Source organism: Gordionus sp. m RMFG-2023, chromosome 4 (assembly GCF_954871325.1).
Source record: "Gordionus sp. m RMFG-2023 chromosome 4, tfGorSpeb1-WG-v2, whole genome shotgun sequence".
NCBI classification, from domain to species: domain Eukaryota; kingdom Metazoa; phylum Nematomorpha; class Gordioida; order Chordodea; family Parachordodidae; genus Gordionus; species Gordionus sp. m RMFG-2023.
The window spans coordinates 14917617-14989705 of NC_088778.1; the positions used below are offsets into that span (position 1 = coordinate 14917617).

Sequence of the window (72089 nt, forward strand, 5' to 3'; positions counted from 1 at the left end):
GTAGCGTAGCTACCAACTGCTGCTCGAAAGTACTTTGAATAGTTACTTTAATAGCATTGCCAAAAAATATAATTTTATATCAATCAAATTATATATTTATTGATCAAATTTATATTTTTACTTATCCAAAAATATAGAGCAATTTCGTATTTAATTCTATTATTTTTCTTAAATATTTATTTTTTACTGATAAAATGAATAAAATATACTGATTAAAAAATTACTGAGAATTTCTTAAATATACTTGGAGGTTCCAATTATTGGCCTTTTAATTTTAAGAGATTCAGATATGGGGATTAAAAAATAGGTTAATTTATCAAAAAGAGTATTAGGGTCCCCCACCAACACCTTTTTTTAAAATGAAGTCAACAGTTCGATTATTAATATAATATAATGAATGATAGGCAAAATAGCATTATAAATTTTTGTTATTTATTCAAAATAATATTTATATTATTATTATTGTTTATATTAATTTTACATTTGAAAGTTATAAAATTACAAAACTATATTAAATATACTATTAAAATTATTATAATTTCTTTAAAAGAAAACTTTTTATGAATTATATAATATGCAAATTTTTTTATAATTTGAATAAACGTATGTAAATTAATTTGAAAATTTTTATTTTTTAAAAAATAACTAAATAAATATAATAAAAATAATTTTTTTAAAAAATATTATATTATATTCTAGTTCCAGATTTGTTTAATTAAATTATAATAATCTTTTTTGTTTCTTTTTTAGTATTAACTTGTATTTTATAGCTAAAAATCGGAAGCAATATTTTTTAAAGAATTATATTGGCCATCACTAAAAAACTTGGATTAAATTCTAAAATATGAGTAGTTTCAAAATTCAAGTAAATTAGAATTTTTAATTATATAATTATTATTGTCGAACGAAACTCATCATTTGTTTATTGAACCCAGAATATATATTTAACCTAAGAAATTCTTTTCTATTGAAAATATTTTCCTATAATAGATTTTCAATAATATAATTTAATTTTATACGAATAAGATAAAACCACAAAATATCGACAATTATATTTAATTATTTTAAAATTTCAAGACGTAGACGTCTAAAAATTATTTTTCTTTAGACGAAAAGCGGCTTATACCTTATACGCTATAAATTATTATAATCATAATTAATTTTTTAATATTTTATGCATTGATTTTTTAAATTAAAGAAATTTATATTACATACCCAGGACCCGGTACGTTACGTTCTAATTATAGCCAAAAAAATGATCCGTTTCACCCTGAACGTTTTTAAATATCTTATTAATATCAGCGACCTTTTAAAAATTCGGGCTTAAAAATATCAAAATAGAAAATTAGGGTTGGGCTGATTTAGAAAAAGGAGTTTAAATTATAGCAATTAGTTGGAAAATCAAATAATAGAACGTTATTCGCTTAATAATAACGCTTTCAATTTTCTTTTTAAACAATTTGCAAGATTCAGCCAAAATTATCAAAATAATAAAATTTTAAAAATTTAGGACGATCAAAAATAAAAATTCGGTCAGGCCGAAAAATTGCCAAAATAATTCTGGCTGAAAAACAAATTTTTTTTCCCAAATATGAGCCGGCCCTAAAATTTAGACATCTGCAGATCACTCATTAACATATCAATTTCAAACGCTCATAATATCGAATTATGCAGTGGTTATTATAAATTTATTTGTGGAAAGACATTTTTCAACCCTAATTTGATATCAGAATTGCCATTAAAATTTAAAGCTTTTATTTTATGATATTATTAATTTTAAGCAATTGACGTTTCTAAATTAGATTTTAAAAAGTTATATTTATCTGAAATATGCCGAATTGGAATATGTAATCCACAGGGATTCAGACACCCTCAATCTAATTTACTTTGGGCGATTTTTAAATCTGGATTATTAAAACTTATTTTATAAAAAATATATTCCAGCATGCATGGAGTACACAATAGACTTATACACTAAATTTCAGACCAAGCTGCCAATAACTTTTGAATATATATGAATTCTTGTATAAAATTTTTTATAAACCAAAGTTCTTGGGATAAATTGTCTGAAAATAGGATAGGTATTTTACACATGCTGGAATACATTTTAATATCAGATTTTTTTCTGACTTATAAAAATTAATGTAAACTAAATCCACGTTGTATTGTAACAGATTCTAAATTATTGCTAGTTGTTAATCTTATAGACTAAACGGATTAGTAGTTATAAGAAAAAAAACAATAGAGCCTATTATAATTACTTTTGAATATCATATTTATTGAAAAATATTTATACGTTGATTACAATTCAATATTAAACTTCAAATCATTTATAATAAAACATTATGAATACATATATTTTATTATTTTAATTTTTAAAGCTTCCCCTGCCAGAAATTCCAATATCACTTCTTATTAGTATATTATTCTGAATTACTTATAACAAACTCTTTAAATATGATTATTACTGCCATATATTAATGCATTAGTTCCCCACTAAAAACAACCGGGGTATTACTGTTGTAAACAAGTATCGAATTAGGGTGGCGCGTTCCTTTTTCTACATTGCTCATTACTTTTTATATTTTAATCACTTTATTTTATTAATCTTAGTTATTAAAGGAAATTACTGTATGCGTATCTCATTTAACATTCAGCGGTTATAATTTTATTAGTTTATTTTATCTAATATCAACTTGAAAGGATAGTGATATTTATTGTACATTTATTATTAACCTGTCTAAATAATGTTATCTGCTTCTAATAGATATAAAGGGAACCAAATCTTTTTAGTGCCAGACTCGCATTAATTCCCAATATATTTTTTGATAAAGAAGAATCTTATCACTGCTTAGACTATGAACTATTTATATTTTTAGATCATAAAGATAAATAATATCACACATAAAATCTTGTTTATTATATTACGCCATTACCATTCTCAGCACCTATTAAACCTGCATTCAGTACAGATTAAATGTTCCTGAAAGACAAACCATCCTGTTTATCAGTTAGCAATTTTGAGAAATAATTACTAATAAAAAAAATAGTAAATAATATTAATACAGTTAAAATATTAATAATAATATTTAAAGAAATATATTTTCAGTGCAACTTTTTAGGATGCATTACCCTGATATATTAGTAACATGACTTTCTTTTTTTAAAAAAAGAAACATAAACGTAACAGAAATACTATTTATACACAGAAATGTTACGTCGAGTAATGTTGACGGCTCTAATTATTAGTACCATTTGTACGCAGCAAAATGTAACTTTCGGAGTAATGTCTAAGGTTCTAATTATTATATACTCTGAATAGTTAAATTTTCCAATTCCTATAAAATAAAATAAGCGTTATCAAAAATAATTAATAACTTTGAAAATTATTTGTTTAGGTCATTCATACATTACATTATATATATTAATTTTATTGAAAATGCGATATCTCGTTTATATGATATTTTTGATTTGAATATTTACTTAAGATTTAAAATTACAAGAGCAATAATATTTTTGAGTGAATGTGATGTGAACCCACCAGAAACAACAATATATGTTTAAAATGTATTACAAATTTATGACTGTGCTTCGCTTCTTTATGAACCCTTTTAATAAAGTTTTATTGACTTTTTTTATCAAGTTCAATTTCAGTTTTATCAAAATTAATATTTTACATCCAGTCAAACCTGTCTACCATGAGCAATTTTTTTCTTCTCTCGGTTAAAATTGGCACTCGCTCAGATTATAAATTTTTATTCCCTTTTATTAATTAAAATTTTTAAATTACGATACATTTCAGAAAAATCAAAAGTAAAAAACTGTTAAATATTTTTGAAATTTCACAAAAAGCAGCTAATATATACTTACATTAGTCATAATGGAAAAAAAAACTAGATGATAAATATAGAAATATATGGTTTGAAATCCAAATGATAACACGCAATATAATTTATGTGATATCTCAATTTCATTAAGTTATAAAAACTATAAATTATTTTTCTATAAAAAAATATTTTCATTAAGGTTAATTTGGATTGAGAATAAATTAAGAGTCTCATTCAATCTGGTTCCCGATAATATTAAATAGAAGATTTTGATTTATCTTTCCAAAAATATGTATGATAGAATCATTAATATAATATATTATATTAATTCATATTATGCCCTCTCATATGAAATATCATTGGAATATAAAATATTTTATTTAAAAAATATAATAAATAATATTTTAAAAAAAAACTCTTCAATTTATGCAAATATTAGAGGAGACACAAGCAATTTCATTTTTATTAAATGTTATTTGGTGTCGTTGAAAAGGAGAGATTTATTTATGGCTATATAATGAAGTTTGAATTAGTGATTATGATTATATATTAGACACGATTATTTATTATACGATACATTTTATTGTATTTTTTGTTTATAAAAAAAGTCATTTTTGTTATCTCGATTCCTCGTTCATTTTTCTTAGTCGACATTATCGCGTGGATATGATATGAATATTAAAAATTTTTTTTTTTGAGTATAATTAATGTTTGAATGCGTAATTTATGGAATAATTTTTCTCTTCTTTTTGCTAACACTCCGTTTATTTTATTTAAAAAAAAATCATGATTGGTATGGTATAGGTATATTATATAGTCGATTTTTCTCTTTGATATAAATGAAAAATATTCATATCTTATTATACTATGAATAAGAATATTAATCCTCGCCTTACTCTTGTTGAACTGGTCAAATAATATGATTATTGTCCTTTCTTGATAAAGTGTTAAATATAGAGGATCGTATTTTGATTTGTCCAAGTGGATAACTATAGAAAAACTCAAAAATATTGTACGTTATTATTTCTATGTTTTATTCATGGACTTATATTATCGATCATCACAGCAAAAAAAAATTGACCATGAAGTCTTAAGAGTTTGCCCTATTTATTTATACCCATCGTAATTAGAGTTATTAAAAAGTCCGATTCGAGTTGATTTTTTAAAAACGACCCGATTAAGAGTTTAGCTATAATAGTATTATGTAAGCCTGAAGTTGCTTATAGATGGCGGAAAGGTTGTGACCTCTATTTGCCAAATCTTCAGCTTACATAAAATTATTTGGCTAAAAACTTAATCGGGTCGTTTTAAAAACTCGACTCAAATCGGGCTTTTAACAACCTAATTATAATATGATATTTTTGTTAACATTTTTGCTGCCCTCGGGAGTACAATAAGCATAAATAGGACAAACTATTTTTTCTTTTAATTTTTTTTGTCTATAGTGCCTTATCAGTTTATTATGATAAATGTATAGTTTTCACGTGTTATTCAGAATTGTATACAGTGCAAGCCCTCAAAAACCACTATAAAAGAAAAGCTCCAAACCTCGAATGAGAACATCTGGGAACCCTGTCTAAACCCTATACCACAATATTATCAATTATAGCATTGGTAGTTTTTAAAAATTATAGCAGTTTACTCTTAGAAAATGTAAATCTTCTACATTGGCAAATAAAAGTTTGAAGACCCTGACCGAACCTTTATACCGAAATGAAGATTTATAATTTTCTAAAACTTAACCATCGAACCTTATCAAATCATTAAAAGTTACGAACCGTATCTAAATATATAAAGCCGTTTTGTTTTATAATAATAATTGTAGCCAAATATATATAAGTGAAATTTCCACGGGAAGTTTTTTTTTCATATAACGATAATATTTTAATAACTTGTATACATTCACACTTTTCACTTCATTTATTCATTTTCTATTTAGAGTGAATTGATTTTTCATTTTGAAGATTACAGATAGATAGGTAAATCTTTAATTGATACTACTTTTACTAATTTTACTTTTTCGTTATGCAGATCAAATTAAATGCCTATTATTAAAAATAAAGTCCAAATGCTTCAATCTAATGACCCTCTTCAAAAATTTTTACATGCTCGTATACCAAATCAAATATAACCAAGTTGCATGTGTTCATATTTAAGAAATATTAGATATATTAGAGGAATTTTAAAACTTGAAAACTTAAACTATAACCCAACCGGTAAATCGTATCCAAATCTTTTTAATTTTAAGCATCTAAATCTTACCCGACTTGGAATTTTTTTAATATTTTGCCCATGAGCCGCAATCTAATCCTAATTAATGGATAACCGTTCAGATCTGGTCTCTGAAAATGGGTCAAATAATATATTCAAAAATATTTAAAGATTTTTGTTATTTATTGAAGAATTAACTGTTTTATATGATAAAATCATTTTGAAGTAAGAATGAGGTCTAGAAAACCATTTTAAATGATAAACATTTTTTGTAGCACGATTGAGATTTAGTTATTAACTAATTTTTAATAATTTATTCCATCTTAAGATTAAATTTTATTTTATCATTTTCTAAAATATGTTTTATTGCAGATGGATTTATAATGCTAATAAATTTTATTTTCACATATGTTTTTATTATATTTCTATTGATAAACTCGCTATAATGGGTAATATAAAAATATTAATAAAGATGAAAAATGTGTGCTTTCTTAGCTCTCCCTTCTAAACCCCTAGAATATTTCCTTTTGTTTTTGTGCATGATTAATCAAGACTTATCTTGATAAACATAATAATTTCAACTAATAATTAGAATGGTATGTACATATGTATAATCTATATGCAAAATTTTTAAAATGACAGACAACAAGACAAGACATTAAAATGTAATTCAAAAAAAAACTATATATGAACGTAACTTTAAATTAACTAAGTTTTTTAAAATGCGACTTTAAGATATTATGAAATCCATAAAATACTATTATAAAAATTAACGCGTGTCTTTATAATATGTACATTATACATACTTTTAACTTTTCTTATAATATAAAAGTTTAAAAAAATTAATATTAACTTTCATTAATGATAAGAAATATATTGTATAGTAATCTCGTTATATTTTTATATATTTTCCCTACTCACTTTCCCATATAGTAATTACTATTTAAGGCGGTATAATTAATCATTAATTATTAAAATAAAGAATGGATGTTCATTGTATAATTATACTTTTTTGATTTGCCAACTGGACACGTTATTTTGTATTGCCTACATCAATAAATTTAGTTCTTTTTAAAAATATAATAAAAAAGTATTATTTTCCCACGAAAGACATCCCCCGTCTCATAAGTAACAAAAAATGATATATTCGATTACTAATAAAATTATACCTTTAATTATTGTGTAATTTTTATGCAATTGGAATAAAAAAATGTATCAAAGTATAGTTGATTAATTTCAAGTTAAATCTATAACATAAATATTTCTTCACCAATAAACAGTCCACATTCTTAATTATATTTTTTAAATAAAATTGTTTTACTTAAGTTGTTTAAAATAACATTTTGGACCTAGTATTAAAAATCCAAAAAGGTTCGGATACAATTTATACCCATCTTCAATCATTAAAGTATAATGACCTTTCCATTTCGTCTCTTATATGCACGCTCTATCAACTTTTCTCTTGTTCAACATTGATGCCAATTCTCTCGTTTTACCTTTAAGTGTCTCAATATTCAAACTTGCTAACCTTGTCTTCTTTGCTTTGACCTTTATTTTACTTTTCGCAGGATGGAGGTCTTCACCCTGCGCGTCGCTTGGAGGGAACGCCCTAGCTTTCATATTTTCATTTATTTCCTTCATTTTGTTTATTGGACAAGTATCCTTAGCACCCGGCTGTCCAAGTCTGTCGGTGACCGGGGTGTCATCTCTAAGCTCCGAAATTCAACACGTCAGTCATCGAAAAAAAACTTGAAAGTTTTTATGCTCTTTACCAGGATTGAACCTGCGTCCTTCTGTTTCCAAGCATACATCTAACCCATTAGGCAACCCCGGCACTATTGATAACCCCGATATCTATATTAAAAATTCATTAAAATACATGTAACCTAATAAAATTTTAAAATATATAATATTATAAAGTGCTATTTTGTTTACCTCCAAGCCTGTAAACACAATACTATTAATTGGCTTTTTTTCACAAATTTTTTAAACTTATTTTAATTTAGAAAATTAAAATTTGAAGAATTTTAAAAAATGTAACAAATAACGCCAATGATAATAAAATAAAAATTATGAATTTGATATGGGATAATGATTACTTTCTTTTTTTAAAAAAAGATCACCAAAAATACAAAATATTTCTTAGAATCGAACGAAATTGTATAAAATATCAGTCTGGAAAAATAAAGAAGCACGAGGGGCAACTTTTTAAAATATATATTTATTATAAAAAATAGTAAGCTAACAATTTTTATGATAAATTATTAACGTATTTAATATATTTGCAAGAGGATATAACAATTTTCAGCACAAAATTGGCTTAAATAGTATCTAACTTTTAGAGGGTTGATTGGTAGGGATCAGTTTAGACATTAATCATCTTATAGTATATAAATGATGTAAATCTTCCAAATTAAAAAAAATAAAGGTTTGCTCTATTATTTATAACTTAATTTATCATTCAAACTTCATAAAACATTTTAACCTTACTTCATTATAATTAAACTGTTCTACTCTTAGATTAGATAGAAATAAAATTTAAAAAAAGGCTTCTATAATGAATTCTTGATCAATGTTAAGTTTATTTAATATTAAATTTTTTTTAGCAATATGCAAGATAATATAATATTATAGGATGAATATCCTTGAATAATCATCATTCATATGGAAAATTATTGATTTATAGGTCATTATTGTCAAAACATGGGAAAATTTATATATATATTTTATATTTATACATATAATAATTAAATTTGTATACCCGTACTTCAATTTATTTTAAAAGTGTGCAATCATTATAAAATTTTATTGTGTTTTACATTCATGCATAAAAAAATGATTGTCAAATTACTAAAGTAATAATTTCTTTTATGCTTATTTTTTACTATAATTATCAAAAGAGACTTAAATTCTTCTATAAATTTTTTACCTAACATTTATAAATAAATTTGTTGTGCCGATTGCAACAATTTATAATCTTAATTTTTGTATAGGTTCCTTATAAAAATATGGAAAGATGTCGAATTAAAACTTCTCCGAAATACACGAACACTCCCCTCTATAATAATGGAAGATATGAAAACCAAAAATCACAAATTAACAAGTAAAACAAATTGTATATTAAATATGAAATAATAATACCTTTGTTAAATTTTAGAATATTTAAAAGAGGAATCATTCATAATGCAAATCCGAGTAACATTGATTTAACTGAAAATATTAACAATGAACATGTAAAATAATAAATTTTGTATAAATAAATAAATTTTTAGGTAATTCAAATTAATGATAACGTAAGCCGTAAGGTTCCCACAAAAAATTTAAACCGGGAAAAATTGAATCATAATGTTAACAATCAATTCGAAGAATTCACACAACTCATAAAATTAAAAGAAGAAAATATTAACCTGAAAGAAGAATTATTAACATTAAAATCACAATTTACCAAAACAGAATGTGAATTAGAAAAATACAAACGAATTAGCAAATCTATTCATAGTCGTGGTCAAGCACTTAACAATGTTTTATAAATTATATTTTTATTTAAAATAATATATCTATATTTTTAGTTGGTTCCAGTTTTAAAGAAACCTATTCCAACTTATCTTAGTAAAAATGAGATTGATAAAGATATAACATCCACAGAATATGCCGAAAAAGTCAAAATAGAGAAATTTGCGCCTTATATTGGAAAATCATTCCACATGGAATTGTTCCCCCGAAAGGTATATATATTTAAATCTTTAAAAGATAACATTAAAAATTATCTCAAAATATCGATTGATAAATACATGTTAATTTTCCTAACTAAAAAAAGGTATGTCACCCCATGCTTAAGGAATATTTAATTCATCCTCTTTTGGCTAAAGCCGAGTGGAATCAAATGTACCGCACCGCATCATGCTATTTATCAACAATTAGCGGAAAATCATCCACTCATATAACGAATGTCGAAAATTTACCTAGTAACCCAAACGAAACTCCAAAACTTGACATAAACAAGCAGGCGTTAGTTAAATTAGCTACTGAAAAAAAGTTTATTGAAGCTGAATCACTTCGAGCCGCCGTAAACCGTTTGAAAAGCCAAATTGAAGTTATGAATATACAATTAGGCGAGGATAAGACGACGGCTGAGGAATTATGGATAAAATTAAATATAGAAGAACATCGTACGATAGGATTTAAAATGGCTCTACACCTAACCATGCAAATCAATTTGTTATACGAAGTGTTATTAAGCGTTAAAGAATTTGGTAATAATGATGGAACTAGATTGGGTGAGTTATATTTTTTATAATTAATAATATAAAACAAAACTTTTAAATAAATAGATGGTATTAAATCAGAATCCGCTTACAATTCATGTGAAAATTGTTATGAAGATGAATTATCATCGAAAAATGAACCCGAATATTCAACTCCTTATACATCAAACGAAACAAATTTGAGTAGAAATTTAGCAGCAGAAGCCAATATATTGGTTCTTTTATCCTACCTTGAAAGACAAATTAACCATTTGGTTAAAAATGAAGGGTTAAAACACCTTAAATTTATTTCTCAAATTCTCTCTTTATTTGAAAAATCTAAGATAGTACAATCTAAAAATAATTTGGAAGATAAATATTACGATCATCTCTCGCCATCAAATTCTTCATATACTTCAAATAGTCTAACATCCCATGATTCTAGTAGTGGGATCAGTGTTTGTGAATATAATTATAATAATATTAACTCTACTCAGAACTTCCATTTTAATAAATTTCACTATCAATTGCTTAAAACATTTATAAACATGCTACAATTACGGAGAAATGATATAACACAAAGTTTAAAATATAACTCTCATTGCTCCGATGAATCAATTAATAATATCATAGAGTCATGCTATAAGAATTGTATATCTAATAATAAAGATAATATCAAATTTTATGATAAAACGGCACACAATAGTGATACTGATTTAGAATATGAAAAGTTGAGAGATATCGAAAAAGCATCCTTAAACGGCTTTATAGACAATTTGATATTAGATATGGATTATAATAATTATACTCAAAACATAGCAAAGTTAAATGAATCTACCATTATGGAAGATATTAAAAATAACGAGATTAATTGTGATTTACTTTTAGAAAATGCAATAATTTTCCAAGAAATTGCATCTGTTAAAGTATTATTTATATAAAAACTTACTCTATAATTAGTGTCACATTTATTATAGGAACAATTAAGTTATGTAAAAGAGGAAAAATATTATGTCGAGAAAGAAAAAAATTTGCTAGATATACGATTGATTATTAAAAATGATATGGAGAAATCACTTAAAAGTCATATAAATTCCTTAGAGTCCGATATTCGAGGAATTCAAGATGTATTTATTTATATATTAAAATAATCATTATAATCAAAACATATAAAGGATATGATGAAGGCAGATAATGGTACAAAAGGTGACGTTTTAAAACATGCGCTTTCGAGAGAACATAGACTTAGAAATCAAATCCAAAATTTATTGGTATCTATGGAGAATATATCTAAGAATTCAGAAATTCGGTATAAAGATGCAATGGATATAGTTAAAGACTTGAAAAGACTTAATTGGTATTAATTACTTTTTAAAAATATTTTGTATTTTTTTTATAAAGTGTGTTAATGAATACCAATAATCAAGCAAAAAAACAATTACAATCAAATTCCAACAAAAATAAAGGTGCACTAAATAGCATTTCGGATGAAGAAAACGAGAATGCTTATCAAGTGAACACAGATAATTGCACAAATATAAAGAAATTAAATGAAGTTAAGTATCCTGCTCTCGTCCTATCTTTTTAGACTAAATAGATATAATATCTAAATAAAACTTGGAAACTATCATGTGACTTCTGAAATTCAGTTATTTTTACAATCATATTAAATTTAACTTTAAATCTAGGTATATCATGCTAATTTGGGCAATATTATTGAGCCCATTAGATTTATTTTTTAAATAATAAACACTCTTTTTTAAAAAAACAATAAATAAACACACTTTATTTTATAATTTCGACAAAGAATTTGGTTATAAGGGTGCTCAATTTATCACCATTACGAAGCAATAAGGAGCATAAATTTAACGAATAAATGAGTTAATGCAGGTCTTACCAAATTATTTTAGAAAAATAATTAGAATAGCAGCATATAAATAAACCAAAGAAAGTTAGAAATTTTTTAGCATCATCATAGTACATATTGCTATGATATTGTTCATATGAGAATCTCCAAGTTTTATAAATGATAAATTTAATATTTACAAGATATTCTATTTATTTTTAAATGTGGAAATATGTTTTAAATTTGTGTGGATTTTTTCCCCCTCGGAACCGCGACAAAAGTAAAAATCACCAGAACCCCTTTTTCAAAATTTTAGGATCCAGAACAACTTTTTTTTTAAAATATTCGGAACTGAAACAAACCCATTTTAGCTTAGGCTTCAAACTCTTGTTAAAAAAAATATATACATTTAAATTTGCAATATACTTAACTTTATATTATAGAGATGATACCCACCTCCCCTTGACTACATAAAGAAGAGAATAAGTTTCCTCTGTAGATGACAAAAAATTGATATTAATTTTTTTCATCAATTTTTTTGTTTATATTTATGAGATATTTAGGTAGCTTAGGTAATTTTTATTTTTTTATAGAAATATTTTATAGTTAAAAATAATCATTTTTTCTTAAAGCAAGCAAATTTATATAGGGGAGACCGGGGATAGCAATGTTTTTGCTCGAGGCAGATAAACGATTAAAAAACTGTTTTTAAATTAAATAAATTTAATATGAATATGCAAACCAAACATTAATTTATAAAATAAAGCTATATCTCTAATAGTTATTTAGGTAGATCCTTTTGAGTGAAAGCCATTTATGATATGAAACATGTTGACGATTAAATTAAAACCCATCCATATAAAATTATTTTCTTTGCAAAAATAATTAATATATAGACAAAGCATTATTGAAAATTCTTTTATTACCCCTTTTGTTATTTGAATTATTTTTTCAAAGAAAATAATTTTATAAAGATGAGTTTTAATTTAATCGTCAATATGTTTCATTAAATAATCACAACACTGTATATTTATAGACTTATTAAAACCTATGAACCCGAAACAATATTTGTTTTGGTTCATGTCCTGACTTAAAAGAATAATATTTATTATATTTGTATTATTACAACCAAAAAGATTCTTAAGATTTAGAAGCTCAAATATACAAACTAAGTAAACACAAAAATATAATGTAATTTACAAATAAAATGATGGACTTAAAAGAAAACTGGACATATAAAATGATAACCCTAGGGGCAAAATAATAAAAAATATATATTATTGTAAGTAAGATTAATCTATTACTCAACAAGCTATTTTTAAAAACATTTTTTTATATTTATAAATCTACCAGAAGGAACAACCACAAGACTCAGATGTCGAAAGCTGATTGTTGGAAATTAGGAAAACTAAACAAATTCCAACCATTGAGAAAATATTTGCAATATATTATAAAATATTCTATTTATTATTTATAATAGTATATAATATTAACTATTGTATTATATGTCAAAATATTTTTTATTATATGTGGAATAAGAATATATTTGGTTATGATATAAAAATTAAGATAATTTTGACTGTTGACTTGATATTAGAACCCTGCAAATAAATTTTTCCAGGCCTATATTTTTATCTTCGTATAAGCCGGTGCTTGGCCTCAATTTTTAGCCTTGCCCGTCCCGAAATTTTTAGAACAAAAAAATTAAACCCATTTATATTATTATTTTTTTAGAATGATTTGTTTACATTTTTTCGATCTTAAATAGATTCTTTCAAATAACATTTACTATTGCTATTTCGCAAATATAGGAATATAATTAATGTAAAAATTTTTGAAAAGAATCTCACTTTGGTTTTAAGATATGGTTTGACCAATATAAAATTCTTTTGACTTCTAATTTATTTTTATAATTGAATTTCGAATAGTTTAATCAAAAAATTGTTAATAGAGATTCTTTCATATCTGTTAATTGTTTAGTTAAAATATAACACTCCTCCCCCCACTTCAATACGATGTGATTGATTTGGACCATGTGTTAAATAACCAGAGCTAACTTTTCAAATAATTTGATTTACGTTTTTAAATAAGTAAAAAACTAAAGAATCATGGGATTGATTGTGTAAAATTTAATAGAGTTTGACTCTATACATTTCAGGGCCTTTTGTTTGGACTGACTTTGTCGCCCTAATATTGGAAATTAAATTGTTAACTGTATATCGCCAGGGTTGCCATGTCTCCCCCCATCAGCGGGAGACTCCCGCAATTTTTTAGTTTACACGCAGACATCTCTCTCCAGCAAAACTATCGCAATTGGAAATCTACCGCAATTTTTTAATTTCACCCGCTATATTTTTTTATAGTATTATAACGCTTTTAATATATAAATAATAATTTTGAGAGACATTAATTGATTATTTTTATATTTTTAAAATAGTAAATATTTATTAGAAAAACATGTCTAGTTTGTAAATTTCTTTCTATCCTTGTTTTATTTTTATCCAATAATAAATCTTTCATTCATATAAGTCAGTACAGGGGTGTATATCAACATCGATTGCAATACAAAATTATTCTCAAAAATAATAAATAATACAGATGTAACTACATTTGCGGAAATCGTATACACTATCATGGTTCAACATTCACAGAGCTATATCATCACAATGTGGGTCTAATCTTTTTCTCATGATATTAACGACTCCATATAAGTGCAAACCTTACTTGTGGCAGAACAAAAATGAGCAAGGCTATCACAAGTGTTTTAGTATCTGAATCCTAGAGGTCAATTCTAGACGATTTGAAATATTGGCATCTATATGCAATTCTAACAGATGCATCCAATAAGGGAAATATTAAAACATTTCCCTCGATCCTTCGCTATTTCAACAAGAATAAGAACATTTAAATAAAACTGTTATTTTTTACTCGGATAGTAAAAAATCCAACAATGTAGCTAGCCACATAATGGTAAATATAGCTGATTCAGGGTTATCAATGATTTACATGACAGCTTTCTGCGCTGATAATGCTTCTGTAAATTTTGGTAAAAACCAAAGTTACCGAATTGGGGCAGCACAATAATGAATTAATGCCAATTGGCTGTATATGCCATATACTACATAATTCTTGCAAGAAGGCAATGAATGTACTATCTGTGAATGTTGAAATAATTGTGATGAAATGTTTTAAAGAATTTAGTTCATCAACTAAAAGAGTTAATAAATTAAAAGAGTTGATTGACTTGAAATGGTGTGAGTTGTTGCGATATATACCTATCAGGTGGTTATCATTAATACCTGCCATCGATAGAATTTTAAAATTTTACAAACCCTTAAAAAAATACTTCTTAAATAGAGATTTTAAAAGCTGTCCTAAATTTTTGAAAAATTTTTTCGAGTATGAAATGGCAGAAGCATATTTGGGATTCGTTTCACATGTAGGAAATCTACTTCATGAAGTTAATATTCAGTTGCAATCAGAATATTCTTTATTAAAAAAGATTCACAAAATCATGCTATAGCTCTGTTCATCTCTACAGTTAAAAATTGATAATAAATTTTATAGCGCTATTGCTAAAAATATTATATTAAAATGTTCAAATAATACTCTAATTAATACATTTTTATATGAAGCAGATATTTTTATTAAGACAATTTTAGAATATTTACAATCAAAATTTGATTTTAATAACTCTATTTACAAATGTATAAATATTATGACTTTGGAACAGAAACCATCAATTGATTGTTTTTATAATTTAATAAATTATTAAAAATACCGAAAGACATTGATGTCTTGTTTGAGGAGTTTGTAATTCTCTCTATTTTTTATGATACGCCAGAATACTTAGTTAGATGGCCTAAAAGCAGAGGAGAAATGGGTAGAATTTTTTCGTAATAACGATAAATCCCCATGCTTTGAAAAATATGCGAGTATGTCTTCTCCTTACCTCATTCTAATGCCTCATCCGAGCGCATTTTTAGCCTGATGAGGACTGCCTGGAAAAAGGAGAGAAATCGGATTGCTTTAACAACATTAAAGGCCGAGCTAATGGTTAAACAAATATATAATATGTCATGCCAGGAATTTTATAAATATCTCTATGTAAACATTTAGTTCTATTATTTAAAAATCTCAAATAAAATATAATTAAGTTTTAGCAATGGCGCCATAAAATTTATTCTCAATTATTAACTGTAAAGATGAACACATCTGCAGCATAATTTTGTGAATCTTTCTTAAGATTCTTCTGATTGCAACTACACATTAACAGCATGTAGTAGATTTCCTACATGGGAAATCATTCCTAAATATACCTCTGCCATTCATTATTAAAAAAATTTTCAAAATTTTAGGACAGCTTTTATAATCTTTATTTAAGAAATATTTTTTTAACGGTTTATAAAATTTTAAAATTCTACGATGGCGGGTATTAGGAACATATCGCAACCAACATTATGCTGACTCAATTCTGTAAATACACTCTGTTTTTACCAAATTCACTGAGGCATTATCAAATCAGAAAGCTGACTTACAATTTATCTCGAATCTGCTATATTTAACATTATATGATTAGCCATGTCTTTGGGTTTTTCACTATTTGAGGGGAAAAAATATGATAGTTTTATTGAAACGACCTTAATTTTGTTGAAATAGCGGAGGATCAAGGGAAATATTTTAATCTTTCCCTTATTAGATGCATCTGTTAGAATTGCATATATATGCCCATCTTTCAAATCGTCAAGAATTGACCTCCTGGATTTAGGTCCTAAAACATTGATGATAGCCTTGCTCATTTTTGTTCTACAAGTATAGTTTTCATTTATATTAGAGTTGTTAAATATTATGGTAATAAGATTCTACCAACATTGTGATGATAATTATCTCGGTGAAGGTTGTACTACAAGATACAGTGTTGTGATAATTTAATGAAACATATTGACGATTAAATTAAAACCCATCCATATAAAATTATAATCTTTGCAAAAATAATTTAAAATAATTATTGAAATTTCTTTTATTTATTGTTATTTTAATTATTTTTGCAAAGATTATAATTTTATATGGATGGGTTTTAATTTAATCGTCAATATGTTTCATTAAATCATAACAACACTGTAAGTGATTACAATTGCCGCAACTGTAGTTGCATCTGTATTATTTCTTATTTTTGGAGTACCTTATTATGTATTTAAACGTGATAAGTGATAATTAAGCGCCTATCCCTATAATGTTACACACACACACACGGTAGATTTCCAATTGCGGTAGTTTTGCGGGACATTCGCAGATAATATATTTTTAAAATAAAATTAAAATCGTTTTTTTTATAAAATTTTATCTTGTTTACATTCTTTTATATTTAAAAAAGATCGTTGGTTTTTTTATAAATTAATATATTTTAATAAATCAAGATGTTATTTTATTTTGAAAATTAGTTACCGACTTTGTATTTATATAAATAAACTAATTATAAAAAATAATAGGCGGATAGGCCCGAAAAATATTTTTTTTAGCAATTTTTATATTTCTACCGCAATTTTCATATTTCTCCCACATAATACCAAATTTCTTCCGCAATTTGAAAATTTTGACCTGGCAACCCTGTATATCGCATTGTTTTTTAAAACATTTTAATCGCGTACATAGGAATTCACTATGGGGAGGGGGGGAGGGAGTAATTGTTTTTTAAAATTATTCAAGGACTTATTTAAAGATATCTTAAGTTTCAAAGAATTATTAGGACTAGTGAATATAAATTATTTATTTCTATTACATAAATTCAAATATAAATTAATGATAAAATATTATGTATAAAATCTTTATAAAAAAATATAAATTTTAAGCATTTATGCCATGTCCTAGATCAATAATTACTAAATCTGGCCTAGTATTATGTAATGAGCAGGGACCCGAACCTTTATTTATATCGGTTCAAGTATATAAAAATTCATAATGTTTATGGTTCTGTCACGGTCTTAAGAAAAAATTTATAAAGGTTAGGCTAATCTAATTGTAAAGGCTTATAAAGGTTCATTGTGGTTATTTACAAAAATTTGAAATTATTTTATTGAAGCATAACTTTGCAAATATTTGTATTTTAAGAAAACACAAAATCTATTTTTCATAATAAAGGTTATCTAATGCTTTAAAATATTCAAATGCCAAATTTCTCTAGACAATTTATAAAATTAAAACCTTATATATTTGGTTATCTTAAAATTTATATGGGATAAATGACCCTTCTATTCAAACTACTAATGTATTGGTAATGATTTTATAAAATAAAGTGAAACGAGTATCATTATTAAATATACAATAAAAGGGGTAAATTAAGTAGATTTTAATTTAATACATATTGAAATCAAATATGGACAAGCAATTAATTATGATTAAAGAAATTATGTTGTAAATATATAATATGTGAAAAATGAAATTTTTTTTTGATCTTTTTGAGAATGCTCGAGTAAGATTTTTGATTAAATTTCATCTAAAATTCTAAATATTTGTAAAAAGTCTTTTTAATAGAAATTTTTTTAGAATCTCTTATTTGTATCCAGTTATTTCGATAAAAATATGATAATTAATACTATAAACTTTTATATTAATTTCGATAAAATAATATATATATAAAAAAATTAAATTATCAAATCGTTCTATTAGTTCCTCAAACTCGATGATGGTATCTTTTTAGAAAGAGTTAACATTAAAATTATTAATACAAATCAATTATGAGGATTATCTAATTAATCAGTTGTCCGGGATAATCCAACTTAAATAGCTTCATGTGATTGTAAAAGTTAGTTAAATCATAAGGAATAAATTATGTAAGAGCTTAATAATATTCCCAACAATTTCTTCATCTAGGGTGAGGATTGATTTCTTAATATTTTTTTCAAGACTCCAAAAAAATTTTCGATGGGATTTAGCTGAGGTGAATATCATGGTAGTGGTAGATTATTCAATTCTACCTTTATAAGCATCGATAAGATGGCTTTTATGAATAGATGCATTATCCATTACTATGATTGCATCTGGTTGAAAGATACTAATAAGCTCTGTCATCGAATCATGGTATAATACCCCATTATAAACTCCTTAGATTATTTTTTAATGGATTACCCCCCCCCCCCAATTACAATTGTACAAAGTATACTTACATTTTTACCCTTGGAGAATGGGATTTTTATTATTGGACGGACATTGTATGACGCCCAGGCGTAGATTGGTATAACATGCAAGTTTATTCCAGTTTCAGGATATACTCAGCTCCTTTTTTAGACCAACCTATATTTTGATATATTTACTAATGGTTATTACCGTTTTTGGACTACCAGGGGACAAATTTTCTGTTATCTCCTGGATAGTGTTATATTCCATTAATAAACTAAGGATGTATTAAATATGGGAAAAATTTTTTCTTACTTCCTCTTTTTTGAATATTATACTATTTTAGAGGATCTTCATTTATTTCTGGGAATGTGTTGCGTCTAAATTTATGAACCGATGCTGTAGACATATTAACGTATTTTGCGATGTCTTTGATTATCATTTGTCGTTTTTCAGGCATTGATAACACTGTAACTATATCTATTTTTCCTTTATTCCAATATTTGTGTATTCTTGTTGGTCTTTGGATTCTAGACGAAGATTGGGAGTTTTCAGTGTCACAACGACAGGTTTGTCATTGTGCATCAAAACCTAAATATAAAAATAGAAAACAAATATATATATAAAAAGGAAATTAATAATAATTAGGAATCACGAAATCATAAAATCAACTTTAATTCTTTATTCAAAATTATAACATTATCAAATTAACAAAATTATAATAGTAAAAAAAAAAGAAAAGAAAATAAAATATAATTAAAAAAGTTAATAATTTAAAAAAAATCAAAGATTATTTGTATCGTAAAAATTTGCCTTTTTATACTCTTTTCAATCTTCTTATAACTAATCATAACTATTCAAATATAATCTTTTTATCACGCGTTATAACAATAAATCCACAAGAATTCTTTATGCAAATTACATATAAAGTACAACAAAATCCAAAAGAAATCTTTATGCAAATTAAATCTAACATTTACAACATTCAGTTTCATTTAAATTGTAAAAATTAGTATTATTATTGGATAGTGTTGTAAACAAACGCATTCATTTTGAATGCGTTGGTGAACGAAGTTCGTTTTTTTGAAAAAAATAGTGAACGGCGTTCCTTTTATTTTTGACTAACTTTGAACGTGAACGGATTCCTTTTTTTACGAAGAACGCTTTCGAATTTAACGTTCGTTCAATTTTAAAAACACTATTTATTTTTATTTATTTGAAAAATTTAATATTAATCCGAATTTTTTAAGAAAACAATCTTTTTGCTAATTATATTGTAAATTAAAATAAAACTATATTATTATTTAACATGGCTAATATATTGTGTTAAAAAATATGACATTTATTTATATTAGATTAAATTTAAAAAAAATTTTATCAAATAATTTTGAACGAACGTGAACGCGTTCGATTTTTGTCAATGAACACTGAACGCTAATGCGTTCGATTTTTTTAGAAATGTTTACAGCACTACTATAGGATAATAAAAATCCTATATTAAACTTTTTTTTAATTATTACTTTAGAAGAATTACAAAAATTTTATAAATATATTAATTTTTTTATTTTTAATTAAATTTCCAACATAATTTCTTTTTATATTCAAACATGGCGTTTAATCTTAATTGATTGTGAAATGTATTCGGAACAATAATATAAAGTGATTTATTTCATATAATAAAATATATATATATGTTTTTCTATTTTTATAAATTGTAATAAATTGTAGCTTTAAGCAATTATAAAAATCAATTTATTTAAATACATTACAGTTCTCCCCACTATAAATTGAATACATCATAATAACGTAATGGGGGTTTCGAAACTCTTTTTTCTAGAGTTGCATTTATTATGTTCTGCAATGTCCAAATCCTCAGTCATTGTTATGGGTGTTTCCTTAGCTTGTACATGAGCTTCCCTCAGTTGGTCGGCATGCTTGTTTTTTATAATACCCTCAGACTCAACATCATACAATATCGCACTTTTCCGTTGAACCACTGTCCCTTCATGCCACAGTCCTTTCGTTTTTTACCCAAACCTTTTGCTTCTCTTTGGCTCAACGTTCCTATCATTATAATTTTATTGTTTCCATAACACGTTTTCAGTCTTTTCTTTCGTAGTAATTTCCATTGATCTAACGTCGTCCTGAGCGGCCTTCCAAACATCATTTCGGCAGGGGATTTACCGGTAGTTGCGTTTTGAGTATTTCGGTGTGTAATTAAAACATTCTCTAAATTTAACTAGTCCGGAGTCCCACTTCTCCTGCCAGCATAGAAACGCGTGTCTTTATCGTACGTATATAACGCTCAACCAAACCATTCGATTTGGGACTATAAGGGGCCGATCTAAAATGTTTTATGTTATTTTTAAAAAGAAACGTTTGAATTCACATCCAGTAAACTGAGTACCATTATCTGAGACAATGTAACGAGGTAAACCAAATCTAGCGAAATAATTACGCAGATTATTTATTACACTCGTCGAATTAATATGTGTTAAAATTGCAACTTCAACCCATTTGGTGAAAGCGTCTACGAAAATTAACCAGTACTTTCCACACACCGGGCCTGTCAAACCAATGCGTATTCTTTCCCAAGGTCGGGTAGGAATATTCCATTTGTATAATGGTACTTCTCTGGCTCCCGGTTTTCCTTCCTGACAACTTTTGCAGTTTTTGACGAATTCTACAACATCCGATCAAGATTTGTCCAGAAGACATAGTATCTGCGTAAGGATTTCATCCCCACCATCCCCGGATGTCCTTGATGGATAAAATTCAAAACCTCTTTTTTTAGTTTATCAGGAATGATGATTCTATCATTATAAAATAATAGCTATTCTTCGAAAGAAATATTATCTTTAATTAAGATGAATTTTTTTAAACTTTCCGAATAATTATTCATATTATCAATATGCCATTGATTTTTTATTAATTTAATGATCTCTTTTAGATTTATATCATTGATCGTCTCACTTATAACTTTGCTTCGAGTGAACGATAAATCCTCTATTAAATTGATCTTTAATTCTCTAATTTCATTTTCAATTTTTTTTAAGCTTCATTAACTTTTTTCTCTCTCTACCCCCCAAACGGGACAGAGTCGGCGTATCTGTTTTGAATACCCGGCCTATGAATTATCTCATAGTCGTAAACTATAAGCTTCGTTGCCCACCGTAAAACGGTTATTTGTTATTTTATTTAGGTCTCTTTTATCACCTATGATATATTTTAAAGGTTTATGATCTGTAACCAAAATAAAATGTCTTCCATAAATATATTGATGAAACTTCTCGATAGCGAACATGTCGCTGAAGCCTCCCCATCAATAGTGGCGTAATTCTTTTCAGCCGCCGAAAGTATCCTCAATGCGTAAGCAATCGGTTTCTCCTGGCCAGTAAGAAATCGGTGTGCAATAACAGCTCTTAGACCATCTTCGGAAGCGTCACAAGAAATCACGACAGGAATATCGGCTGAATAAGGAATTATTGTATCATCTTTTGATAATATTTTTTTACTCTATTAAATATTTCATCTTCTTTAGCTGACCAAAACCAACTCACATTTTTACTCATTAGTCGGTGTAAAGGCGCACAAATAGAATATAAATTTTTAATAAACGATTCATGATAATTTACCATTCCCAAAAAACGAACGTAATTCTTTAACATTAGACGGTGTTTTACAATTTTTTATGGCATTAATCTTATCTTCGGTCAGGTGAATTCCGAATTCATCAATAACATGACCTAAATAAGTAATTGACTTTTCTCCAATTTTAATTTTATCGATCGTCGTTGTCAGTCCAGCCTTATAAAATCTTCTTAATACTTCTTCTAGATTAACTATATGATCAAAATTATTCTCGCCTGCAATAATTACATCGTCTAAAAATACACTAACTATAGGAATTCCCTTTAATAGGTTTTGCATAAAGCGTTGAAATATTATCAGAGCGCTAGTCAACCCAGAAGGAATTCTTTGGTATCGGTAATAACCGACATGAGTCGAAATTACTAAAAGATCTCTACATTTTGAACTAACTCTGAATTGTAAAAATGCATCTCTTAAATCTATCGTTGAAAATATTTTACCACCCGCGATCCTATTTGTCAGGTCGACGAAAGTTGGTAGTAAATGGTTATCTAGCGCTAAATATTTGTTGATTGTTAAACGAAAATCTATCTCCGCATATCCGCACGGCACCGGATTTCTTTAAAATATTAACCGTTGGCGTATCCCAAGTAATTGGAGTCTTAGTTGGATCCACATGCTTGTCCATATTTAATTTCGGTAAGCCAATGAAACGGTTCCACGTCATTACAGATAAACCATTACAGAGAATGTATTTTACAGAGAAACTTTTATAGAGAAAACAAAAATAGAGAATGCACTTATAGAGAAAACAATTATAGAGAATGTCGTTTATAGAGAAAATTTTATAGAGAAAGTTTTATATAGAGAATGACGTTTATAGAGAATGCACTTATAGAGAAAACAATTATAGAGAATGTTGTTTATAGAGAATAATTTTATAGAGAATAATTTTACAGAGAATGATTTTACAGAGATTTTATGGAGATTGATTTTACAGATAATTATTTTATAGAGAATGTATTTTATAGAGAATTATTTTATAATGAATGTATTTTATAGAATTATTTTATAAAGAATGTATTTTATAGGGAATTATTTTATAGAGAATTATTTTATAATGAATGTATTTTATAGAATTATTTTATAAAGAATATTATTTTATAGAGAATTATTTTATAAAGAATTTTATTTAAGAATATGATATTTTATAAAAAATATATATAGTCATAGGAAAAAAAATTACAGTATTTGACATAATATTATATATTAGAATTACCTTATATAAGAGAATAATTGAGTAGTTTTTGAATTATTACAATCGGTACAGAAAATTATTTGTTTATTTTTGCACAAGGTTTTTTGATTATTAGATGAATGAATGGTAGAACAAAATTTTGACATGATTTGTAAGGAAAATCATATGCTAAAAGAATATAAAAAATTTTTATAAATTTAAATTTATTATTTATTTATATTTAATTAAATTAAGTAACTAGTTACCTTTGGCAGTTACTTTCTAAAAAATGTAGCCAGCTAAAGTTACGATTTTGTAAATGTAACTTAAATATTTTTAGCTAGAGTGTAGCTAATTAATGGCAACCACTTAATTTGACAAAACGAATGTAGAAATTTTAATTTATAAGCTTTTTTTATCTTCAGCAAAATTTATTTAGTCTTACTTATATTATTATTCTTCCTAAAAATTTTCAATTATAGATGGGACACACCGATAATCCATTCTTAAATTAAAAGTTATTTGCCACTAAGAGATAAACAAATTTTGACATGATTTTTAAGGAATTTTACGAAATTTATTTTTAAAGATATGAATACAAAATAAAATATATAGTGTTGTTAAAAGTTACTTTGGCAATGTGACTTAAAGAATATGTTTAATACTATTTTATATGAAGTTTTTATAAGATAAACCTTGATAATATACTGTGCTTAGCAATATTCATTACGAAATATCAAATAAATTTTTATTCATAAAAAATCCAAATAAACATAGTATAAGTAATATACCAATATAAAAAATACAATTATATGATTAAATTAAACATTTAAATTTAAATTATGGGATAAAGCCCTTAAATAATTCAGCATGGTTCTCGAATAAAAATCTTCAACAATTAGAAAAATCCTTTTGGATCTTTCGCGATATTCTTTCTTTGAAAGTTGAGCCAATAGTCCTAAAGAATATTTTTCCAATTTGTAACAATCCAGGCTATCTTCGTCTTTGAGAGCTAAAAATTAAAATTCTAAAATTTATAATATAATATAATATAATTACTAACTCTTTATAAATTTCCAGATCGTTGGATGATGGGAACTTATATGAGACGAAAAACTTCTATGCCAGTCCTCTAATGAATTATTTGTATTCGGTTCACGAGATAGTGTCGATTCGTAGCAATTCCATAGAGAAATGCTAAATATTGGCGACTTCCTCTCTATCGTTATCATTTTTCCAATCCACGTCTCCTCAATGTATTCTATCAAGGGGGAGAGAATATCCCTATTTTCTTGATAAAATTCAGAGGCATATAATTCCTCAAATCCATGAATTACATCCTCAATTGGTACATATGCCAGTGACATTAACATTTTTATGTACATAGCAAAATTTGTTTTGATTATGTATGCATTTCAAATTAGCGGATTTTTTTGAACCGTGCGCCATATGCATTGAAACATATGAAATAGGCATCCGCGCAAAAGTAACTGGTTACTTAATTTATATATATTTCAATAAATATAATTAAATAATAAATTTAAATTTGTAAATTTTTTTAACATTCTTTTACTATATGATTTAAATCTTGCCAATGAATTTATATTTATATAAATATATTCGATTTAACTTAATTTAATTGATCCGGCAAGCCCTGAATCTACTATCCACTAAAAATAATTGTAACTAGTGGCTAGTTATATTTAAAAAAGAAAATTATTAACTGTAACTTGTTATATTTTCATAAAATTTAACTACTAACTTAATTGCATTACATTGCCAAAATAACTTTTAACAACACTATCTATTTTATTTTTTACTTATCTTTAAAAATAAATTTCGTAAAATTCCTTACAAATCCTGTCAAAATTTTATTCTACCATTAATTCATCTAATAATCGAAAAACCTCGCTTATATAAGGTAATTCTAACATTTAAAATTATGTAAAATACTATAACTTTTTTTCCCTATGACTATATATAACATTTTTTTATAAAATAATCATATCTTTAAGTAAAATTCTTTATAAAATAATTCTCTATAAAATACATTCTTTATAAAATAATTCTCTATAAAATACATTCTTTATAAAATAATTCTCTATAAAATACATTCTTTATAAAATAATTCTCTATAAAATACATTCTTTATAAAATAATTCTCTATAAAATACATTCTTTATAAAATAATTCTCTATAAAATCATTCTCTGTAAAATCATTTTCTATAAAATTATTCTCTATAAAATCATTCTCTATTAAATCATTCTCTCTAAAATCATTCTCTATAAAATTATTCTCTATAAAATCATTCTCTGTAAAATCATTCTCTATAATCGACATTCTCTATAATCGACATTCTCTATAATTGTTTTCTCTGTAAAAGTTTCTCTATAATTGTTTTCTCTGTAATGGTTTCTCTGTAATGACGCGATACCAATGAAACTAGGTAAAATTTTTAATATTATTTTTATAAATATTATTTTATTAAAAAATAATAAATATGATATCTTGTTGCTATTGGTGTATTTTTTTGTGGGCATTAGCCGAAGATTTTTTAATAAATAAATATTTTAAAGTATAATATAATTTTTTAAATATAAAAATATTTTTTCCCCTTCTTATGGATTAAATAAATTTTACCGCGATCATAATTTCATATACAAGAATCATGGCTTTTTTAAAAGACCAAGAGCTTCTTATTAATCACACGTGTTGTTATTAGAGCATTAAATTGGAAAAAATGCAGCATCTTATAGAGTAAAATGCTCAAAATGTTCAAGCTGCTATTCTATATGGAAGGAGAACAGGAAGAAAATCTTTTTATCATTTATATATTTTTATTTTCTTAATATTAAACATATGTCAAATATAAATTTATGTAGAACTATTTTGTTTATTATAATTGTTTATATATTATGTTTATTCAATGCTTAATTATCTAGTATTTGATTTAATAGTCCTAACTTAGTAGAATCCATAAAAAAATAAATAAAATGTATAAGCCATTTTTAATGTATTAAAGAATTGTGAAAATTTTCACAGAAGTTATGCAATTCTTAAAATTTTTGAGTAATGAAACTTTAAATTATTATTACAACTTCCACCAATAGCGACACGATTAAAAAAATAATATTAAAAATATCCCCTAGTTTCAATGACTTGCCTTAATTTCAATATTTATTATATTAAATTCTCTTTTATTGTATATTTAATAATAACACTTGTTTCACTGTAATTAAACAAATGCAACTAAATCAAAAATTTAATCGGTTATTTAGATATTTGTATACTAAAATAGGAATATGGCTATAATACTATAAGAAGCAGTTAAAAGATTGTGGATCAATTTAAGTCATAGTGAAAAAGTTAATACATATTTTTAACACATAATAATTATTTTGTTAATTAAAAATTATAAAATGAATTGATACCTTAAAACGATGCCGATATAGTAAAATATTTAAATCACAAGGTAAAGAATTTAAACGGAAAAAATGTAAAATTATTTATTTTATTTTGGTTGAAACCGGTTTAACTTGATTTATAAAAATTCTTTTTAATCCTTTAAAAAATAATTATATCGTTTCAGTTACGGTTCCGATATTTATTAATGTTTATAATTGTTTAGCTATGTATTCCGGTACGCTCCGGATTCCTGATAACAAGTCGACCTAGGTCATGGCCTTAAGATTTGATATAAAAATTTAAATTATATTTAAAAAAAATAATTGTTGGAAATATAGATATATAAAACTAATGATTACGAGGAAAATAAAATTGATATAAAATTTATAATAAAATAAATTAAATTATAATATAAATAATAATTTTTGAAATAAAATATAAGGAAGATTATGAAGATGAAGGTTGTATAATATTTAATTTTACTGCTAGGAAAGTATAATCTGAGACAACCACGGAGTTTGAATTACAGAGAGAAAGAGTTTATATTAATGAAATATGTGATATAATCAAAAACAAAAAGCTAAACAATTATAAACTGGAGATCAAATGATTTATTTCCATAATTTTGTTAATTATCTTTTTCTTCATAAAAAATTAAAAATTTATCTTATCCAATAGAATATTTTGAAATTTTTTTAATTAATTTTCACTTTGCAGTTATTTTTATTTATTGAAATACTAAAAGAAAACAGAGGGAATGCCAAAATCTTTAAATGACCTTGAGATCAGCGTCGAACGAAAAGGGGGGTAGGAGAATCTTGCATCCCATTTTTGGAGGGGGGTAAAGGGTAAGCGGTTTAATGGGGGTAGGAAATTTTTTTTTTGGGGGGGGGGGGTTATTTACTAAATTTTGAGATCAAATAGGACAATATTTATTGCTGTGAAAATATACAATTCATCAACCAAAATAATGCAAACAATCATAGACATTATTTTCCAAATAAAACTTTCTGCTATCCTTACAAATGTTATTTAAAAGGTTTAGACATTTTTAGCAAGCTCATATAATATGAATTCATTGTAAATGATAGGGTTTTAATTGAATTTATTATCTAAAAAATAACTCCTTTATATTCACAAAATGTCGATAGTTGGTGATAAAGTATCATTATAATTTAAAAAAAACGAAATTAAAAATAGGGAAACATTTTAGGGGGGTAGGCATAGGTTTTTGAAGGGGGTTTGCATACAATCCTATCATGTAGACGCTGCTAGAGATACTATATCGATGTGCATTGTGTAAAATTAATGCATTGTGTAAAATTAATAATAATTGGGAGGCATATAAAAAATATGGTATGACACTCCATAAAACATTTTCTCTATATATCATATTAGACGTTATATATAATTTACATTTCGACTTTTATCTTTGGGTTCCGATAAATGAACAACAATTTTCTAGAGAATAATTTTTTTTTAACGAAATTCTCTTTTATCATTATACAACATTTAGAAAAACCTTTAAAAAATTTTATCACACTTGCATACTGTTGTTAATTTGCTTGGTCGGATAATTTACGACCTCATTTGGTGCTCAGACTGCTCTGCGCACGAACCCAGAGCACAGACGCGAGATTTAAACCCGGGGTTCAGGCCCAGGATCCAGACCTGTTGTTTAGACCCGGGGTCCAGCTCGTGGTTTAGACCCGGGGTCCAGCCCTGGTTTCAGACCCGGAGTTTAAACCTAGGGTTCAGATTTTAGACTCGGGGTTCAGACCCGTGGTTTAGACCCGGAGTTCAGATGAATAATGTTATTCCAAATAGTTAAAATAAAAATTATTTACCAAAAGTAAAGAGCAGCAAAACGCAATGGTGATTTCTGGGGTTAAATAGTAAGGCCCTACAAACAACTCAGCTTCGGGTTAAAAATTTTTTAATCGGATAGAGCTAGGGTTTAAAAATACCAAAAAAATAGGATAAAAATGAATTATTATGTTGGTTAACTGAACGATTATTCAGCCATACGAGTACGACTTTTGCTACGATTCGAAAAATTATTTTTTTTTCTAAATAAAGGATAAATTAGAGTTTTCCTAGAATTAAGGCAAGGACAATTAGTATTAAATTTAACTTTATACAAAAATTAAGATGCTTTTTATTTAAATTTTTAAATTAAAATATTCAGACTAAGTGCTAAAAGGAAGGTGTTAGTGTATCAATAGGTATGAGTGAGATAGGGTTTTAAATTGAAATGGGCTCAGTCAAATAAAATTGAATTTGCAGAGCTACCTCGGGTAGAGTAAACATGTTTTTTACCCACTTCACATTTAGTGCGAATTTGTTGCGAAGTATCAAAAATGAATATAAAATTTTTATAATCATTTATTTCAGGATTCAAAAAAAAATATATTATTATTAAATGTAGTAATGTGATGTGATTCAATGTAAATTAATTAAAATAACACATTTACTTTAAAAAACTTGAAAGAAAATGTTGAGAAAAACATTATTATTTTAAAAAACTTCCGGTAATTTAACTTAAATTAAAACTTATAATAATTCTTTTTTTTGACCCCAAACTTTTTAATAATTAAAAAAAAAATTTCTATTATTCATTTATACACACCATAGATGCCCAAAATTTTTTCCAACTTTTATTTTTAAATACACAGGTAAAAAAAATGATGATGCAATTTGACATTATCAGGCATATTGTAATAAAAAAAATACATATATCTATATTATGAAAATCTCGAAAACAATTTCTATATTTTTACTTTATGTGCAATTTATAATATATAATTGTGTAATAAAAATAATATTTTGAGAATATACAATATTATATATATTAGTAATAAGGAGAAAAAAACAAAAAGAGAGGGGGGGGGGGGGTATAAGTAAAAAGTATTGAGGTTAAAACAAATCATCTTGTGGAATGAGACTGCCTATGAAGCTAATATAATTTTCTTGTGTATCGCGATGGCGAGTCTTTGTCTTAAGAAGAAGCCTTCTCGGGGTTCACTGGTTAGTTGACAAATGTGAGAGCCATGTTCCTTGAAAAAAGATAAGGCACATTTCCCAAAAGTTGTAAGGGTTGTGGAAATGACGGGAATGAAAATATATTCTTGAGAGATTTCAGAATATTTAGCTATTTTAAGTGACTCCTTTTTCTCAAGATTATTAAATGTTTGGTTTGATGGTGCAAGTGGATCTATACATGAGTAGTCCCAGACCAAGAATTGACTGCGCTCCCAAGGAATTTGAGAAATTCCGTCAGGCCGTTTCCTATCAGATCTGAAAAGACCGGAAGGATCAAGAGTAGAGGGGATTTGAGCAGATCTCAGAGCTCTAAGGATGATTGAATTGCATAGATTATGTCTTACTATACGACCTTTACACGAACGACAGTAAAGACTATGTCTACCATTACCCAAAACGGCAGAACTGCAACCTGAACATGTGTGGGGCTGGGTAATTAGACAATTTAACCGAATGCCGATCGCGTGAGCTAGCTAGTTTTGGTTCAGTTGTAATTGCAAATTAACAAACGGAATAGCTTCAAGAAACTCATTGCCTGAACCATTAAGCAGTGAAGAGAATAAGGGACGGTTAGATAATTGCATTCTGGAAAGAGGTGATTCAACGCAGAATGAAATAATAGGCCTATTACAGTACTTCTGCTTATTCGATTCAGGAAGAGGGTGATCAGTAATAATTTGAGCCTTCCATTCGATGATTGCATCATTATAAGATGAGTTGGGTTTTAAAGAATTAGAATTTACTATATTTTTAGTTAAAAGGCAACTGGATATGAAGGCTGTTAAGGCGAGATCAGACGGAGATCTGAAACCAAGACCTCCCATCTTAGTGAGTAAAGAGGCTTGTGTCCATGCTATTTCATCGAATTTAAGATTTAGAATATTTTTTGATAAGGACTTTGATCCCACTTTCATAAACTTCAAGAGGAATGGGAAATTTAAATATGGCGATTGAACAAAGTGCATAAAGAATACGGGGAATATTGGAAAATTTTTCACGAGGAAAAAGGCTTTATGGGAGGGAAGTAGGGAGAATAAATTGGCCAACTCAAATAGAGTATCCAGAGTGGACTGAAGAAAGGAAGATATAGCAGAACCACTAACAGGGGCTCCCAAATGATGAAGTCCATCAAGGGTAGTTAGTTTGAATTTATTTGAATTAGGTTCGATATAATTGATAGGGATAAATTCAGATTTTTCAGAATTGAGGGAGAGTCCGATAGCAGATCCGGCCTCCTTGATAATATTCACGGCTTTATTGACCTCAACATTGGATCCTCCAAGGATACCATCATCAATGTACCAAGAATGCTAGGATAATGAGCAGATCGTATTAATGGATTTAATGATGTCATTAGTACCTAAACAGAAGAATAGGGAACCTAGAGGGTCTCCCTGTTGAATGCTCTCGATGGAAGGGATTTTAAAGGTATCAAACTGAAGGGTGGACGGCTGTTGATAACACGAATAAAAGAACTTTGTATTACTGGGAAAAAGATTACTAGAGGAACTCAGGAAGGAGTTTGATTAAAACATAAATATATATTACATTTTGCACATTTTGTTCTGGAATATGCATACCTTGCATATTTGCCTCGTTTAGCAGGCATCCGGCCAATGACAATATTGTCATATTTGATATCAGATATAGGAGCCATTATAGAAATTTTTTTTAAAAATTATCATTTCATTCAAAGGTCTCCCTGATTTTCTTTTACTAATTTTGCCTGCCGATAACAATGCGTTAACAATATGAATTGATATGTTTCATGAATTTATTCTCTTTTTCATAGCATATTTGCCGCCTACAAAAGCCATGAATTTACTACACACATATAAATGAGATGAAAAATGATTCTCAGGAAGAACCTTTTACTTAATATCTACTCGATAGCATTCAACAAACATATCATGTAAATCGACTCCCCATATACCTTCATTATATATTTTTAATATATTTGATCTTGGTACTTCAATATATTTTTTGTTACTTAGTGACCATCGTTTTACATTTACTATCAGATGAACGACAAAGGATGAGATGATGTCCACACCTATTGTCATACCATTTGAAAATGATTATATTTTCTTTTTTATCAACTTTATAGCTCCCGCGACCTTCTTTTTTTAAGTCTCTATCGCATTTTAACTTGCAATTTTTCACCCGATTGCAATAGTCCCTACCATAAATATACCGATTTATTTTATTTTTTAGCCAATTGAAGAAAAGTAGTTATCGCAAAAGAGTTTAAGATTTTGAAATTTCGGGATATTTTTAGCCATTGAAGGACTAAATCACCACTTATCCCTAATTCAGATAGTGTAGGATTAGTTCTCTTTCCGGCATAAACCTTAAAATCATATACATTACAGGAGGATCCGGCTAATGCATAAACTTTATTACCCCATTTATGGTTTCGCTTTTATATATTATTTTAAAGGACTCTGCCCTTTGAACAGAAGGATTATTTTCAACGCATACTCTTTCCACCATCTCTAATTTGCCAATATTGTTTTGAATCTCTGAAATAAAGGGTATAATTTTAAAACATTTATCATATCCATCTTGATTTCTTTGGATAAGTTGAGAATCGTTAACATATAAATATTTTAGCAATATTTGAAACCGGGTACAAGACAGTTTTCGTAATCTGAGGGAACGCCAATTCCGTATACCAATATTGTGTATATGAAGAAACTCTAACAAAAGAAGAAAAAAGATGTATGCCTAAAAATTGTTCTAATTCATTTATATCAAGATTTAGCGATCGATTTATTTGCTGAAAACTGTATAAATTACTTTGTTCACATATATTATTTAGTATATTATCTGAAATATAATTATATAGAAAATTATTATAAATATAAAATAAAATAAATGTTTAAAAAAGATATTAAAATCCCAACGACTTATTTTGGCATCATACACTTTAAGTAAAAAGTGCATATCATTTTTTATTGACAAGCGGGGAAAGTCTTGTCCTGAGAAACAAAAAATTAAGAGCCTTTAAAAACTGTTTTGATTATCAAAAAAAAATGTGTTTATAAATTTCTTCTCAATTATCTGAATATAAAATTTCCACATATCGAGTCTGACATCAATCTTTCTTAAAACAAGCCTCTCTTCTTTCAGTACCATGTCCGCGAAGGTCGTATCCAGTCTCTCTCCGCACCAACTTCCAATAAGCTGGTGCCCCTATCCATCACCATATTGGCAATCGGGGAAAGTCTTGCCCTGAGAATTGTTATGGACTCGCTAATAGTCAGTAGTAGTATTTAAGAATGTGAATAAAGTCTTTTATTGTTAACTATTGATATAAAAATTTAATAATGAATATATATGTTTTCCTCTCAAATAATATGTATATATATCATATAAATAACGTTTAATATGTTCAATTTACATAATATCAAAATTTAATTTAATATATCACACGATCGCCTTAAACCGTCATTATTTAAATGGACAAGTATAAAAACTTTTAACAATATTAAATAAATAACTTTGTTACGAATATGTAGCATTTTTAATAAAATAATTATTCATAATAATATACTCTCAACTTTAATAATGATTAAAAAATTTAGAATTATTAAATATTATCCTCAGAATTAGTTATATTGTCGTTATAAAATCATGAAAATATGATTGGATGAAATTTAAAAAATAACACATTATGCGTTAATATTTTTAATAAAATACAAAAGTATTTTTATTATATTTATATGATGTTAATTTAAATCTATAGGCTTTTATAAATTTAGAATATATAATTATATTATATGATGTCAAAACTAATCGTTAAAGGGTTAAATTTGCGACAATTTTAATTGTAAACTTCTAATAACTTATTTTTAAATTATGATCTCATAAAATACACGATTATAGACGTGGCATTAACAGCAATAAAATTTAAAACTTATCAGAATGAATTATTATCCATTTTGCCGTTGAATTCACTCATAATTATGGATAATGCGCATATTCATCGTGCCCATATAATAACTTAAAATTATCAAAATATAGCCTTCCACCTTAATCTCCGCAAATAAGCCCAAAACAGAAAATAGACGACTTCAAACCTTTATCAGTAATTGCCTCCGAACAATAAATGGTATCTTTTACCCAAGAATCATCTCAAACTCAAATCTTTTAAAAAATTCACATCATACGCCAATAAACATAACATTAAAAAAACGCCGAAATTAGTTCCTAGCTCACATAATTAGAACCTCTGATCTCAATCTAGTACACGATGCCATAATATGGCTTTATACATATAAAGGGAAACAATACATTATATACAAATTCACTATGGTACCAAAAAACTATAAAGGATGTTATGGAATTAAATATCAATATGAAACAGTATATAAAACTAAACAACTGTAAGAAATCTATCAAAAAACTATTTCGCATCAAAGAGAGATATTTCAAATAAAGCTCACAATCCAAAATTTTCGCTCAATCAAAGAACAAAAAATATTATTATCAAATACATCTCTAGTAGATTTTACTTACTAAGACAAATTACTATAAAGATTTAGAATTCAGAAGATACTATATATTTAAATTCTTGATTTTCATGTAATAAAATACAGGAATTTTCTCAAAACCGATTTGTAATCAACTAGCATTTACACAGAAATATCTTAAACTTAAAATTATCCACCCCCCCCCCCCCACCCTTAAAGTAATTAAATTATAGTGCAGACTAGTGTAATGAGGTAAACCAAGCACTTTCAACGCTATAGGGCAAAAGCGCTATATATCACATATCACGTAATATACATTAAAAAAGATTTCACAAGTCATTTGCGAAACTATAATATAAGAAAGGTAAATTTAATAGAAAATAAAATAATAATTTGGGTGTAAAAGTAAACATTTCGAAAAATGTTGCTTAAATGTCTATAGGCTTAATAAAATAAGTTGAAAATAATTTGACCTTAAATTTTACCCAAAAAGAAATTGTGTATTTTTTAACTCATTCAGAGTCTTCCAGTTTATAGTAAAAATTAATTTTATAAAAAAAACCTCGATTATAAAAACAAATTTTAAAGAAAAAAAGGAAGATTATTGTAAATTTTTTTATAAGTTTATATTTTTTTTATAAACTGCAAATGCATTATTTTAATTTTTTTTTTTTCAATTTAACATGCTATTTTATATAATTACATATTATCTATATCTATATATATAACATACATTAAAAATGATCCTTTCCCTGATCAATTAATTCAAATCCTCTTACTAATGGCGAAAATAAAAAAATCAATAAATACTCAATATTAAATAATTTTATTTTTCAACCCATAGTCATCTCAACTAATGGTAATTTCTCCCAATCAACATATTTATTTTTAAAAATTTTAGCACGTAAAATTTTTAACATAACAAACGAATAACGCGAGTCAATCTTCCTAAAACAAAAAATACAATTAGAAATTTTTAAACATAATTATACATGTTTTTTAGGTACATTTTTACTATAAGCTCTTTTTAGAGCCATCGATATTTTTTAAAATTTACACTCATTTTTAATATATGTTATTTTAATTATTTTTACAAAAAAAATATTTTTATCTGCATGGGTTTTAATTTAATCTCAATATGTTTCATTAAATCATCACAACACTGTATAATAGATATTATATTCTTCAACTTTCACTTTCACTATAATTTAAAAAATGAAAGATAAAAATTTTTTATAAATCGAATATATAATTTTATGGCGCCAAATATATAAAACAAAAAAAAATTAAATTCAGTATTTTTGTTTATTTTTATATAAAATTTTTTAAAAAAAATATGAAATATATTAAAAATAAATGTTAAGGGATAAGTTCTAAATCACTAAAAATTTGGAATCTTGTTCTAATTTCAAAGAGAAATCTTCCTTATAGCCCTGAATTCGAAGATATTTAAATTTAAGCAAATTTAAGACTAATAGTCCATTACTGATCCCAGAAAAATTCTAATTTATCTTTTATTTAGAAAAGCAAAGTGATTTTTCGTATCGTTACAAAAGTCGTTTAGCTGGAAATAATCGTTCGGCTAACCAACATAATAACTTATTTAAATCCTATTTTTTGGTATTTCTAAAGCCTAGGTGGACTCGATTAAAAAAATTTTTAACGTTAAGCTAAGTTGCTTGCAGAGCTTTACTATCTAACCCAAGAACGCCATTGCGTTTTGCTGATTCTATACTTTTGGTAAATAATTTTTATTTAAACTATTTGGAATAACATAATATATCTGAACCCCGGGTTTAAACCACGGGTCTGTACCTCGGGTCTGTACTCATAGTTCATGCTCAGAGCTGGTTTAGTCCATTTTTAGTTCCAAACCCCGGGTGTGGGTTTTACACAACCAATTAACAACACTAAACTAGGAAAATAAAGAAAAATTCGGAGAAAATTAAAACAAAATTATTTGGCAAAATCGTTCATGATTTTTAAAATTAACCTGAGAAAAATTCTCAGCTTTCAGTATTTTATGTCTTCTTTGGAAAAAATTCTAAGCGTTGAAATTTATTTTTAATGGCATAAAGCACATTTGTAAAATTTATATGTGGAGGTGGTGGGGTAAATTTATTGGGATAAAAACCTGAACCAAAATGTCCGTTCTATACCTACAACCATGAGTGAAAAGAGACCAGAAGGAAATTGGTTAATTTATTTTTTATCGCATCAAATAAAGGTGACATGCTTACTTAATAGAAAATAAGTAACAAGATATAAACTAAGTAACAAGATCTTTAAAACATTTCGCGTTTATGATTTAAGGAACTTTTGCTTTCCTTTAACTAAATGCATACGCAAGATATTTATTATTTAGTAATGCCCACGCGATAATAACTTACGCAAATAAATTCACTGGAGAAAATTCGCTATAAAGGGTTCGCGATAAAAGCTTCGCTATAACGAGTTGGCGATAAAAGTTTTGCTCAAGTATTAGCGGTTACGGTTTCGCGGAAATAAATTTGCGATAATGAGTTCGCGTTATTTATCACTATAAATCTTTCGGGGAAAAAAATTTGCGAAATCGGTTTCGCGATATTACCATCTCTATAAAATTCCTTCGGGATAAAAATTTTGCGAAAAAGTGTTTTGCGATAAAAGTTTGGCTGAATTGATCTGATGAGTTCATAAATAACATCCAGATTAATTCCTGTTAATATATTTGAATTTTATTTTAAATTATATTAACTTAAATTTTACCTTACGGACTTGTATTATTTCTTTCACCTAACATAATATTAATCTAATAATTACATTGATTGTTATTTACTTTTGAAAAGTATATATATAGAATTTATTAGGTTAATAGTCAGTTAGTTATATTTTATAATAAATAAATTTAAAATAAAGAAATTTTGTTTCGATATCTTTTTGCTTATCCATATCACTTACACTATATTAGCAATTCCAAAAAAAATTTAACGAATCCCCCCTCCCGTTTCCATAATGTATTCACGCGTAAGCCGCCGGATTATAAGACAGATTTTAACTAAAATAAAATTTGAGAACATTTCTACTATAATAATATAAATTGAAAATTTAAAGTCATATAACTAACTCAATTATCTTGTATAAATTTTGGTAATAGTTTTGTCATTTGTGTCTAATTTCTTTTGAATAAATTATTATTCAAGTAAAAATTATTGAAAGATTATATGCCGATTAAAGTATTAAATTACGCTAATCTAGGAAATTTTTAATCACAAAAACATCAGAACAATCTTTATTCTCCCAAAATTTTATGTATGTGAAGAGGTAGTAACCAATAATTGGAGATATTAATCATCCTAGAAATAAGATGTATCAGTCAAAAGTTTCCTCAATACAATTTTACCAAACAAAATCTTTCAAAATATAATCTATTCAAAAAAAATAATTAACACTTATTTACTATCCAAGAGAATCGCTAGCAAGGTATAATCACCCCGTATTTTTTGACTAATTTTAATTAACAATTCGTTTATATCTCTGCCGCCTAGGTATACTTCAACTTATTTTAAATCTAGCGATAATATATCTAAAATACTAATATTATACTTATAATATGATATCTATCTAATTCAATTACTTCTAACGAAGGATGGAGATGGGGATGATACAAGATCATCATTGAAATTGAAATTGTGATGATGAAGTTGTCATCTAAAAAAATGTGAAAGGGGTAGTTTTGATTTGATCTGGATTGAATTTCCTTTCTTTTTGTTGCTACCTTTGATTTTAATTTCCTTCTTATTTTTGCTAATTTGATTTTGTAAAAATAGTAGGGGCTGGGGGATTTGTCATTGCTTAGGATTTAAAATTCAAAAAATGATATATTTTGTCATTTATATATGAATTATTTATGTCTGAATGATAATATTATATTAATAAAACATTGTGCATTAAAATAAAGGAATATAATAATTATTTATTCTATAAAAGACATATCATTCTACAAGCCCTGGGTATAAGGTTTGCTAGGACAAAAATGTACCATTATAAAAATCAATTTTATACTAAAAAATTCTCAATGAATAAGTTTTGATATTTGGTTGATCTATCTAATAGTAAAAAAAACCTAGTACTCCCCTACTTTATCTGATCTAAAACCAAATTGTTTAAATATTTTACATTTTTTCCCCGGGGAGTAAATATTATTGCACTATCAATTTCAACCTGCTCCCAGAGATTTTTGTAATAGGGGAGACCGGGGTTATATTGTCCATAAAAAAAAAGAAGTGCCATAAAATATAGATGAAGCTAATTTTCCAAAATTTTAAAACGTAGTTTTATTCTATCTCTACACTTATTATCGGTTCCACGTCTTTATAGAGAAACCATTATAGAGAATGTATTTTATAGAGAAACATTTATAGAGAAAACAATTATAGAGAATGCATTTATAGAGAATTGTTTTATAGAGAATGTAATTTATAGAGAATGATTTTAAAGAGAATTATTTTATAGAGAATGTCCTTTATAGAGAATTACTTCAAAGAGAATGATTTTATAGAGAATGCCGTTTATAGAGAATGGTTTTATAGAGAATGTCGATTATAGAGAATGATTTTAAAGAGAATTATTTTATAGAGAAGGTCCTTAATAGAGAATGACTTCAAAGAGAATGCTTTTATAGAGAATGTTGTTTATAGAGAAGGATTTTAAAGAGAATTACTTTTATAGAGAATTATTTTGTAGAGAATTACATTGTAGAGAATTATTTTGTAGAGAATTATTTTCTAGATCTTGATTTTATAGAGAAATATTATATATGGGACAACTAGAGAGTTCAAAAAATTTATGCGGGATTTGAAAAATATATCAAAATTAACATTTTAATAATACAATTCAGTTTATTTGTTGTATTTTTTCGATGATTTTATTTGTTTCAACAATGGTTTTTTTGTAAAATCTTTTTAGTTCATATCAAGGTTTATCTTAATTATTAACTCAGCTAAACCAACCTGAAACCATTTGTTAAATATGTATTAACCGTTATTAAAGAGAATCTAAACTGAACCAACCATTTTTAAAATTTTTATGTATTGCATTTATATGTCAGCTATCTAAATTAGCCTTTAGAAGGGTTCTTAACTTTACCCTGATGGATATATGACGGACGAGAATCTTATTCTAATTTTAATTAAGAAAAGGTTTTAACCAGTTGTTTGGGTAAAAAATATGTCACATTCCCATTCGTTCTGCGTTTCGGAACACGTTTTTAAATATAATTTTCTTTCTATTTTATTATACAAATTTTATTCATAAATCTTTTTAATATAGATAACTAACAATTCATTAATCTCTAATGATACGCATTTAGATGTATGCGATGGCTTTAATATATTGAGTGTCGAAAAGTGCCGATCTCTACTTGGGGTTCCACATATTTATAGAGAAACCAATATTTTTGATTAAATAGAAGCACCACAATTTTGTCCTACCTAAAAAACCAAAACCGTCAATTGAAGGTTTCTATATAAGATATTATAGCGAATGCATTACCGCGAATGCACTATCGCGAATGTATTATCGCGAATGTATTATCGCGAATGTATTATAGCGAACGCATCACTAATGCATTATAGCGAGTATAATATAGCGAAAATATTATAGCGAATGCATTATCGCAAATGTATTATCGCGAATGCATTATCGCGAATTCATTGTCGCGAATGCATTATCTAAAATGAATTGCATCAGTTGCGATATCGGGAATGGAGTTTGACGAAAACTACAATTTTATATTTATCGTCCTTTAGACAAACTTAGTTGAACCTAGAAATTAAGTTAAAGTCGGGCTTGGGTCTAAAAATTTTTTTTTAAAATAGGGTTAAGGCTTTTGATTTTTTTGATTTAAAAAATATAAAAAAGATTCTAAGCAATAAAATAGACTTCTCTAAAGATTAGGGAAAAGGAATTAAATTTTTATATTAATTTATTGTTTAAATATGCGTTTAGTTATATTTTTCAATTAAATTTGGGACAGGACAGGCTCAGGCCTAAAATTTAAAATTATGGCTAGGGTCCTAAAAATAAAGATTTTGGATGGAGCTTTGGCCGAAATAAATAAAATTTGCAAGGCACTAAGAAAAAAAGTTTTATTTAAAACATTGAGCCAAACAGATAATTAGACCTAGGATTTATATTATTCTTTGACAAAGAATGCTTTAATTAGTGAGGGATTTAGTATGGACTTGATAAGCATTTTTTGATAATAAATTTGTATTAAGTTCTCTTATTGTTTAATCAAAAAGACAAGGTCAAAGCTTATCACAACAAGACATGAAACAATATTCAGCATCATAGGAGATTGTCGAATTGAATTTCTATCCATCTTAGTACTTAATTCGTGTAATCTCTGATGATGAAATTGCCACTATTGTGACTAAGGAATTATGAAAAAAATAGATTATTGATTTCCTTAAATGATTCTTGCTAAGTTCTTGCTTTTTGTTTTTCTAATTATGTGATCAAAGACAAAATTGTATAAAAATGGATATAGAAATATAAAAAATATAAATAGAGCTAAAATTGAATGAATAGAACATGCCTCATATATTATTAAAAATAACTTAGCTATTTTTAACACAAATTACAGTATATTTCCATTTCAGTTCAGTTGCTATATTTTATTAATCTGATGAATGTCATAAATTTTATTAATGTGGCGATAATAGTGATTGGACATTACTATCATCGCTGAAGATGAGAAAATTTAATGGAATAAAAAATTTACTTTGTGAGTTGTACTTCAAGGAGTAGATACAACCCTAAAAAATCGAAAGATGGAAAATATCTCTTTTTTACATTTTCTATGCCTTCATATTTTTTTAAATGTGTATTCTTCAAGACTAAAAGAGGTTTAGAAAGATTTAAAATAAAAGTTTTAAAAGCAAGCATTGATGGATATTAAAATTAATTAAACAAGCTGAAGCGATCATTTATGACTCCCCTTTTTACAGTAGAAAGCAAGGCCCTATAAAAAATATATAAGAAAAGTAAGATATCTGTCTCATGAAGCGTTGATAATGAAAATTATTATGTTATGCTGGAAAATAAAAATATTGCTTTAATCATAAAAAATTTTTTATTAAGAAACACCCACCCCCCCCCCCACCCCCAAACAGAAAAGTTTGAATAAATAATTAGCCCTAATGATACGAAGTTAAATATTAATGATTATTATACTTGCTTATAACCAGATCTATAGACCGACTACCAATAATAAAAAGACGCTTAACCATTCAAACAATGTTAAACAGGACCTTTTACCACAGGAGAAGGGGTTATAACTCAAGATTGGCATTGAATTTAAAATGGGTAGTTTGTATTTGGTCCGTTGTTCTAATTTTGATGTGGTATAGGAAATGAGTGAAGTGGGGGAAGAAGGTGGTAGTATTATAATATATGATGCAAAATCTTTTGATTATTAGGTATTTAAAATATCTTCTAAGTGTAAAAGAGTTAGTAAAATATTGTGCAATCTGCTGCAAATATCAAGCTTAGATATTTGCTAAAGAAAGACATTACAATGCGATGGAAATCAGTGTATATCATGATACAAAACTTCTTATAATCATATGATGAAATTCAAGTTTGTCTGTGAACCAACCATATTTAAACAAATTGGTATCAATAAATATAATCCCTATAAGTAAATAAAAAATTTCTTATAAATATTAAAAGTCTGATCTTCGGAAAGTTTAACAAGTGCAAAAAACCTATAAAACATTTTAAAATTTTGATTCATCTTTCTCTACACTGCTAAGGAGTTTAGGCTTGTAATAAGAAATTTCCATTTTACTAAAATCAATTTAGAGAAAAAAGTGTATTATTTTAAATTTTGTCGGTGTATAATTTTTAGGTAAGGGTTTGAACTATCATCTTGTAAATTCAGATACAATTATTTTCGGACCTTTGACGATTTTGACAGAAATGATCCAACCACCCCCTGGTCTTCCTTGTCTACCCTGTGAATATTAGACAGCTCTAGTGATCTTTTAACTAAATTTAATTTTGGTAAGGCTATAGTTTGATGGGTATTGTTTTTTTTTGTTATTATTTGCATTTAAAATCATTAATTGAGTGCGTTTTATTAAATTTAAAAATCTGATTTTGTCAGAAATGCACCTGAATAAGTGTAGAATGCCCATCCTTAATGTTGCGCAATCGGTTAATTTTAGGCAATTCCAAAACGGTTAGCCAAGTTTTTAGGTTAAAAAATCGGCTAAGCATAATTAGGCATCGCATAAAAATAGGCGAAAACTATATTCAAAAATTAGGCATCGGCTAAGGAGCTCGGTTAATCGCCCGTCATATATCGTTACATAATAAATATATTAAATAATTTTAATAAAGGCTAGGCTTAGTGATGCGTAACGCTGACGGGCGATTAGCCTAGCTCCTAGTCCCTACATTTTGTCTAATTAGTTTTAGGCGATTTTTCGGTTAAGCCAAATTAGGTTTAGTTGATTTTTAGGCTACTAACATTACTTATAAATTTCAGATTAATGTAATTTAAAATTTCTTCAGAGGTTCAATATAAGATCTTCTGAAATTTATAGGGTAGGTATTCTATACATATTATAATGCATTTTCAGCGAAATCAAATTTAAAATTTAATAAAACGCGCTCAATTTATGATTTTAAATGAAAAAATAAAACAAAATAAAATTATTAAATACAAAAAAATATTGGCGCAATCGTATGAAATTCCCATGGTATATTCTCTTCGGAATTGGTAAAATTAGATTTATTAGGGAAATTATAAAAGCGCACTATAAATCAGAGACCTGGCCAGACCTTAAGCCCGGGCAGTATTTTAATTTTTTTAAATATACCCGGGCCGAGCCTAAAATTTTATTTTTTTAAATACACGGGCCGGGTCAAAAAAAGCTTTTTTTGAAAAAACTAGGGCCGGGCCATATATTTTAAAACCAAATATTTTAAATCACCATTATTATCTAGGCAAATTAAAAATATATAATATATTTTTAAAAAATCGGGGCCGGGCTAAGCAGATTAAAATAATGCACAAAGCAACTAAATATTGACAAAATTTTCTAAAACAATTGGTGTAAGGCTGGCTTTGTTGCTAATAGTTTTTTTTTAAATGGCTACTCTACTAGTTAAAGCAAAGCACTAATAAAAACTGATAAAGAAGGAAACATTTTCATAATTTTAGCATTACTACTTCTAATTGTTTAGCGTATTTTAAAAAAAATAACAACAGGAAACTCAAAAATATTATCATAATTATTCATAAGCAATACAAATCAGGAACGTGAATAATTTCTTTTAAGATTATTTTTTCCCTTTTTTTATTCAAGGGTTCCGAGAATTTATATGAAGGCATATGGCTTGTTTTTTTTGAGAAAATTTATTTCTAAAATAATACTTAATTCATTTTCTGTAAAATCATTCTCTAAAATTCTAAAATTATTCTCTATAAAATCCTTCTCTATGAAATAATTCTCTCTAAAACAATTGTCTGTAAAATATTCTCTAAAAAATAATTCTCTGTAAAACAATTCTCTGTAAAATATTCTCTATAAAATCATTCTCTATAAACGAGATTCTCTATAAACGACATTCAAATATAATTGTTTTCTCTATATAAAAGTTTCTCAATAAAATATTCTTAAAAATCATTCTCTATAAAATCATTCTCTATAAACGACATTCTATATAATTGTTTTCTCTTTAAAAGTTTCTCTATATAATAAATTATAAAATCATTCTCTATAAACGAGATTCTCTATAAAATCATTCTCTATAAATGAGATTCTCTATAATTGTTTTATTCTTTATAAAATCCTTCTCTATAAAATAATTCTCTCTAAAACAATTCTCTGTAAAATATTCTCTATAAAATAATTCTCTGTAAAACAATTCTCTGTAAAATATTCTCTATAAAATCATTCTCTATAAACGAGATTCTCTATAAACGACATTTAAATATAATTGTTTTCTATATAAAAGTTTCTCTATAAAATAAATTCTCTATAAAATCATTCTCTATAAAATCATTCTCTATAAAATCATTCTCTATAAAATCATTCTCTATAAAATCATTCTCTATAAAATCATTCTCTATAAAATCATTCTCTATAAAATCATTCTCTATAAAATCATTCTCTATAAAATCATTCTCTATAAAATCATTCTCTATAAAATCATTCTCTATAAAATCATTCTCTATAAAATCATTCTCTATAAAATCATTCTCTATAAAATCATTCTCTATAAAATCATTCTCTATAAAATCATTCTCTATAAAATCATTCTCTATAAAATCATTCTCTATAAAATCATTCTCTATAAAATCATTCTCTATAAAATCATTCTCTATAAAATCATTCTCTATAAAATCATTCTCTATAAAATCATTCTCTATAAAATCATTCTCTATAAAATCATTCTCTATAAAATCATTCTCTATAAAATCATTCTCTATAAAATCATTCTCTATAAACGACATTCTATATAATTGTTTTCTCTTTAAAAGTTTCTCTATAAAATAAATTCTCTATAAAATCATTCTCTATAAACGAGATTCTCTATAAAATCATTCTCTATAAATGAGATTCTCTATAATTGTTTTCTCTTTAAAAGTTTCTCTATAAAATAAATTCTCTATAAAATCATTCTTTATAAACGAGATTCTCTACGAAATCATTCTCTATAAATGAGATTCTCTATAAACGACATTCTCTATAATTGTTTTCTCTTTAAAAGTTTCTCTATAAAATAAATTCTCTATAAAATCATTCTCTATAAAATCATTCTCTATAAACGAGATTCTCTACAAAATCATTCTCTATAAATGAGATTCTCTATAAATGACATTCTCTATAATTGTTTTCTCTTTAAAAGTTTCTCTATAAAATAAATTCTCTATAAAATCATTCTCTATAAACGATGTTCTTTATAAACGACATTCTCTACAATTGTTTTCTCTATAAAAGTTTCTCTATATTTGCATTCTCTATAAAAGATTCTCTGTAAAGACGGGATACCCTTATTATCCCATGTGTTGCGTGTCATAGCCCTTCTCTATTACAAATTTAAAAAGATTTATTTATATAAAAATGTTAATTCTTAAGTAAATAAATGAAAATAAATTATTAAATATGTTAAATTTACCAGGTTCAGGCGCGTAAGCAGGAATTTGGTCTGGGGGAAGGGGGGGGGGGGATAATAAATTTTTTTGAGAAATATTATTGTTTTTTAAAATATCAAGCATAAATATATTAGAACTAATAACTATTCCTAATACACAATTTTAAATTAATGTGAATTATAAAAAAATTATATGTAAAGAATCACTTAAATGACCCAAAATAGAAATTTGAATTTTTTGAGCCTTTACACAAAAAGTTTCTTAGGAATAATTGTATTTTGTATGTTATATATTTACAATGTAATATCCAATCTTCGTTGAAATTGATCTAATTTTTCAATTATCTCATCCTTGCTTGTCGTCAAATGCCTATGTATATTCAAAAAATCCAAACCTTTCAATCTACTTTCACATGTTGTACTTCTTGGTATGTTTTTCAGAGACCTGCAGGCCCGGCTCCTGGGCCGGACAATATTTTAATTTTTTTAATTATACCAAGGCCGGGCCCAAAATTTTTTTTAAAAAAACACCCAAGCCGGGCTGTATTTTTTAAAACAGCCTGTATTTGAAATCGTTATTCTTAGCTATAGAAATCAAAAATAAATATAATTTATTTTTAAAAAATCCAGGCCGGGCCTGAAAATTTTATTTTAAAAAAAGCCGAGCGGCCTAAAAAATTTTTTAAAAATAACGTAAAAAATCTTTAAAAAAAATCCGGGCCGTGACCTGCAAATGGTACTTCTGAAGGCCTCTGTTATTCTTCTTAAAAAAGAGAGTGTTCTCTCATTAGTTTACTAATGGAAAGAGTTTATAAACCCTTTTAATACATTGGGAATTTAATCTAAAATGTGTTTGAAATAATGCAGAGCATTCATAGCATTTTTGGGACTATATCAACTATAGTTAATCTTATAAACATAGTTATTCAGCTAGTAAGGCATCATAAGATACTTTAACATTTTCATAATAAAAATCTAACAAATATTTTTTTTTCTATCACCATCTGAAAAAGATTGGGAAGGCTTTTGTGGAAGAAATATTTGCAGATGTAAGTGCTGCATGATATATTAAAAATTCATTTATTTGGGTTATAAATGTATCTGCATCTAAGATAAACTCTTCTACTGATCCTATATTAATGTTTTAACGATGAGCTTGCCTTGCTGTCGAGGGAGACAAATATTAAACACGTATAGCTCTGCTTTTGACTCAACAATAAAATATAAAATATGAAATTCTTCATCAACATTAGCCCTAATTTCCTTGAGTTCTGATAAAATGCTCTCCGCTATTCTCATCTTCTTAATCAAATCATTGTCATGTTTTTGAAAAGTAATACTTAAAATAGTTGTATAATTAAATAATACATTCTAATGAGAAATAAAATTTGGAATAAGCATTGAATCCAATAATTTTCATGCTTCTGAGAAAATATTTCTTTCAGGCCATTGTAATATTTCAGTAATAGCAAATAATTGGCTCTTCTAACTTCTTAATAGCTGTTAGTGCTTGATGAAAGAGGCTCTATCTCGTTGGACAAGGTTGCAATTTCTTTTTCCCTGTTGGACCAGAAGTTTCAGAAATAATTATTATTTGACTAGAAATTTGAAAATGGTAGATAAATATTACGCCACTAAAAATTTGAAAATAATAAGTAAATATTACGCCGGAAAACTTGAAATCGAAATTAATTGATAAAACAACTTATGAATGTGATAATAAATGTAATATAATATATATTTAATATGAGATACGAATAAATATTAACAAATATAAATTAATATAAACAATAATATTTTTGAAAAATATATCCGGCATCTAAATTTTTTGGCTTTGGGGGGGGGGGGGGGGGGGGGGGGGGGGGGGGTTTGTCCCCCTGCCCCCCCCGCTGCGTACGCCAATAACCAGGTTCATCTATATTATATATATATATATTGTTATTCGTGGCCAAAGACAAACTAGTGCTTCTAATGTTTCCATAAATTTAGTTTTTTTATTCAAAATAATCCCTGTTTAGAGGCTAATAAGTACCCTGCCAATACCTACCCTAGATCTTCACAATTATAAAAGTTTGATTTGAAGATAGATATTAAACCACCATAAATATTATCAATATTTTTATACATGATAAAATAGTTTATTTTATCATTTAGAATTGATATTTAGTCTGAGTAGATTTATAAAAATTTTATAAAAGTGTAAAAAATTAAAAAGTTACTTTTGATGTGTTAAAATTTAAATTTGCATTTAAAATTTCTCATGAGCAATTTTGTGTGAAACATTTTTGGACCTACTTAAGCTCCATGTTATATATTTGGCTTAAATTTCAAATCTCAAAGTTTATTAGTTTTTAAATTATTTGAAAAGAAATTACCTGCCATATATTTCTTTAAGAGAGCTCTGGGACTGTTCCCAGAGGCCAAAATACATGTTCCGGTTCCGTTTCATCCTGGTATTAATTGAAGTTGATATTTTGTAGTATAATGTTTAATCTATTTTATTTTATATATGAAAAAAAATTAAAAATTTACTAAAAGGTAGAGAGTAAAATATTTATAAATTAGGGTCGTAGCACAGGCAAACACAAAATTTTTATTTTTATTTCGGGTTGGGTTTTTCGGTAAACAAATACATTATTTGCTCAAGATGGGGCCGGGCCTCAAATTTAAAAAAAAATTGAAATTGACCGAGCTTGAAAAATTTGGCCCGATGCAGATCACTAATACTGGTTAATTACATAAGCAATAAATGGTTTATCTTCCAGCTCTATGCATTGGAAATAATCTAATGAATAGCGTGATAACAAAATTGCAATATTTGCCAACGAAAAATAATAATGCTAAATTAAATTAGGAATAAGAATTGATATATCAATCACTATAATTACATTATAGTTTATTGAATATACTTATCTAAAAACATAAAATTTCCAATTTTGTTGATAATTTATGAAGAAAAATCTAAATAACATAAAATTATAAATAATAAAACATTACAATAAATAATTCTATCCTAGAGTTTCTTAAATCTCCTTGTTTATATATTCAATGTTACAATATGATTTGAAAGTATATTTTAACAGTGGTATATAAAAAATTAATTTTAATGAATTAAATCATATCATATGAAAGGAAAAATGTATAATATTATATTTTTATATTTAGTTCCGTTAAGTTTAAAATAATTGAGTTTTATTTTTAAAAAGGTAAGCTTAAATAATTAATGAATCCCCCTAAATTAAATATTTGAATATAAAAAGAGTATATATAATAAAAAACATAGTAAAACCATTATATTGAAGTAAATAGTAAAGGAGAGTTGAACCAGAAATCATTAAGATCTATAGCGATAAATTGCTATTATCTTTGGGATAGTAATGAAACAAATTTGAACGAAAAGAAAAATAGCATATACAATCAATAAATATATTAACGCGGGGAATACATGCATCCAAAAATAAAATACAACTAAGAAAACGTAAATTAAAATCGAAAAAATAGTGTTGATTTGTGCATTTTTAATTTCAATAATATTTTGAGAAAATGTTGCATAGATTTGAAATGTATTCATAAGTAGAAAGGCAAAGATAATTCCTTGAAAAAAAAGTTCTAATATCAATAAACTAGGATTGAATGGATATGGGGGGCAAAATTCATTCACATGTGGAGTTTTTGATTCTTGAGGAATTGAAAATTTTCGATCGTTATCCTGAAACATCTCGATACGGCTTGGTTTATGATCATCATATATAACGTACACGATTGAGAGAATTATCTGTATACAAGTAAATACATTATAAAGGTAGAAGGAATGCATATAGTATAGTATAGGTATTTATATTTTGCTGTTTACCATTTTAGATTTTTGGATAGAGTATACTGGGAATAAAATAATATTTGGGCGATTTATAATTGTTAATTGCTGACATATCGAAATTCTTACTTAAAAAAATGTTAAAATTGAATAGATATTTTGTTACTAATTGTAGTTATATAAATTGTACCATATTTTTTTTTACTAATAAATAATATTTAAATTGCCAAAAAGTCAATTTTTTTATTTAGGTATGATCAGGTAAAATTTGGATATAATAAACAGCATAATTATATATAGTATAATTTTATTGATTAACTATGATTAATATTTTTTCTAGTCCGATACATGTATAATTTTAATCTCAAGGCTTCAAATTAACAAGTGAGCATCGTCTGAAATATAATATCAACAAAAAGATTATTTTCAAATAAGTAATACCATCCATTAAAAAAGTAGTGGTGCTACATTTTGTATCTCTCTGTAAAAATAGTAATGTCGCTACGTTTACATCTTTTTTAAAAAAAGTAACTCTACTATTGAAATAAAACGTAACGCTACTATGAAAAAGTTCAATTTTATAATAATATTTTGTTTTATTTAGGTATATTTAAAACGAACATAAAAATCGGTTCAGATTAGAGACCTCTATGGGCCGGGTATGGGCCTAATATCATATTTTCTAGAGGTCTGGACCGGGCCTGAGTTTAAAAAAAATTTTCAATGGGCTTGGGCCTAAAATTATTAAATTTAAATTTAGATTATTTAAAACAGTTGCTAATTTAAAGAAATATTGCTTTTTTTTCTTCTAATAATAATAAATTTCAGTTTTGTAAACAAAATGATTTCCTAAATATATTTAAATATTGTTAATTTCATTAAATAAAAAAAAATTAAATTTTTGTATATGGGCTTGGGCCGGGCTTGGGAAATTTTTGTGAAACTTATTATGGGCTTGGGCCGGGCTTGGGAATTTTTTTTAACATTAAATATGGGCCGGGCTTGGCCAAAAAAATTTTTTACTGCGGGCCTGGGCCGAGCTTGGTCAAAAAATTAAGGCCCATGAAGGTCTCTGGTCTAGATCACGGTCTAATTCGATTTTATATTATGGTCCATAGTTTGGTCTATGAAAATATCTTGAACTCCATTACATAAAATATTCTGAGAAATTTATTTTCCTTCACTTCAGTTGTTTCAGAATTATGGCAAGATTGAAAAGTGGGATATGACGAAATTATAAAACAACCACAAATAATTTAAATAGTAATGCTATCATATTATTACTTAAAAATAAAACTCAACTTTTTCCTAATTTGTTCCTTCTTCTAGTCTTTGATGACAGCGGAAAGCGTTGTAAATATTGTTGCCATAGGAGTAGCGAGAATTTTGATATGAAGGGGGGGGGGCTATTAGTTTGGTGTTCTTCTCATAAATTTTATTGAAGATCTTCATGATCACCTATTATAGCCCTTTGGCTATGCTACATTTTTAAATAATAGATATCTTTTTTTTATAAAAATGCTTTTTCTATAAATTTTGCATTATATTGATGTTTTAAAAAAATTATTTACTTTTTGCTTATTTTCTTTCTAATTATTTATATAGTGATAAATTGCATACATTAAGGGGGGGGGGGGGTATTAGCTTAAAATGATATTTACGAGAAAAGAAAGGAAAATCTCAAATAAAAATAGCTGTATATAATAATCGGGTTCTGGTTAAAATAATAGTTAAAATTTCTTAAAAACTTATGAATATAATTTGATTCTGAGGAAAGTTCTCTTAAAATTAACCAGAAATAGAATATTAATAGACTGGATTATTCATTTTATAAGGTAAATACATTCATTCCTATTTTGCATATATTTTACCTTATTCATAAGGCGAAAAATCAGCCTTCAAAAAAAGTAGCTTGAGTAGACAATTAAATTTGGAGACTTCCATGAATCAATAGAGTGAAGATAGCCGAAGATAAAATCATAAATATTATTAGATATATAATAAAGGTATTGGAATTGTTTTCACTAAGTCTCCCCTAACCAAATCAAAGATATACTAGGAACTTAGGATGATAGAGTTACTAAAGCATCGTCTTACACACTGTAGATCTGCAAATAAATATTTAAAAATTATATCTTTTATTATTACATATATGTATACTTTTTAGTTTCTTAATAGTAAAAAAATTATTTTAAATGCATAGGAGAATTATTTATTTAAAAAATATCATTTAAACACTTCAATTAAAAAAATTTAAAAAAATATAATATTTAAAAAACGCAAAGAGACTTCTTTTTTGACCCATCTCAGAAGGAGGAAAAACATGATCCAACGCGAATTTTGAAAAAAACTTCGACTCTATCAACCCGAGCGTTAATTAATTCCATATTCCCAACGTCCGACCATAATATATAAAAACATTACCTTAAATTTTATTTATGAAATTATCATCAAACCATGATTTATTGACTGGTTAAATTAAAATTGTAAAAAATATTTTCAAACCTTGTTCAACCAACCTGAATCCATTCCCCTAACCCGACCCATCCTGAAAATAAAAAATAATCACATTTATTTGACCAACTCCAACCCACAAATTGGATCAGTGGGTTGGGTTTTTGGATAGTGTCAAGCTTTACACTAGTGTTTCTTCTGCGGAGAAAATTATAAAAATAAAAACCCTGTGTGGAGATGGTTAAATGCACAATACAAAGGAACAAAAAATGATAGTCATTACAAAGGCCCATATGTTGTGAAAATATTTTTTGATTCAAAGGTTTAGCCAAATCCTATTCAAAATTACTAAAAAAATATTTTCCCCCTACTCTCCATCACTTATCCCCCCCCCCCAAAAAAAAAGAAAATACAATATGTCACTAGCCGAATCCTTAATTTTAAATAACGACTATAAATTTTTTAGAAAATAAACATTTTAATTTATTTAAAAAAAAATGTAAGCCGTCCAAAGGCTAGCAATAAGTTATAAGTATGTCTAATGTCCTCCAGTATTTATGGGGAAACTTCTTATTCATTAATCCCCACCCCTCCCCTTAGAAAACTCCTGACTGCGCCCATCTTATTTTTTTATGATACTAATAAATGAAAAATTAAATAAAACATTGAAATTTTATTATTTTATGTTAATTATTTTCCCCCATATTCTGCGTTTTACCCTTAGTGGGGTAAAATTAAAAAATTGTGAATATTGACATGAAGATAGCTCCTAAACTATAAGAGGTAAGAACTATGTTATTCTATTTTGCAGCAAGGATTCTTTGAGAATTAAGTAATTTTATATTTTATAAGTGATTTGTAGTTGTTATTATTGCCTTTAAAACCATTCAAAAAATGTCATAGGAACTTAGAAGTTACCGTGTGTCATTATATAGAATGCTTAATATTTATTGTAGAATTTTTTCAAATGATAAGAAAATGGAAGGTTAAAAGGGGATAATTTTTTAAATTATAAAATTGTAAGAATTTTTTTAAAACCTGAATTATAGTTATGGTAATTGCAGAAGTCATCGCACGCTTTTCCACATTCCTTTCCTTTATATTGGGTACATTGGTTCTCGATCTCTTTAAAATTATGAATTGCTTACTTGACATTGATGAGAATATCGTTGCGATTGATAGTAGATAAAAAAACAAACCGATTTCACATTTTTTCCAGGTCGGAGATGCTGACGACAAAAGAAAAATAGATATAAAGCCAGTAAAAATTCCAAGATATTGAAAATAGAGCAGCGGACGATATTCTAACTTGAAAGTTGTGGAATCGTAATAATAAAAATAATGAATCAATTGAAGGATAAAGCATATCATTCCCACAGATGATAAACATTTTATAAAAGTGTACCAGTTAATAAAACGCGTAATATGATATATCGGAATAAGTAAACACTCAGTATTGTTTAGATTGGGCCATGAGTATTTTGAACAAAGATGGCATTTATGAAAATTATTATTAAATGTAGGTTCCACAAATATGGCCCTTACTTTGCATTTATAGCAGACCCAACAACAAGCCCTTGCACTCGTTACCTTGTATTCATTAAAGAGACAGGGTGCGGAACAGGAAGAAGTTGGTGCATCTATGTAAGTACTGAAAGTGTAATTTTTCCATTTAAAAGGCATTATTATCTCCAATTTCGTTTCTGAATCTTTGGTTTCGAAACGACCAATTGTGATCAAACCTAATTCATTTCCTTTTAATTTTATAAAGTTGGCTATATTTAAAACAGATTTAGTGATGTCCTTGGCACCAAAATCTATCTTACCAGATAACCCATTAAAGGATAAATTATTTAAGTATGGATACAAATTATTTTCCATAATACATTCTCTTGGATCAAAATTTGAAATAGGAGATTGGCGCAAGCGCCAATTACATTTATTGTCAATAAGAGCGTCTAGAGAGTACAGCATGGCAGTGGTGGCATCCATAGTCAAAGCTATTCTACGGTCAAAGTTATGGTAATTTGTGTATCTATTAAAGATTATGTCACCTATACGCATTAACCAAGGGTGTTTGTTGTCAGTATTATTCTTCGAAATCGTATAATTGTAAAGCCATTTCGGAAATAATTGGATGTCTTGACCATATTCATATATAACAATAGACCCAATCATCATATCAGCTACTCCATTCTCTACAAGTTTATTAATGCCTGGCCAACTATCTAAAGCAATAAATATAAGTTGAGGATCTGGATCTACTTTTTTAAATAATTTCAAGACGTACAAATATTGATATTGATTTATTAATAGAATAATAACTTTCGCTTTTGGATTTGATGTAATGGATTGAAAGCTCTTATAAATAATTTCGTTATTATAAACCAGATCTGCGTCTTCCATTGTAATGTCAATTTGTTCATATACGCAATAATCTATATCTCTAGCTATATTAATCAATTTTTTTTTATACCACGAGTAATAAGAATCTCCAGAATAAATGATTGAAAATTGATTCCACTTAAAGTGAGTTAATATTTTTACCATGGCATTAAGGTATGTATATTGATCAGAGGTTATACGGAAAAGATATTTGTATCTGCAAAATAATTACACATATAATATAGTTTAAATTGATTTTATTATTAAAAAAAAACATATCCCAAAAAATTGTTAACAGAAACTTACATATTATTAAATCTTAATAATTTTTGACACATTGGTATATATAGTATATAAACTTATCATCATAGGCGTAGCCATGATTTTTCGAAGTATCAGATTGGTTTTGTATCAGATCAATTCAGCGAAACCTTTAATACAAGACACTTATAACCGCCGATGTATTAAGTTATTATGGCGAAAGCATTACCGCGAAATAAAAAAATATATTGCAAATGCACCTATTAAAAGTAAAACAATAATAATTTACCCATATAAGTTCCTTAAATCATTTTGTTAATTATTGTCTTGAGTGAGCATGTGACCTTTATTTGATTTGACAAAAAAAATTAAAAGGTTTCTCTCATTCATGGTCTTAGGTACCGAGGGGGCATTTTGGGTTCAGTTTTTTATCCCAATAAATTTATCCCCCCACCCCCCATCCTCCAACATAAATTTAAAAATTGCGTTATGGCAATTAAAAGTAAATTTTGCCAAATATTCTGAAATGCTTCGAATTCTCCTTATTCACTCAAGATTAAAAATAGAGAAAGCTAAGATTTTGACCAGAGTGATTTTTAACAATTTGTTCATTAAATCTTTTAGTTGATACTCATATTAAAAATGCTCTGCCTTTCCCAATGCAAATATATTTTGTTTATAATTTTTTAAAAATTCTTATTTTCGTCATAATCTAGACCCGAGGTCTAGATAGAGTGATGGGTAATTTTAATAATACTTAGAATTATTTATCAGCTTTTATTTGATATAGATATTTTATACAGATTAAAATATTAAACATTTTATTGTAAAAAACGGTATTTTAAAAAATGTAATTTAATAATTATAACTCATATTGAAGTACTTTGATTGAAAAAAATAATATAAATATTATAACTATGAATTTATATTAATTGAATAAATTTGATTATAAATTTAAATACAGTGATTTTAAATATATTATATATTAATAACTAATATAATCATATTATTTAATCGGGCTAATCTATTTAAACGATTTTCACCGGTACTATCTCTGGTTTAAACTTTTTAAAGTTGAAAAGGGTCTTTCATTAATGCAGGTACTAATTGATAATGTTGCCAAAATAATAATAATGTTTTAATATTAGGCAAGGAATTTAAAGTAAAATTACACATGGAAAGGGCCTGCAAAGCATTTTTTGGTCAAAGAATATATATTCTGTCAAGATTTTTATACCAAAATTCGACATCACAATCATATGAGCCTACTAAACATCAGTTTATTATTCTGGGATATTCTTAATACCCTCTCGTGTAGCAAGTGTAGTGTTGTTAATTGGTTGGTTGTGTAAAACCCAGACCCGGGGTTTGGGTCTAAATAATCGACCAAACCAGCTCTGGGCACGAACCCCGAGCACAGACCCGGGGTACAGACCCGGCAGACCCGGGGTTCAGACCCACCTATAAATTACACCTGGGGCTCGGATAAATGAAAAGTAAAAAAAAAAATTCATTTTCTAATCTTAAATTATATCTTATTCTTATCTTATTCATTCTAAATTAATAAAGCTTTTTTTTTATTCTCATTTTCTTACCATTTTTGGGGACTTTCTTTTGATCAAAAATTTTTATGGTAAAATAAAAATATCAGTAAATATTAGAGTAACCCATGCATGACGGGAAAAAAATAAATAAATAAAATTTTATTTTAACACATATTGATATTGTAATTGAATGTGGACCAATATAAAAATTCAACGTCATTCATGCATGTATAAATAATAAAAAGAAATGTAAATTTATAATTTGTGATGAAATAATGGCCAATAAAAAGTTTTTCTTTATTATATTAAAGTTATATTCCCAATAAATATTATATATGTCATAATTTTTAAAGAGATGTCAACTATCCAGGATCACCACGGGTTTTAAAGGTATAACTAATAAATTTGGGTTTTAAGTAGGTGTGTACCGATATCACTTTTTGGAGGCCTATCCGATCCTATATTCCCGATATTAAATTGATATCGACCGATTACCGATCCGATATCATATCTAATTTTTATGTCATTTATTTAAATATATTATAATGATCAGTTATAGTTTATATTCAATTCTATTGCAATTCTAAAAGTATATAAAATATTTTTATTGTTAAATAACTTTTATATAAGTAATAAGTAACATTAATCTATATATATAATAAATAATAAACAAATATATTATGAAATTTGAATAAATATTTTAAACAATATTTAACATTAATAAATCGAAGATTTCTTATTAGAAATACCAAAATTTACTTATTTATCAGAAATCAGTTTACGTTTACGGCGATGTTAACTGTCAAGTCAATATCACCAAATTCACTAAAAACAGATGTTTAATGAAATATGTTGACGATTTTATCAAAAATAAAACCCCTTCAGATACAAAAATTTTTATTGCAAAAATAAAATAAAATTTACTATTAAAAACTTGAAAGAAATTGTTAAGAAAATTTTTGTTATTTTTTAAAAACTTCCTGTAATTTAACTTAAATAATTATTTTTCAAAGCGTTCTTCAAACCAAATAACAAAACAAGATCCATATAATTGAGTTTGATTAATATATTTCACAGCCTCTTTAACTCACATACGATATGATATATCGAAAAGGAAATTCGATCTATATCATACATATCTTTGAAGTTTGAAAAACTAATTTAATAGATAATCAGTAATTAGTAATTACTAATTATCTGATTTCATTTTTATATTTTTTTTCTGTTTCAGTTTTAATATGGTTATTATAATTATATTATACATAATAAGACAAGCGATGACGATGATGATGATATTTACGAATACGAATAAAATTATAATTGAAAACAAATGTGTTTTTGAAATTTTTTTGAAAAACTTCCTTTTCTTCCGAAATCTAAAAAAATGGAAATTAATTTTCATCAAATTTATAATTATAAATGTTTCCATCGAGAATGTTGACGGAAATATTTTTAAATAGATCTAAATTAATCAATTTTATGTTGAATTTTTTATGTAAAATAAAAATATTTTATTATATTTATAGAAACTAGAGACGCTAAGCCACTCGTTAATATCAATCACATCTTTATTATAGATTTTAAAATCATGTAGAAATATATAATTTACTTTTTTTATCACATAAGAAAATAGGGGATTTTATTAAAAAAATTAGCTATAGATACTTAATTTTATTATTAAAAACCCGAAAATAAAAATTATATTTTAATTAAATATATTATTAAATATTCATACTTTAGTTGATGAAATTAAATAAATCCGGTCAGAAAGTTCGTATCTAATTCTGAACTAAGATCAGGATGGTATAGAAATAATCTATAAGCAAACCTACATAATAATTCATTTTAATTATTTCCAAGCCCTAAGTAAGTGGCCCCGATTAAAAATATTTTAGTCATAAGCTGAGTTGCTTGCAGGATTTTCCAATTTAAGTTCGATATTATTGATAAATAATTTTTAATTAAAATATTTGAAACAACATTATTTATGGGATTCGAGTTAATGCTGGCTTATTTCTTATATAAATATTGCTAATGTAGATCGCAGTGATTTTATTAGACCCAAACCTCGGATTTGGGATTTACACAACCAACCAATTAAACAACACTACCCATATCGATATTTTGTGTTAATAAAAATATACCTGACCCCCCAAGACCTATACCCGCCCTGTATGAGTGATCATTATTATTATTACAAAAAAATATTTTTATTTCCATATCAAAAAATATTATTTTTCACACTCCCCCCCCCCCTCCCACCCCCTCCCCTCCAAAACCAAGTCATACCGATCAAGATAAAAAATGAATACTTTCAATCTAAAGATATTTAGATTATATTTTACCCATATATCGATATTTTGTTTTGATAAATTATTCCTGACCCCCCAAGACCTAGACCCGCCCTCTATCAGTGATTATTATTATTACAATAAAAAAATATTTAATTATCAACTTGTTTATTAAATCGTTACACGACACGACCCCGGGTCTGAACCCCGGGTCGGCCTGAGCACATAAAAGGGTGGTAAATTTTACCACCAAGCAAATTAGCAACACTATGCAAGTGTAATCAACAATTCAAACTCAACTGGTAAAAGAAAATAAAAGCTTTTTAAAACAAAAAATGAGTGATAAACTTTTCCTTTATTTTAAATAAAAATGTGTCAATAAGGGGAATAAATATTTATTTTATAAAAATCCTTAATCGTAGTTGCATCGATATTTGAGCGATTGGATTGCCTATGAAACTCTAGGTTTAAAATTTTCAATCCCAAACATATTAACGATCTCCTTTACTTTCTCGTTAATTTATGAAATTTTTCATCCACCATCTCTGATATTTGTTAATATTTCAACAATAATCTTTGCTCTATTCATAACCTCCCCTAAATCTAAATCAATTTTTTGTAGTATTTTGCTAAATTTATATACATAATTTCACAGATATGTGGCAAAGGATATTGTTGAAATATTAACAAATATTAGAGAGAATGTGGATAAAAATTTCCTGAAATATGAAAAAGTAAAGGAGATTGCTAATATGTTTGGGATTGAATTTTTAAACCTAGAGTAGTTTCTAGACAATCCAATTGCTCAAATATTGATGCATCAGAGGATTTTTATAAAATAAACATTTTTATTTAAATTAAAGGAAAGATTAATTAGTCATATTTTTATTTTAAAAAGCTTTTTTTTTCTTTTGCCGGTTGAGTCTTAACTGTTGATTACGCTTAAACGCGAAAGGATATTAGGAAAATCTCAATATAGTAGGCTCATATGATAAGTTACTTTGTGATGTCTGATTTTCGTAATCATGACAGAATAGAGTATTCTTTGAGACCAAAAAATGCTCTGCAGATCCTTTTTATGTGTAATTACACTTTAGGTCCCCAATATCAAAACATTATTAATTATTTTAGCTACATTACCAATTAGTACCTGCACTAATGAAGGGTTTTTTTCAACATTAAAAAGGTTAAAAATCTATTTAATAAACACTATCGGTGAAAAATCTTTGGATTAGACCTATTAAATATTTATATGGAGATTATTCTGGATAAAAATTTGATTCTAAATGAATTAGCGAAATCTCAAAAAAGTAGACCTTTCTTTATAAATTCAAATCAAAATGTTAAACGACGGATTTGGGTCTATTTTTAAAAACTTAGCCAAAATAATATGTATACCTTATAATATGATAAATTGTCCACCAAAGAAATAGGTATAAGTATTGTTTGTTAATTTTTTTGATATTATTAAATTTTATATTGATATTACACATATAGTAAATAAAATTGAGATTTTTGTAAAAAAAAATACAAAGAAATAATTAATAGGACTAACATTTAAAATGACTTCTATTTAATCATCCTTTTTTTTTATACTAATAAATTTATAATAAATTGCTGACGCTACGTTGAATTGTCGCTGAATTGACGCCGCGCCGTATTTTCAGCGCTGAATTGTCGGGTGCTGAATTTACCGCCCCGAATTGACTTAATACCATATTTTTCGTTATATCTTGTGGATACCAATTATAGAAATTTTCTTATTTTGCTAACTTTTTATTTATACTCTACCAAATGGATCAAAGTCCTAAATTAACATTATTATAATTAAGCTTTCCATATTGGCTTATGCTTCAGAATTAGTGGCAAAAATTTGGCAAACTTCATGCTTAAGGCCGCATTATAATATTAGATTCATATTCCTATCAAATTTTTTGAAAATATAACGATTATTTTACTTTTACACTGTGTCCTAATTGAACTATACTCTTATTGTTTGGGCCATAAATAATTTAACAATGCTTTCTGCATATTTAATTATCTTCTATTGACAAGGTTCTACTTATAACATTAATAGTTGGACAAAAAAAATACTTGAACTTTCTAATATGTAAAAATTTATTTTTTATTATACTTTACATTCACGCGGACTTAACGAAACAAAATGGTTTTTAGCAAAGATGATTTGAGTTTTATTAAAAAACATTACGGACCCAAAAAGCTTTTGAAGGAATTTCCAAAACTGGTTTATCACAACCTTGAATCAATTGATTGCAAAAATTTATGCTACTGCATCAGCAGAAAAAATGTATGTGGATGATGGACCATGCACAGCTCGTACTGTGGTAAATATTGATTCTGTAATACCGTCGAAAGGTATTGAGCCAAGAAAACCGACCTGGCACCCACAGAATAATTTGTCAAGTATCCCGGGAAACTCGTATTTCGTAAAACTTATCCACAAAGGCAGCTAAAATGTTTAAAAAAGAATAAGATTTCCCGTTTTGTACTTACCAAGCAACTTCTATGAAAATACCCTCAGAGGTTTGTTTCTTTCGTGTGTTTCACAGATAAAAAGGTGTTTATAAGTTCAAATTTTTCTAAATCCGCTTAGTCGAGATATAAAGTCTTGGCCGAACAGAGTTCATCTTTATTGATCCAGTGGTCAAAAGCAATGATGCACTATATCGTAACGTTTTACTCGGTGAGCACTTATTCTCTGCTATTAAAGAATTGTCGGGCAGTGTTATTTCATATTCCAACAGGACAGGGCTCCAGCTCACTGGGCCAGGAACTGTGGATCTGCTTTCAAGTGAAACACCAGATTTTATTTCACCCACTACTATTTCCTCAAATAAAAAATATGATTAAAATTTCAAATATATATAATTTATTTATTTATTGTATCTCAATAATAATAACATTTTTATACTGTCATCAAGTCTATAGTTACCCAAAATTGTAAACTTAAAGTTTCATTAGTATATATTTCAGGTAAATCTTACACATATAATATATATTTATACTCAAATATTTGATAGTTATCTCGTTTAATTGCAAATATTTTAAATTAAATTATCCTCCCATCCAAAATAATCTTGTGATATGTTAGAATAATTGTCAATATGTATATTAGTATCTAGAGAATCATTTTTATACCTTATCCTGGATAAGTGATGAGAATTCGCTTCTGCACTTATATGAGGAATCTTGTAAAATGACAACAATGGTGAAGTAAACATTGCTTCCACACTGAACACCGGCCCAATTACGCCAGGGATATATATAACATTTTTGACCTTGTTAAGGATGATGGCTTGTATCTATGAAATGAAATATAATTAAAATTAATTTATTGCTTTTTTTTATACATAAACAATTATATATAACCGATACATTTATAATTTTATGATTCGTGGTTAAAACGGTATATAATTTAGGGTCTGAGGAATACTTTTAATTTACCATGTTTCTCTTGGTATTTAATGCTATTATTATAGTCTTGCATCTAATTTAGATTAGTTTTTTTGCTAGCATTTGATTTTTAATCTGACAGGATAATTAAATTTCACGTAATGTGTCATCAACTGAACTGATACAAAAACTTCCTTATTTCTACTGGGTCCTTTGATTTGAATGTAATCAATGAAAATAGAACATTTGAAATAAACCTTATATTATATAGATACTTTTATGGCAAACGTAATTGTTTTAGCTTATATTTATATTCCTTGGTTTATATAAAGTATCACACATATTCCAATAAAATTTAAACAATTATCTAGAGTCAGTTCTTTGAAGATTACTAGTAAATGCTATTTTTCCTAAAATATCTTAATTAATTTTAGAAAATGTTTAATTTTTTAAATTAATATATAATATTCATATCTAATTAATTTTTGATTTTATTGATTTTTTTTTTGATTTTCATTTTTTAAAAAAAATTTAGACAATTGAGTAAAAAAAATTAGTTATTGAGTTAGATTTATAAATTTGAAAAAATTTGTAAAGGAAGTGGGAGGCGGAAATATTATTTAATTAAATTTAACAGTGATCTACATAGCATAAAGGTAAATTGAATTATATAATTAAAGATTTTTAAAAAAAATTGAGAGAAATTGGACCTATTTTTGAGACGTGAATTTTTTTTATATTATTTTGATACGAATTTATTTTTCTTTATGAAATATATTATAACTGGTAAACTGGTTTATAACTTTTCCTTGCTTTTAATATTTTGATTTTTGATCCAATAAATATTATAATTTCTTTTAATTATTCCAGTTGTTTTTAAACAGTCGAGTTTTTATCATATGGAACCAAACCCCGAAACCTCTGAAACAAATGAAAAATATTTATTAGGGACCTAAGCATTCTCTTAAAATTTATAAGAATAGAAGATAACCAATTGTAAAATTTTCAAGAACTGGCCCTAGCAAAATACAACAACGTAAATTTAATATATTGTTCAAAATCTTCTGCAATTCATTTTAGTTATTTAGTGTTTAAACTATTTTAAAATTACCTATTGGCAAAATTTCAAGCCGGATCAAGAACCCTAAAGATGCCCTCGAAACTGTGATAAATCTAAGAACCGAACCAGAATTAAAAAAATCCCGGAGCTGAAAGCAGTTCTCTTTTTGGTTCAGGTTCCAAAATTTGGTTATAATATACCCTCTGTAAACGCAAGAGACTTTTTTTGAGGTACTAACTCAACTTTAAGGAAAGCAAAATTAAATTAACTCGCCTCAATATTTGCAAATTTTTATGTAAGCGCATGTGAATTGAGCCGGATTAACAGACATTTTATCCATTACTCAACTATAGTTTTTAGGTATGAAATATTTCACCCATCATCCTCAAATGAGGAATAATTGAAAAAATATTTAGAAATTATAATGAGGGCAGAAAAAAGCAAAACCGATTTCAGTTGTTCCATTGATGTTTCCACAATCGTTTTTATGACAAAATCAATATTAATAATTATTAAAGAGCACAATTTATGACATCAAAGTTCAGCATGTCCGCGGAAATTTAGGTGACATTCTTATGACATTGCGGTGATTGGCGTAGCCAAGATTTTCTTAGGAGAAATTTTTAATTAGATTCCTACCCTCTCAAAAAGATATAAAAAAATTTATTGGTGGACTTCTCGATTTATGCAGGCCAAAAGATCAACATTTCATTTCATAATTTTTTAAGTGGTAATTATGAAGAAGCTGGCACATCTTAGGGTTTTACTTTAATCAATCAGTTATCAAATGAATAGAGATTATTGATTTTTATCTATTAATATCTCAATAAAAAAAATTAGCCCAATTCCTAATGCACAAAGATAGAGAAACTTACCGCTTGAAAGATTTGCATTCATTAAAAATATTCATATCCCCACTAATGATATCTAAAGAAACCATTATTACTTAAAAAAATAGGAAAGTTTTCACAGGCCGGAAAAAATTTGGCATAGGCTTGCCAAAATATTGAATTCAGTGCAAGTCCATCCTCCATATATTTCTCCTCCCCTTGGAATAATACTAGCTAAGTTTATGAAAAGAACAATAACATCTACATTATATCTCCTAAACTCAAAATGATATTTTTGACAATATCATAAAATTTTATCCATAAATTTTTTCTGATTTTATTTATTTGTCCAAGTATGCCAAATATTTTTTACATCGGATAATATAGCTTACCCTATTCTATCTCAATAAAATTAGCTACAATTTTCTTGCCGAGTTTGTTAATTATTATTATCAAATTTACATATTCAAGTTAGCTTACTAAATTTAACCAATTTTGGTTAATTAAATTTCTGAATGATTGTTTTTATTCAATTAAAACAATAGGGGATAAAAATGTAAATTTTTATTAATTTAATTTAAAATTACATTTAATTTTCTTTAAAATTACATTAAATGTTATTTAGTTTGTATAATTTAAACATTGCATTAGAAAAAAACTATTTTTAAAGTACCAAATTATTGGGCATACTTGAACAAATAATTATATAGGCGAAAAAATTTATAACTAATTTGGTTGAGCTATGACGAGGTGTATACTCAAATTATACAGGTAAAAGAAACTTTATTTTAAAAAAATGTAATTTTAAATAAAATTCAGATTCTCCCTTGTTTTAATATATAAAAAAAAAATTACCATGTAAAATGCTAACCATATTTTTATCTCCTCTAAAAAAAATACAGGTTATTCCGAAATTTATTGGTTACTAACAATTTTAATTAGGAATCTTGGATATGTACAATTGATAATATTAATTAGCAAATTTGGCAGGAAAATTCCGAGCAAATTTCATTGAGTTAGGACGAGGTATACTCCAAAAATAATTATAAAATAGCATTCTATTTTAATTAAATTGCCTATGATATAATTTATAAATTATGATACACATTACATAGTTTTTAAATTATAGTTTAACAATTATCAAGTTCGTATATGTCATACTCTCCAAGTTTTAAATAATATACTTTTTCAATTTAAAGTGAAATTTTAATATGTCCACTATTCAAATATAGCACTGGTTGGAAGACCCAAATAGAATTTTTTTTTCCGTTTATTTGTTTCTTTATAGTATAATATTGAACTAATAAATATAATGTTTTACAAAATTACACTATTATAATCTATATATTAATTATATCGAGTTAAAAGTCTCACATTTAATTTTGGGCTAACCAAGGGGTGGGAAAGTGGAAAATTTCTCCCCATCGAGAAAAGTTACCCACCCCCCTTCCCCTCTCCTCAATATATATACAATAATTTGAAAGTAAGCTAAATAAAAGTTAATAATTTTTAAAATAACGACTATAATTTAAAATTTTTAGAAAATACATATTTATAAAAAAAAGTGAAAACCAGTTATTTTTATAAAGGTATAACATAGCAAAAAATCAATAATAAGTGGACCTAGAGACCTACAGTAAAATTTATGATAGAAAACCTCACCTAGTCTCCTTGCCTCCCCCCCCCCAAAAGAAAACCCTGGATACGCTTATGTTATTAACCTATCAATAAAAATAATTGAAATATAAATATCAACGAATACGATCAATTAACGTAGTATATTACTTGAGATATTGCAGGATTTAGACAAGTCGGCACTATATAGTACCCAATTCTAATGTTATAGTTGGGCAAAAATAATCGATCATTCCAAATTTCAATTACATAAATCATGCTTAAGGCCTTTAATAATGTCAAATCATCGTATGTATTGTCACACGTGTTAAGTAAAGAATTTCTAAATATAGGGAACAAACCTGCTATATTAACATCTCCTAATTGCATCAACCGTGTAAGGGGAAAATCTTTGAGCGAAGAAGAATTCAATGTTGATGCTACGGCTAATAGGATGCTTATCAATAAGAGAGTTTTCATTTTTATATATTTATTACACCTTTCTTGAACAATTATACCAATGTAAAATATTTTAATCGTCTAATTAAATTTTCTTTTCGACTTCCAATTTGATAAACTTTACTAAGCTAATAAAAATATAAATTGGAGAAAAAATTGTAAAAAAATTATTATAAGTTATGGATATATTTTAATTTATTTCACAAGATTTTTAAAGAAAATAGATATTATTAATTTAAAAATAATTTTATATTAGTATAATATAATTAAAAATAATAATTCTTTCATATTAAATTACAAATTAACAATTACAATATTTAATAATATTCGGTAAATTTATTGACTTAATATATATTTTTATTTCGTTAAATAATGGAAAATAAAAATTTCATGAAATCTACAAAATCAAAAATATATGTGGCATCTGCACGCACAGCCCATAATAATGGCACACTGCTTTTAGTTTTTAAATAATTTATTCAAGCTCCTCTAGCTGCTCAATTTATGTTTGAATTTATCAACCCATTAGGTAAGGATCCTTATAATCATAGATACTAATTTAATAGAATAGTTAGCAATAAAGGTACCTGGATAAAAATGATATATAAGACGAGAGTTAAAGATCTGAAAAATAGAATATTTTCAAATTTCAAAAATAAATAATGGATATATATATATATATGTAATCTAATATCTAATTTTAATTGCATTTTATCATTTTGATCAAAAGATATTTTTGAATATATACTTGTAATATACATTTAATTCATTAATATTATAATATATAAAACTTAAATTTTTATTCCTGACTTTTTAAGAAAAATTATCAATTATAATAATTAATTATTATCGTGTAGAGAGATGATATCAAAATATAAAATACGATATTTATTTATATCTATTTTATCACCTTTGAATCATTGGAAAGCAAAATTTAGTTAAGGATTATATTGGCACAGCACATTGGAATTAATTAACATGAGAAATTGAAAATTATAAAATATTATTGGATATCCATCCATATATCGACAGTTTCACAATTGTAATTAATAAAAAATATACGATAAAGAGAGCTTTGATATTAAAAGGAGGGGGGGGGGGGGATTAGAGAAGATACTATTGAAATCATTAGTGATTAATTCAATGACTATGAGTTAAGGAAATCGAAAAAATATATGACTGCGATTTTAAGATTTTCATATTATGTTGTGTTAAAAATAATTTATTTTTCTGAATATAAATTTACATTAATCCCCCCCCCTTCCCTCCCCCAAATAAATGGTTATATTCTTCGTTGTCTTTTTTATCCTGGAACAAGAATATAATTGATAATTTTTTAAAATTTTGAAATTTAAATTTTTATAAATAGATGAATTTAAATAAAAGTCAAACAATGAGAAACTGACTTTCCTATGGTCTTCATATTTAAGGGAATGAACAACTTTCTCTCGTTTGGTGGACTAGCCATCAAGCTCCAAAAGACAAACGAGGGAGTTTATCTATTAAATGAAATTCACGATATTTATTTACGACCATCAAATAGCACAATATGGCATAATTTTGTATAATAAAAATGTCCCTACAAATGGTAACATGATATCCCTGATAAATTTATTGATCGATTCCGAGCCAGTGTTAAAGCTGCATACTAATATAAAATTGAACTGGTGCACAATATTTTTTAAGGATAATCGTTCAATATTCTTATTTTGAAATCAAGGGTGTTCAAGCGCAGCTAACGCCTAAAAAATAAATTAGTTATTTATTATTAGATCAGTGATTAAAAAATATGATTCAGTTTATTATGTATTTTCTTTTTGATGGAACGTAAAGTTATTAAGATCACTGTGGATCATAGGATTCTATATTTATTTTATTATAAAATAAGAAAGTTAAATTTAGATTATATATTCTTTTTGAGTGGATAAAAAATCGATGGTATCTACGAATAATTTTAGAACTTAAAGAAGATTTTTCTCCAAATCTTAATCACAAACAATTTGGGCTCATGTCTCTCTATTCACTATATGAATAAAATCTTTGTTAATTCTACTGACACTATCGAGATTTATAAAAATAATATGCCAACGAGTATAAACATTTGATTTTAAGGATTTATGCTAACATATTTGCATTATTATTAGAAATTCAAATTGACAAAGCTGATCAGTAATATTTTATCATGAATTTAAAATATCTACATGCTATAAAATATAACGATAAGAGAAGAAAAATTGAAGAAATCCCTCTTCACTTGGAATATCGTTCATTTTTTAGATCGAATGAAAGTTGAGATACGGTTCTAGCCAAATTTTTCTTATAGGTAAAAATATTCTTCCCCTGAGAGAAAAATTTATTTTCTACTTAGATCTTGCCAAAGTTTCTTATTGCAGGAGCTACATTGAAAAAATATCTTTTAATGCAAAATTCTTATTTTTTACTATTTTTCGCCGCTAAAAGTGAGCTTTCGGAGAAATTAGAATTCGCAAAAATAAATATGCATGTGAGATTCCATTCAGGCACTTTTTCTCTTGATGGATAAAGATTAAACCACGCGAAGTTTGCTCTTGAATTTGAAGTTGACAAGTTAAAGAGTCAGAATAGGTTGATTGATTATAACACTATAGTTCTTACGTTGAGTACAGCACGATAATGTGGGTGCCGGCCTTAAATAATTTGTGTATTCACCTTTTATGAGAGCATTTTAATTGATTCATTGAATGGTGGCATTATATCACACTTTCGGAAATCTGATGAGATGCAGAGCTTCCTCAGGAAGAAGGGTCCCTAATTCTGGTTTAAGAATGACCTCCATTTATTCATACACGTTTTTTATGAATACATATTTGAAGTAGATATATAGTTGTTAGGCGGTTAAAATCAAGTTAAGGTGCGGAACTAGCAATTAAGGACAGATCTCATTCATTGTGTGAAGTGTGAATAGATGGGTGGAAGCTTTGGTCTTATTGACATCCCTGATTGAAGGCTTTGATTCCCCGTAGACAAAGAAAATATTCTGATATTATTACATAGTGTTGAGGAGGAATTTCGATAGATAAATTTATTAGATCTGATTCCAATTTTTAATTTAGTTGAAAGAATAGTTGTTTTTGGTGCAAATTTTGAGTTTTGGATTGTTGGAAAATATTGTATAAGATTTTTACCACAGTTGATTTTAGGTATCAAAAAAGGCTATATAGAGAACATGTGATGATGTTTTAACTTTAATAAGAGTATTTTGATGGTATCTAAGAAAAGTGATAAAAGCTATTAATGGTTAGAATCCCCCAAAAATGACTTGGAATCTATGTGAAATATATCACGTTAATTACCAGAAATGGAAAAATAACATAATCAGATTAATACCTGAGTCATAAGATAATATTTTAAGATAAAAAGATGTATAAGGAGCGTTAGCTTTTATTATTAAAATGTTAGATATATCACTATGAGGACCTATCAGAAATTTTATCTACATCTAAGAATAAAATGTTGCGAGAGTTGAAACCTTCTATAATATGCTGTATGTCCAGACAATAGAGATCGAGCCTTGAGATTCCCTGTAAAATGTTCTGAGAGAAAGAGAGAGAAAGCTATCGGTTTATTATTTAAATAATAGGCGGAGCCAGTATTTTGCTAGGTTAGAATCATTTAATGTTGTTAAACGGCTCTACTTACCAATTTTAAGTTAGAACTGTAGCCAAAATAATAATATTATGCAAGCTTTGAAATTTCATTAATAGATGTCCAAACCTCTCTGCCATCTATGAGCGTTCTTAGCTTAAATAATACCTTTTGGCTAAAACATTGTAGGAATTTTTGATAAATTGAGCCGTTTACCAACACTAGAAGCCTTATTAGGAAGCGGATGTTTTCCTCTAGAAATTTGAAGATGTTTAGGTCCAATTATTGCAGGAAGTTACTAGAGTTAAACTTTGGTGTTTCATTTTTTATTATAAAGTTTTTGTAAAAATTTTGATTTTGTATTTGAAAAAAAAAACTTTGATTATATAATGTATATTCCTAATTTTATGCTTCTCATGGTGTCGTTACCAATTTTATGTTTCTGTATATGCACAAATAAGTAAATTAATATATTCATACTATGATATTGATACTTTGATATTTATATTAATGTTATGTTGAAAAAATGGATATTTTAGCTAATCAAATTACTTATCGAAAGATAGTAACATGACGAATGTTGTTATTGGTGATAAGATGTCTTTCATAATAATAATTGGAACTATATATGTAGGGGCAGACTCATAGTAGCCAAGATTTTCCTAAGGGGGGGGGGGCTAATAAATTTCTGGGCCTTTGCAGGACCTTTGGCCGGCTTTTCTTAGCTTTTATTTAGCTAGAAAATATTTTTATAGGATAGGAGGTTTATTTTAATAAAAACAAATTATTATAATTATATAAAATGTACAAAATTAATTACAGGGGCGGACTGGCCATAAGACCCGGTGGGCATTTTGTCCACGAGGCTGCGAGAAAATGTCGATTTTTGAGGCCGGTCAGAGGAAAATATCAAAATAGAGGCCGATTAGAAAAAATTATTATTATGTTCACATTATTTTCTCTTATCATTTATTTATTTTTAATGATATCTCTATGATTTGAATATCACATTCCTTGAGAATTGTCATTTCGTTTACTATATTTTAATGCATAATATATCAATAACGTCGCTTGTCGCTACACATTATTACGACGTTCTTTTCTTTGTTTTTTTCAAATGAAATGAAAACGCTTCTGTTTGAGTAGAGTGAAAGCTAAGTTTTGATTAATTTATTATATTATATTTTATACATTGATTAATTGTAGAAATAATTTAGCCAACATTTATTGTTCTTAATTCATTGAAATCAAATAAAATCCAGGTCGGTGAATCAGATAAAAGGATGGATGCTTGGGTAAAGCAGAATAATTCATCTGGCCAAAATAAGTTTAGAAGGCTGCTATAAATAGGTGAGATAAGGTGGTGGGCACGTGAAAAAGCCCTTAGATGGATATATGGTAAAGAAAGCTTTCTCCCAATAACGATAAAGGCACTTCAATTTATAATAGATAATAAATAATTTGAGACAAAAACTAGATAATTTATGTAAATTTATGATTCTAAGTACAGCTATAATATATTTGGAAATTTTCAAAATAATGGGGCCACTGTCATATCTTCAAACTAAAAAATGTCAGCATGGAAAATGTAAGAAGATGCTAAATCTTCTGTATCATCGATTCAAAATAAAGCAATAAAATGGCTGCTAATTTAACTGAAACATTTTCATATTTATAGCTCCCGGAGAGTATCTGAGTACAAAATGCTTTGTAAAAAGGTCGAATAAGACGAGCGAAGAGAATATATAATGAATGCCAAGATGAACGTCCTCAAGAATCGATTGACCTTTATAGGTTCGAACTATTTCGTCCTATCCGGAACTACTTTCTGCGAATTGAGAGCTTATCTTGAATGTGCAATATTTGCATCCGAAATAAATAGTATAGGTATTTCTGAAAAGGCCTTGGAAAAACTGGCACAATTGGCATATATATTGAGTGTTAAATTTCATAACGAATTATGTTCATTTGCCAGTTTATTCGAAGATTTGGTAGCAGAATTAAAAGAAACGGACGATAATATCGCATGTACAAGTGAGGAGTCAAATGAAGATGGAATATTACAATATGATAATAAATGTACCAAGTGTTTAATATGCGTGTATGAAATTCTTAAAAGATACAATATGCATACAAGTGTCACTAATTTATTTTTGGCTTATGAATACATTTTAACTTTATCATTTACGCAGGTT

At 26.7% G+C, this 72089-nt stretch overlaps 1 protein-coding gene and 1 long non-coding RNA gene across 4 annotated transcripts; one reads left to right on the forward strand and one right to left on the reverse strand.

Moving 5' to 3' along the window:
- Positions 1 to 788: 788 nt before the first annotated feature.
- Positions 789 to 13651, forward strand: LOC135928651 (uncharacterized). The gene is made up of 11 exons (XM_065465107.1): positions 789 to 865; positions 9032 to 9141; positions 9196 to 9271; positions 9311 to 9559; positions 9608 to 9763; positions 9856 to 10315; positions 10370 to 11208; positions 11260 to 11409; positions 11458 to 11639; positions 11684 to 11837; positions 13482 to 13651. The coding sequence occupies exons 1-11, from the start codon at positions 845 to 847 to the stop codon at positions 13515 to 13517; spliced, it is 2433 nt and encodes an 810-aa protein (XP_065321179.1). The 5' UTR covers positions 789 to 844; the 3' UTR covers positions 13518 to 13651.
- Positions 13652 to 18652: 5001 nt separating this feature from the next.
- LOC135928036 (uncharacterized) lies at positions 18653 to 24234 on the reverse strand. 3 transcript variants are annotated; one of them, XR_010572228.1, is made up of 4 exons: positions 24112 to 24234; positions 23333 to 23599; positions 19292 to 19832; positions 18653 to 18817 (listed from the first exon to the last, which is right to left on the reverse strand). It is a non-coding gene; the product is annotated as an uncharacterized LOC135928036 (long non-coding RNA). The 3 variants fall into 3 exon arrangements; XR_010572229.1 differs by lacking the exon at positions 18653 to 18817 and having other exon boundaries at positions 19268 to 19518; positions 19557 to 19832; XR_010572227.1 differs by lacking the exon at positions 18653 to 18817 and having other exon boundaries at positions 19268 to 19832.
- Between the last annotated feature and the right edge of the window lie 47855 nt (positions 24235 to 72089).

Excerpts from the sequence above, each read along its gene's own strand:
- LOC135928651 (XM_065465107.1), top strand. The coding sequence starts at position 845 with ATGAGTAGTTTCAAAATTCAA. Across the intron at positions 11,410-11,457 it reads ATATTCGAGGAATTCAAGAT|GATATGATGAAGGCAGATAA; the intron begins GTATTTATTTAT and ends AAACATATAAAG. Across the intron at positions 11,838-13,481 it reads ATATAAAGAAATTAAATGAA|AAGGAACAACCACAAGACTC; the intron begins GTTAAGTATCCT and ends TAAATCTACCAG.